This window comes from Cucumis melo, chromosome 1, assembly GCF_025177605.1.
Source record: "Cucumis melo cultivar AY chromosome 1, USDA_Cmelo_AY_1.0, whole genome shotgun sequence".
NCBI lineage: Eukaryota > Viridiplantae > Streptophyta > Magnoliopsida > Cucurbitales > Cucurbitaceae > Cucumis > Cucumis melo.
Window position 1 is genome coordinate 15,337,818 of NC_066857.1, and position 69,283 is coordinate 15,407,100.

At 32.3% G+C, this 69,283-nt stretch overlaps 8 protein-coding genes across 26 annotated transcripts; 6 read left to right on the forward strand and 2 right to left on the reverse strand.

Moving 5' to 3' along the window:
- Positions 1–4,461: 4,461 nt before the first annotated feature.
- LOC103490212 (probable serine/threonine-protein kinase PIX13) lies at positions 4,462–8,545 on the forward strand. Of its 2 annotated transcripts, none has more exons than XM_008449619.3 (7): positions 4,462–4,807; positions 4,926–5,017; positions 5,826–6,148; positions 6,913–7,048; positions 7,183–7,325; positions 7,488–7,611; positions 7,743–8,545. In XM_008449619.3, the coding sequence occupies exons 2-7, from the start codon at positions 4,951–4,953 to the stop codon at positions 8,192–8,194; spliced, it is 1,245 nt and encodes a 414-aa protein (XP_008447841.1). In that variant the 5' UTR covers positions 4,462–4,807; positions 4,926–4,950; the 3' UTR covers positions 8,195–8,545. The 2 variants fall into 2 exon arrangements, with proteins under 2 accessions (XP_008447841.1, XP_050945870.1); XM_051089913.1 differs by having other exon boundaries at positions 4,476–4,630.
- A 2,698-nt stretch (positions 8,546–11,243) lies between these two features.
- Positions 11,244–16,027, forward strand: LOC103490213 (probable galacturonosyltransferase 3). Of its 2 annotated transcripts, XM_008449622.3 has the most exons (9): positions 11,244–11,499; positions 11,994–12,046; positions 12,194–12,242; positions 13,033–13,077; positions 13,167–13,304; positions 13,571–13,702; positions 13,785–14,119; positions 14,203–15,148; positions 15,682–16,027. In XM_008449622.3, the coding sequence occupies exons 1-9, from the start codon at positions 11,434–11,436 to the stop codon at positions 15,955–15,957; spliced, it is 2,040 nt and encodes a 679-aa protein (XP_008447844.2). In that variant the 5' UTR covers positions 11,244–11,433; the 3' UTR covers positions 15,958–16,027. The 2 variants fall into 2 exon arrangements, with proteins under 2 accessions (XP_008447844.2, XP_008447845.2); XM_008449623.3 differs by lacking the exons at positions 11,244–11,499; positions 11,994–12,046 and having other exon boundaries at positions 13,575–13,702.
- A 1,132-nt stretch (positions 16,028–17,159) lies between these two features.
- On the forward strand, positions 17,160–24,453 carry LOC103490214 (pentatricopeptide repeat-containing protein At2g17140). Of its 5 annotated transcripts, XM_051089924.1 has the most exons (7): positions 17,160–19,726; positions 20,365–20,593; positions 20,798–21,068; positions 21,617–23,624; positions 23,726–24,104; positions 24,255–24,322; positions 24,415–24,453. In XM_051089924.1, exons 1-2 carry the CDS (start codon positions 17,232–17,234, stop codon positions 20,489–20,491), a joined length of 2,622 nt encoding a protein of 873 aa, XP_050945881.1. In that variant the 5' UTR covers positions 17,160–17,231; the 3' UTR covers positions 20,492–20,593; positions 20,798–21,068; positions 21,617–23,624; positions 23,726–24,104; positions 24,255–24,322; positions 24,415–24,453. The 5 variants fall into 5 exon arrangements, with proteins under 5 accessions (XP_050945881.1, XP_008447848.2, XP_050945886.1 ...); XM_008449626.3 differs by having other exon boundaries at positions 21,700–23,624; positions 23,726–24,453; XM_051089929.1 differs by having other exon boundaries at positions 22,132–23,624; positions 23,726–24,453.
- Positions 23,822–31,815, reverse strand: LOC127148421 (zinc finger protein ZAT3). Its single transcript, XM_051082019.1, has 2 exons — positions 30,868–31,815; positions 23,822–24,068 (listed from the first exon to the last, which is right to left on the reverse strand). The coding sequence occupies exons 1-2, from the start codon at positions 31,719–31,721 to the stop codon at positions 23,822–23,824; spliced, it is 1,101 nt and encodes a 366-aa protein (XP_050937976.1). The 5' UTR covers positions 31,722–31,815.
- Positions 31,816–41,118: 9,303 nt separating this feature from the next.
- On the forward strand, positions 41,119–45,860 carry LOC103490215 (ubiquitin domain-containing protein DSK2a-like). 2 transcript variants are annotated; one of them, XM_008449630.3, is made up of 8 exons: positions 41,119–41,806; positions 42,836–43,585; positions 44,099–44,307; positions 44,401–44,514; positions 44,713–44,771; positions 45,082–45,110; positions 45,194–45,283; positions 45,384–45,860. In XM_008449630.3, exons 1-8 carry the CDS (start codon positions 41,563–41,565, stop codon positions 45,530–45,532), a joined length of 1,644 nt encoding a protein of 547 aa, XP_008447852.2. In that variant the 5' UTR covers positions 41,119–41,562; the 3' UTR covers positions 45,533–45,860. The 2 variants fall into 2 exon arrangements, with proteins under 2 accessions (XP_008447852.2, XP_016900483.2); XM_017044994.2 differs by having other exon boundaries at positions 41,258–41,806; positions 42,836–43,600.
- Positions 45,861–47,434: 1,574 nt separating this feature from the next.
- Positions 47,435–54,753, forward strand: LOC103490216 (protein LAZ1). Of its 10 annotated transcripts, none has more exons than XR_001762758.2 (10): positions 47,435–48,110; positions 49,211–49,396; positions 49,488–49,544; positions 50,102–50,210; positions 50,435–50,619; positions 50,706–50,794; positions 51,748–52,009; positions 52,862–53,122; positions 53,559–54,186; positions 54,424–54,753. XR_001762758.2 is itself a non-coding variant. In XM_008449638.3 (10 exons), exons 2-9 carry the CDS (start codon positions 49,280–49,282, stop codon positions 53,305–53,307), a joined length of 1,176 nt encoding a protein of 391 aa, XP_008447860.1. In that variant the 5' UTR covers positions 47,435–48,110; positions 49,211–49,279; the 3' UTR covers positions 53,308–53,330; positions 53,559–53,706. The 10 variants fall into 10 exon arrangements, 7 of the variants coding, with proteins under 7 accessions (XP_008447860.1, XP_050945908.1, XP_008447853.1 ...); XR_001762759.2 differs by having other exon boundaries at positions 53,559–54,137; XM_008449638.3 differs by lacking the exon at positions 54,424–54,753 and adding an exon at positions 53,212–53,330 and having other exon boundaries at positions 53,559–53,706.
- Positions 54,754–56,649: 1,896 nt separating this feature from the next.
- LOC103490218 (SEC1 family transport protein SLY1-like) lies at positions 56,650–59,046 on the forward strand. Of its 2 annotated transcripts, none has more exons than XM_008449640.3 (2): positions 56,650–56,964; positions 57,092–59,046. In XM_008449640.3, exons 1-2 carry the CDS (start codon positions 56,934–56,936, stop codon positions 58,915–58,917), a joined length of 1,857 nt encoding a protein of 618 aa, XP_008447862.2. In that variant the 5' UTR covers positions 56,650–56,933; the 3' UTR covers positions 58,918–59,046. The 2 variants fall into 2 exon arrangements, with proteins under 2 accessions (XP_008447862.2, XP_008447863.2); XM_008449641.3 differs by lacking the exon at positions 56,650–56,964 and having other exon boundaries at positions 57,091–57,468; positions 57,566–59,046.
- A 1,411-nt stretch (positions 59,047–60,457) lies between these two features.
- On the reverse strand, positions 60,458–66,742 carry LOC103490219 (protein DETOXIFICATION 45, chloroplastic). 2 transcript variants are annotated; one of them, XM_008449642.3, is made up of 14 exons: positions 66,584–66,742; positions 65,864–66,246; positions 65,554–65,696; positions 64,459–64,602; positions 64,193–64,362; positions 63,886–64,021; positions 63,671–63,767; positions 63,492–63,592; positions 62,782–62,945; positions 62,154–62,225; positions 61,881–61,997; positions 61,696–61,791; positions 61,142–61,263; positions 60,458–60,694 (listed from the first exon to the last, which is right to left on the reverse strand). In XM_008449642.3, the coding sequence occupies exons 2-14, from the start codon at positions 66,223–66,225 to the stop codon at positions 60,619–60,621; spliced, it is 1,800 nt and encodes a 599-aa protein (XP_008447864.2). In that variant the 5' UTR covers positions 66,226–66,246; positions 66,584–66,742; the 3' UTR covers positions 60,458–60,618. The 2 variants fall into 2 exon arrangements, with proteins under 2 accessions (XP_008447864.2, XP_008447865.2); XM_008449643.3 differs by having other exon boundaries at positions 66,532–66,729.
- Between the last annotated feature and the right edge of the window lie 2,541 nt (positions 66,743–69,283).

The window sequence follows — 69,283 nt, forward strand, 5'->3', positions numbered from 1 at the left end:
GGAAAAATCAACCATAATTGACCGTAAATTCAAAGGTTAAAAATCAAAGGATTGAGAAACTTATTTTCCCACTGTCATGTTCACATCTAAAATCATCTAAATACTATTTAAGTTTCAATAATTAATAGTTGTTTAAAATAAGAAAACCGACACAAATACCAGTTTAACTCAACTGACATAAAATATAAATGGCAGTATGAAAGAGTTTCAAACTTAAAAAATTAATTTTGATATTATTATTGTTAAGAAAAATATCAATTTAAGAGTTATATCAACTTAAAGTCTAAACTAATAATTGTGTCAATTTGAATCATGAATTTCGAGGAGTTTCTATCGATTATTAAAAGAAAAAAAGACAAACAAGGAATTATAGTCAAAGCTTTTTAAATATTGTTTGCCAATTAATGTATTTTAGTTGGTGGGGTGATGAGTATAAAATGGAGAAAGAGTGTATAGAAAGGGCTTAGAGACAAAAATGAGAATAAAGAACCATAATATGCATTCACATTGGTATTTGCTTTTGCTTTTGCTTTTGTTTATTTATTCAATATATCCAAATAATGGGGTAAAAGGTAATTTGACTTTATTTTAGTCCAAACTTAATTAGGTGACTCATTATAGTTTGTTATCTAAATAAAATTTTCCCTTTTAATGGTAATATGCCACAACAATCAAATTTAACTTAAAAGATACAAGATTTAAAGTAATATATAAGATACATAGATACAAATATTTTTCTATTTGGGTGTTATGTCGAGGATTTAAGCTAAAATAGAATTATTGGGTAAGATAATTCATTTTAAAACAACTAATTTATTGAAAAGAATTTGGTTAATTGAAAGAATTGGTCAGGATTTGAGTTAATTTAGGATCTTGAAATAAAAATTTGATTTTGGTGGAATTGAAATTATATATATATATATGGGTATGTATTTTTAATATTAAGAATTTGGATTTGCGATGAAATATGATATCAATTATTTGGTTTTGTATAAATAATTAATATGAAGAATTAAAGTTAATTATATGATGGAATATAATTGTCGAAAATTAAGACGAGGAGAAAGATGATTGATGAGAAAGAGATAAAGGAATTGATTGAGGAAAGAGAATGAGAATAATAAAAAAATGAATATACATATATAGCGTGAATGGGAAAAGAAATAATAATGATAAGTATTATCAATATTATTATTAATAATAATTATAATGCCTAAGGTTAGTCTTCTTATTTTCTAAGAAACCCTAAATCGTTATTATCAATATGAACTCAACTCAACTGACATTTGTCTTTTCTCGAGGATAAGAGGTCTCAAATTCAAATCGCCCGATCACTTATGTCTTGCGTTTTTTTCTATATCAACCAGCCATGTGGAAGCTGTTTGGTTTATGCTTCCACTATTGTTTTTAGAAAATTAAGATAATTAAATTTGTAATGATCTCGTCTTAATTTTTAGATAAGAAGAAGGGATCGATATGATATATTCAATATCCATTGAATATCTAAGTCTACCACCTTTTGTAAACGTCTATAAAATCATAAAAAAAATGTTAAATCACATTTACGTTCACATAAATGAAAAGTTGAATCTTATAGATACTAATGTTGGATAGCTACATAATAATAAAAAAAATATATATTAAAAGATTAAACAAACATATCCTTTTATCTACATTTAATTTAAACATTAAAAAATAAAATGCCAAACGAAAAAGAAAATCACTTTTTCATTCGAAAAAGTAAAGGAAATGGTTACAAATGGAAAAAAAAATATTTACAAGATATAGAAAAAGAATTATAACAAAAACTTGATGAATTTTGCTATATTTTATAAATAATTTTAATATTTTTCTATTTTAAAAATAACATTTTATTTTAATCATTATATTTTCAATAAATATTTCGAACATAAATAATACTAAAAATTTATTAAATAATAATAATTGTTTTCTTAAAGAACATATAATCGAATGCATTTAGAACAAGAAGTTGGTTATTATAATCATGGATTATTATAATTGAGTTATAATAGATTAAGATTATTTTAATTTGAGTTATAATAATAGTACGTGTTTGATGTTTACTTAATTTGAGAAGTAAATAAACGTAAAATAGTAAAAATTGCAACAAATAGAAAACATATTATGATCTTGGATAATCCTAACTGGTCTCCAATATATGATCGTGTTTTCAAATTTTATAGTAAATATACAACTGAACCATCCTGTTTTATTTAATAGAAAAAAATCGCGAACACAACAAATGGTTGACATTTTTTTATATAAAAAAAAAGTCAATAAACCTAAATGGATAATTTAAGAAAAAGTAGACATTTTCAATAGTTAATTTCTTACTCTAACTTTGTATAAATTTTTAATTTAGGTATGAATATAAAAGGAGGTCGTGAGATTTGATCTTGATGGCTTATTGTGGATAGGTTTCAAGGTTTTCTTTTTCTTTAGAAGTGATCAACATGTGGACGAGATCATCAAAGTCTGTTTCTTTATTGAGAAGATAAAGAATTGTGGTGGTGTTTCGGAAACGTTTTTCTCTCTCTTTTTTGTTCATGTTAAATTGTTCAAAAGACACTCTATGAAACTTTAGAACAGTGTGAGTCTTATTAGAATTGATGTGATTTTTTTTTTATATATATAATTTTGTAATTATCAAATTAGTTTTATAACACTATTAAATATAAAAACTTAGTGCGCTTTATTTGATTTTATGCTTAAATGTAAATATTTTGCCCATTTTGTAATTTTTTACATTTATCTTTTCTTTAAGAATAATAATAAAAATAACAAAATATTTATCCTCCGAGACAAAAAAATCATTGAAAGATACACATTAATAGAAATCTACCGATGTGTATCGGTAATAAATGAAAGTAGTTTATTAATGTCTACAATAGATAAACAGTGACATTTTTCTCTGTTTGTAAGTATTTTAGTTTATTTCATTGTATTTAAAAACAGTGTCAAAAAAGTTAAAGATTTTAATTATATATGTACACACGAAAAACCTTTTTTAGACAAAATTAACCGACCAATCTTAGTTTTATTTCAATTTTATCGTAGATCCACATATGAAACAAATAACTGTCATTATTATTAATTAAATACCATACAATAAACTATTATATTTCTTCCAACTAAATAGCTTCTTTAGAATTCTGTGCAGTAATGCCCATATGAGTACAAATATAAATCTTCCATTAGAAGAAGTTAGGGTCGGTCACCCCAACAAATTTAGTTAAACGAAAATAAAATTTTCAAATACCTGTTTGATTAAAACTCTTATGGAACATTCTTAGATTTCAAAATCCAACAAATATGTACTTAGATATAGGTCAGTTTTTCAACGATACTTAGTAACATTTTGTCAACACTCATTGTTGAGCTATAATGAAGTTTACTCGATGATAAATATACACTTTAATAAAAAATAAATTATTTTAAAATTAAAACGTATTTACATGCAAAACATGTCCTGTTACACTAGTGTGTGTATATATATATATATCATATTCTTGTGACCACGTTTGTCATCACATTCATTTAGAGATGTTAGCAAATATAATTTCATCATCGTTGATTTTGCTAACTTTGACGTGTTTGGTATCTTTTTTCACTTATCGTTATGATCACTATGTAGGATCAGTCGATAAGAATATGTTAACATAATATTGAAATGTAACCCATAAATGAAAAACCAAGTTTTGTTTTTGTTTTTGTTTTTTCTTTCTAGTTAAAGCAAGCTCCAATTAGGGGTATAAATAGGTTGAGTTAGATTGGGTTGTGAGATATATCCAACCCAACCCATATTTTCGGGTTGGTTGGATTGACAACCCGAATAATTTGAGTTTTATTTTCAACCTAACTGGGTTGAGTTAGGTTGGGTTATTGGTTCTATTTCTTTTTTCATTCCTAATATTTGTACGGTAAATTAAGGTAATTATAATGGATAGTAATTTTTAGAATAATTATTAAGTATGTAGCAATATTTTTAAAAAATTACAAATATAGCAAAGTCTAACGGTGATAGAGTTCTATCATTGATATACTCTTAAAGTTTATCGGTAATAGACCAACATTTGTTACATGGTCTATAAGCGATAGATTTCTATCATCGATAGATTTTGACAAATTTTGTTATATTTACAATTTTTTTAAAATATTGTTATATACTTAATTATTTTAAATATAATTGTTATATTTGCAATTATCTCTTAAAATTATTATCATCGATAAATATCCATATCCATAAATTCAAAATTTCAAATATCCATGCAATCCAATATAACATGGAATGAGTTGTAGGAATCATTCTTACCCCGTAGCTCCAGTTGGCGTGGCGTGGCCCTCCCATGGCTGAAAATGGCGACGCCATAATTCTTCGACCCCACAACTAAAAGTAATTTTACTTTTTTTTATTTATTTATCAATTTTCTATTCCTTTTCGTCATCTTTGAATTCAATTTTTGCACGTAGTTAGATAGATTGAAACCAAACAACCATCATGCACGGCAGTTGACTTTGAACAAACAAATAGTTTTTCAGTCTGTTATCATCTTCTTCAGTCCCCACCAGTTTTCCTTTCTTTTTAAATTTCTGCGACTCATTCTTCCTGGTAAAATCCTTCAATCTTCAATTTAAACACCCCCTTTTTCTACTCCCCTACTTTTTCACCGCAATTGACTTCAATCGCTACTGACATTTCTGCGTATTTGCCCTTTAATCCGCGCTCGTTGGATCATATTTGTGATAATTGAGTGATTACTGAATTAATTGGTCAAGAAATGTACAGGTGGGATGAGGGATAAATGATATAGTTGACTGACTAGTCTGGATTGCTTTTATTTTATTTCACAAGGGCTCTCCTTAATTATCTTTTTCTTCTTCCTCTCTTTTTGTGCTCTCAACAGGAAGAGGGAGAGATAGAGAAGATAAATGGGGATTTGTTGGGGTTCTCCAGTTGATAATCATACTCCTAGTACCACTGGACATCTCAGTTCAGGTAATTTCAGCAGAATCTGGTTCTATTTCAAAGTTTGTGCTTGGTATCTGCAAGTTTTTCCAAATTATTTTCCCCCCTTAGAGTTTGGGGCTCTTTGATGAGGTTTCTTTTGGTTAATCTTCTGAGTTATTTATGTTTTGTATTGATACTTTTTGAAACTCTTTTCTACTCTTTCCATATGGGTACTTGTTTGTTTTATGTTTGGAGTTTTCTATCTTTTTAGGTGTTTGTGTGGTTGGTTTTTCCATTGAATTTTTAGCTGCATATGTTGTGTCTTGTTTATCAGTCTTTGTGGAGGAAATACTTTTTTGAAACTCTTTTCCACTCCACTTATGGGTAATTTTTTTGTTTCATCTGTTTGGAGTTTCATAGCTTTTGAAGTTTGTGGTTGGCTTTTCATTGAATTTTGAGGTATAGAAGTTGTATATTGCTTATCAGTCTACGTGGAGGAAATACTTTTTGAAATTCTTTTCCATCCTTCCCATGTGGGTAATTGATTGTTTCATGTTTGGAGTTCCCTAGCTTTTTGAGCGTCTGTGGTTGGTTTTTCCATCGAATTTTGAGTCATATATGTTGTAGTTTATCAGTTTTTGATGAGGAAATACTTTTTGAAACTCTTTTCCACTCTTTCCAAATGGGTATTTGTTTGTTTCATGTTTGATGTTTCCTAGCTTTTTAAGTGTATGTGGTTGGTTTTTCCATTGAATTTTGATCTGAGAGTAAGAGCAACATGCAGATAATGATTATATTATTTACAATTTGGAAAAATTGCCCTTATTTATAAGATTCAAATGTGTGGCTATGACAGTTATATCCCAGACAACCAGTCAGACAACATCATCAACTATCAGCAACATCTCCAAGAACAGTCAATTCTCTGCAGCAAGTGGAGATGAAGTTTTTCCGCATGGACAGATTTTGCCCTCTTCAAACTTGAGGGAGTATAGCTTGGCAGAGCTTAAAGCTGCAACCAAAAACTTCAGAGCTGAAGCATTGCTTGGTGAAGGAGGTTTTGGCAAGGTTTACAAAGGTTGGCTTGAGGAGAAGGGCCTTGGAAGGAAGGGAAATTCGATGGTTATTGCGGTAAAAAAGTTGAAATCTGACAGTGTGCAAGGAATTGAGGAGTGGCAGGTAAATTATATAGTTATAGAGAAGAACACTCTCTTCCTTAAAATCTCCTCGAACTATGGTAATGGTAAGGGGAAACTTTTCTATTAAGAGATTGTTCACCCTGTGTCCTGGTTCCAAGCTACTAGGTTGAAAACTAAATGACTTCAAATTCTTGTCTTAGATCTGGCCTTAGAATGAGCTAAGCCTCTCTGAGGGTTCATGGAGTGAACCATGAGCATAAATCAAAGAGTGAGGTCTGAAACCCCGGCTATTTAAAGGAAAAAGAGTAAATAAAAAAATAAAAATTATGGATGGACTCAAATGTGAATTACTTGAGTGATGTTTGAGAACTACTCAACTGAAAACATTTTAAAAAAATACATCATCTAAATATATTTGAAGTATTGAAGAATTGACGAAGTATGTTTACACCATTCTGAACAACACCTGAATATGATATCCATCAGTCATGTTTCACCGTACTGCTACCTCTGGCAGTGTCAGCTACCATCAATAACTTTTAAACTAGGCAAGATTGAGCTACCAGAACTGTTAACTAGATGGGACAATATGAATTGCTTTAAGAACGAGATGGGACAACATGAACTACTTAGACTGTGTTTGAAACTTTTATGATTTCCTTTCTTTATCTTCTTAGTATGTGTTGGTGCATATTCTAGAAGTTTCCTTCTCAAGACTTTATTCTTTCTTTGTTTCTTTGTTTCTCTTTTTTTTTTTTGTTGGAAAAATGGACATATAACAACATAGTCTGGTTGGTTGTGCAGTCAGAAGTGGGCTTCTTGGGAAGACTTTCTCATCCAAATCTAGTGAAACTGTTGGGTTACTGTTGGGAGGATCACGAGTTACTCCTTACTTATGAGTTCATGCAAAAAGGAAGCTTGGAGAACCATCTATTTGGAAGTAAGAAAACTAATCGATGAACCATCTATGATGTTTCTTTCAAATAATTGCAGTGTTATTAGCTTTGTTCTCATTAACAGAGAGATCAATCTTTGTTTACTGAAGTGCGTAAACATCCTTTCTGTGAAATTCAGGAGGATCGGCAGTTACGCCACTCGGATGGGACACTCGGCTTAAGATCGCCATAGGTGCTGCTCGAGGGCTGGCGTTCTTGCACACATCAGACAAGCAAGTAATTTATAGAGATTTCAAGGCTTCTAATATTCTACTTGATGGGGTAAAGTTCTATTTATTATGAACCTGTACGTAAATATACACATTATGAAAGAGTTTTTTTACTAATGTCAATCTTTCATTGACAACCTTTCTTATGATCATCCTTTTTTCCTTTTTATATCTTCTCTCCTTGTATTTATCGTAACCCTTCCTTTACCTGCAGTCATATACAGCAAAGTTATCGGACTTTGGCTTGGCGAAATTGGGTCCTTCAGAAAGCAAATCTCATCTGACGACTCGAGTTATGGGCACACATGGTTATGCTGCTCCAGAATATGTTACCACAGGTAGAATAAAAAGATAGAAACTTTTCAAAATTGACTGTCTTTGTTGAAGAAGTCAATTTTAATTCCAAAACTGGAGCTTATATCTCCAAGCAATTTTCGAGTTGAAATTAATGATGATATTTATGACACAGGACATCTATATGTCAAGAGTGATGTGTATGGTTTTGGAGTCGTATTGATTGAGATGTTGACTGGTTTACGTGCTCTCGACGAAAATCGTCCAACTGGGCAAGAAAACCTCATGGATTGGATAAAACCATTCTTGTCAGAGAGAAGGAAGCTGAAAAACGTGATGGACTTCCGGTTGGAAGGAAAATATCCATCCAGATCTGCATTCCAAGTGGCTCAGCTAGCTCTACAATGTATTGAGCAAGAGCAGAAAAACCGACCATCAATGAAAGAGGTCGTCGAGACATTGGAACAAATCGAAACTGTGAATGAGAAACTGATCGAGACTGGCCGAAACCGTGCTTCCCGTCTGGCATCAAATCGCAATGCTCATCAGCCGCTTCACCATAATTCTCCACTTCACATGAAGCAATATGGAGGCCATGCTAATCAAACACCACCAAGGTGCCGATAGATTCTCTTATCCCACTCTCATTTCTTCATTCATATGTTTCTTATAGATGTTAGTTTGAAACTTCATTTTCTCAGTCGTAAGATTGTAATTAAGTACTTAGGTTGTGGATGTTGGGAATTAGGACAGTTATTGCATTACACTGGATTCTCAAGTTTGTTTGATATTTGAAGTCCAGCTTTACTTATTTTCTTTTGTTAGTAAAACTTAAATTTTTATCTGTAAAAGAAACTAAGTGGCAAAACTGATGAAGCCATATTATCTTTTGTAATTAGAGAGAGAGAGCGAGAGAGAAAAGTGATAACCTAATAATTATTTTGATTCCATACATAATTTACGAATCTGTTTTTAAAAGGCTCCATTTGGCTTCGTTTGAGAGATCAAGATTCAAATCTCCACTTTTATTTGGTCTAAAAGTTTAAATAAATATGCTTACATTTGAGAAGATGTGACATACTAACTCCATTTTATTTATCATTTAATACTACCATGCATATGTATTTTGGTCTATAATGTCTCTTTTTTCTATAATGGAGTAATTAGTTCGGGTTCATTAGGCCTAATTTCTCTTGGTTAGTTGTTGCGTTTAACAAAGAAAATCTTCCAATGGGATTTTGTTCTGTTGGATTAATTTAACTATATGATTCTTCGACGAATAGATAGTGTAACATGAATGTCATATAGCATCACTTTTGACTTTTAGTATCCACACATTTTATTACGGTAGTATGTAAAAAATTTCAACTACATTTTCAAATATAGCAAAACGAACCAAAACATTTATAAAATATAGCAAAATTTTAGACTCATCACTCTTATATATGAAGTTTTGTGAAATTTTAAAAATATTTTTAACCATTTTACCATTTATAGTAATTTTCCAAATTTCTATCTTTTAATTTATTATTTTACTTATTGATTTGTATTATACTACTCTAATTGATATGATTAAATATATTTGTGCAATGTCTTTCCTACTATCAATAATGATGGAAAAAAATTACTTCTATCTAAATGAGAGCAATGATTCACCTCTTGGCTGGTATCATTTATTTAGGACAATTACAATTAGTAACACATTTATAGATATTAATTAAGTCCATAATAATAATTTAATTAGTAATCGACAATGTGGCCGATAGTCTTATTAGTGATATTGTTGGAATGTCTTGATTTTGTTATATAGCGCTACGAACAAAAGTATGGCCGGGTTCAACATATGTATTTATTTATACTTATTTACGATTTTGATCCTGGAGTTTAGAGCAGTACAATATATAAACTATCTACTCTAGTGATGCTATTTGTATTTCGAAAAACATTCTCTCTAATAATATTATTATTCTCTCTCAGCCCTGTGACGTAGCTAATACATTATTACTGAACCACACATACATATTTGTGTGCCGATCTCTATATGTTTTTTGTATTATTTAATTGTTAATTTCATAACAGATATTATCTATCACTAATAGACTCCAAAATTTAGATCTCAATTTTGATATCTTTTGGATGTACTAATGGACTCCGGGAACAAAATCTAATTTTTGATAAACACAAAGTAGCACAACTTAAAGATATTTGTGAGTTCTCTCAACCAATAATATCAACAAGAATTAATCTAACCAAATTCTTCTCACCCAACGTGATGTGGATTCATGAAAGGTATTGTTTTTGATTGCCGACATGGATGATGATGAAAGCATGTGGATTTCATTTTCAAAATCTCCCTTCCACAACTTGGGGATGCAATAACTATCCTCAACCATTTATTTTCCCCTTCTCAAAGGGTTAGGCTAGTGGTTGGAGCATAAGATATTTGTCTCTCTATTCATGCAAAGCTATTTTGAATTTTTATGTTCCTATCTTTTAATTAGTCTTTTGGAACTATCAATTTTTCATTTCATGTTGGTATAAAGTACCCAAATCTTTAAATTTTTATCTACAAAATTATTTGGTCAAAATGTCATAGAGTTTGTTTATTTTTAGTTCATATGTTTTTATGTATTAAATCTTGAAAAGTTAAATTTTGTTTGAATTTGGTAAAACAAGAACAATAATTTATAATATACGAATACATTCTTGAAGTCTGGACAAATATTTTTATTACTACATGTGCAATCATCCTATAATATAAAATTTAACTGAACTCTTTACATTCAAATTTTATGCCTAAATGTAATTTAAATTTCAATCGTGAGTTTAAATTTTGTTATGAAATTCAAAAATCTATTGAACAATTCTTAAATATATTTGAAAATTGATTAAATGGATACAAACTCATATTTTAAGACTAATTTGTTTAATATAATAAGAGTTGCATAATATTTAAACTATATATCTTTTTTATCGTTAATACATATATATACATAATTTGAGTTACGTTTATATTGAACTAAACGAAGGTTAAGCAAGTTTTTGAACTTCTTAATTTTCAACAAAAGTAGATAGAAACTTATGGATAAAATTTATGACACTTTTTCTTTCTCCTCTTTCAATTTGATTATAGTAAAGTGTTATTGTAGTCCATTTTTCTTGTAGTGGTTTAAACTCCCTCCTTAGTACTTTTGTTAATATAATTTTATTATTTAGTCAAGAATATCATCTTTCCATAACATATTAGAAACTATTTCATTCATACGCTAAATTGCAAACTCGATCAAAAATCATATTTGCAAGTTCTTTTTTTCTTTTCGCTAATTAAGATTTACGATGAACTACTGTATAAACGACACACATTTCAATTATTTATCGAACAATATAGGTACATCATACTTTTATCGTAGACAAAAACAAATGAACTAAATATATGAACATTTTCAAATATAGAACCATAAACCAAAACATAACAAAAATTCAAATTATATCAATACTATACGATGATATAGATTATATAGATATAGATATAAGAGGAAATTTTCTAAGATTTTTAGTACATATTAATTTTCATTTCCAATAACTTTTCCAAAAGATAATATCTATGAAAAAAAGAGAAAATGAGAAAATAGAAAAAACAGAGACGAGACAAAAATATATATTAGAAAATGAAAAACATAATGAGAGTGAAGTTCCATTTTCTTCCATATTCTCTCTTCTTGATCTACCGACTTTGAAACGCGCTCCCATGGAGTTCCCCATGACAGTCCCGCGCTGGCCAATGAAGATCAACTGATTCTTCAAGATACTGCCTTCATTCTACTTATAACCCATAACCAATTCATCATCTCTCTCGAATTTCTGCCATGGAACTTCTCCCTAAAAGAATTTCTCTCCCCTTCAATCTTCTCTTTATCTTCTCCGTCTTTCTGGTAACTGCTTTCGATTCCTATCCCCCAGTATTTACTTCTTCTTTCTTTTCTTTCTTGCTTTTCTCTGTCTTCTTTTTAGTTGAAATGTGGTAGTGAATTGATTCTTCTCATTCGTTACTGTAGCGATTGTTAGCTGAAATTCTTGTAGACATTGACGATGTCTTGTTAAATACTTTTCTAGCAGTTTTCGGAGTAGTTTTCTTTTGATTGATGCCGATTGTTTGGATACTTTTTGGAATTTCCATTTTCTTTTACTTTTATTTCTGTTTAGAGATTTGATTGTTCCTTATTGAATTGAACCACACTGTTGACTCTGATCTTAAGTTTGTTATTCTATTGTGTCGTAATGTTTTCGTAATTGTGTTTCTCTGATTGTATCTTTATTTTCTCAATTTAAAAGAATTCATTCACATGATTAGATCGTAGCTAGCTGTCATTGTATATCTATTTCTGTTTTCCAGATAGATGCAGTTTAAGCCTAATTTTCGATGCAGGTTGTATCACTCGTTGGTCTCATTGGAGCGGATGCATCCAATGCCTCTGTCACGTAAGAAGATTGCTGAAAGATTTGTTATGTCATTTCTTTATTCTTTCATTTAATTGTGCTTTATTTTTTCTATGGCTATCATGCTTGGATAAATGATTTCCATCTGATAGATAAACATTGACTAAGCTTGATTTTTATGTGCTGCAGTCTAGATGGAAAGCCTATGTATCAATGTGTTCAATGTGGTGATGGAGAGGTATCATGCTTGTGTATCTTTGTGGCACATTTTGCATCTAACGTTCCTGTCCTATTTTCTAATATTTATTTTGTCAGTAATATCCTTTTATTTGAATCGATCTAGCCATTTAATTGGTAGGCGAGTTCCTATTGTTACCAGTTTATAGTCTTTCCTCACTGTAGGATGTTTCAGTAGTGGACTGACCACACCGACATTATGAAATTAAAAGACTTAAATTGAGCAATACATGAGGACTAGGATGTTTGTATGTATGCATTTTGCACTGAATTTTTTAGTTTTATTTTAAATTTTCTTCGGCAGAATATCATATCATCTAGCCTCTAAGTCAATGGAAACGTAAAGATTGTTTAGTATATGACATTATTTACACTTTGCTGTTATGACCATGGCAATAATAACATATAGCAATATGCACGCATACCTTTGCTTTCTTATCTATTAGTCATTCCAAGCGATTATGGGTTTTTTTTTTTTTTTTTTTGGGTTTTATCCTACCTGTATTACTATAACGTATTTTGCAAGTTAAGATACTTGAAATAGAGAGATGGTTAAACAAAATATATTGCACCTGAATTGAAGGCTGAGGACTTATGTCATTAGAGGTCTTCCTTGATGAAGTTATGTTTTATCTACGATTTTAGTTTTTCCTCCCATTACACCTAGTGGAAAAAAATTCCATCACTTAGTTGTGGGATCCTTGTCATACTCCTGGTCTAATTTTATTTCCTTTATAAGTTTTATGCATTCAGAAGTTCATGTACCTAATGACTAACTCAAATGCTTGCAGGAGCAAGATACGGGAAATAGAATCAGCACCAATGAAGATGATAAGGTGTTAACGTGTTATGAAGTTTGTAAACTTAAATATTCTTTGCATTTAACACTTACAATGTTTATGTTTGCATCATTTGGTTCAAACAGGATATTGACATAATTGCAGCCTATAGTGATCCTTCTGGTGCTTTTCGCCTTGGAAGGGTCAAATTGAAGGATTTATCTGCCTCGTGGATATGGGAAAATTCTTTGGATGGAAACCATCACCAGCCTCTGAGTTCCCAGGTACTGTGAATATTTTTGAAGCTGATTTAGTCCTCTTGAATGCTTCTGTGTAGATAATGTGCGTGGGTGATACATGTTATATTATACCTATTGTTGTTTTTGTTAGATTCAAACTTTTCATAATCCTTTCAATGTTTAACATCAGATAGATATGTTTTTTTTTCATCTTGTTGTTGTTGCTCATGAAACTATTATACTCGTTTGATAACATTTACCTGGTGCATGTGCTCATATAAAATATAATTGCTACATTTTTTTCCCTTCAGACAGACCCACTAATTTCCAGGAAGGAGAATAAAGAAATCGTGGAGCATTCTGTGAATGACCATCCTCCTGGAGAAGGTGAAGCTGAATTTTCTCGTTTATCATCAATGAATCCAGTGAAGCTGAAACGACGGGTGATTTTCCTGATACTTCTACCTGGCATATGCATACCCATATTTGTAATTTGGAGTAATTTTTAATATTTTATTGCTTCAGGCAATGCGACAGGAGAGGAGGGCTCTACGAGCTGCAGAATTGATTCGAGAAGATAAAGAGATGGACAATCAGATGGCAGCTGCTGCTATTGAACGATCTAAAAATTTTGACACTACAGTGCAGGGAAAGTACAGCATTTGGAGGAGGGATTTTGAAAACCCTAAATCTGATTCCACCTTGAAACTTATGCGGGATCAGATCATAATGGCGAAAGCATATGCAAATATAGCCAGGTCAAACAATGATACAGGACTTTACAATACTCTGATGAAGCACTGTAGAGAAAGTCAACTTGCCATTGGGGAAGCTAATTCTGATGCTGGGCTTCATCCAAGGTTTTCAAAAGCTTCATACTCTATTCCTACTATCACTTGTATATATTTCTTGGTGTTCATGCAATGCTTTTTTTTTTCTTTAGTGCACTAGATCGAGCAAAAGCAATGGGTCATGCTCTTGCAATGGCCAAAGATGAACTGTATGATTGTCTTACTATGGCGAGAAAGTTGAGAGCCATGCTACAATCAACAGAGGACAATGTGAATACCCAAAAGAAAAAGAGTGCATTCTTGACTCAGCTAGCAGCCAAAACAGTCCCTAAATCCTTGCATTGCCTTCCTTTACAACTAGCAGGAGACTATTTCCTACAGGGCCATCATCTTAATCATAATATTGACAGAGAAAAGATTGAAAATCCTTCTCTGTATCACTATGCTATTTTCTCAGATAATGTGTTAGCTACCTCCGTTGTAGTCAACTCCACGGTTTTGCATGCTAAGGAACCTGAGAAACACGTTTTCCATATTGTCACAGATAAGCTGAATTTTGCTGCTATGAGAATGTGGTTTCTTGTTAATTCTCCTTCAAAAGCGACAATCCAAGTTCAAAACATTGATGATTTCAAGTGGTTGAATTCCTCTTACTGCTCTGTTCTCCGACAACTTGAATCTGCAAGACTTAAAGAATATTACTTCAAGGCGAATCATCCTTCTTCCCTCTCCGTTGGCATGGATAATCTGAAGTACAGGAATCCAAAGTATTTGTCCATGCTAAATCATCTTAGATTCTACCTCCCTGAGGTGTATCCCAAGTTGGACAAGATCCTATTTTTGGATGATGATATCGTAGTTCAGAAGGATCTAACGTCCTTGTGGGACATTGATTTGAAAGGTATGGTGAATGGGGCAGTGGAGACCTGTAAAGAAAGCTTTCATAGGTTTGATAAATATCTCAACTTCTCAAATCCAAAGATATCGGAGAACTTTGATCCAAATGCATGTGGTTGGGCATTCGGCATGAATATTTTTGACTTGAAGGAATGGAGAAAACGAAACATGACTGGAATCTACCATTACTGGCAAGATCTGGTAAAGCATACTAAGTCTTTTTTCTGCTTGCCTCTTAACTTCTTTGATATTCTTATCGTTTTTAGTATGGTTATTAAAAAACCATATTAGAAATCAACTAGTAAGTTTGTTAGGACTTCTAATTCTAAATAGACGGGGAGTGCGTTTGGAGCAAAGTTAGTGGAGTTTCTTTTGGGAAATATGGGAGAGATTAACCTTTTTGAAAAACTAGACTTTCTTGTTACTTTTCTGATGATAATACCATATTTTCCATATTCGAGTCTTCTTGAGTTTTCTGTGTGTTCTCGAGTGTTTCCTAACCGTCCTATGTCTATTTAGTTGTGTTCTAAGCCACATATTTAATAGCAAAGAAACAAATGTTTTAAACTGGAGTAGATTTAGACATTGGTTTTGTTATGTTACTTTTTCAAGCACAAACACTTCTTTTGTTTAGACTTTGTACCGGAATCCACATCTTCCTATGCACGTAGACATAGCTCTTCTTTTCTATTAATCAAATACATATGGATTGCTAATTGAATAAACTCATACAGAATGAGGACAGAACTCTGTGGAAACTTGGGTCGCTACCGCCAGGTTTGATCACCTTTTACAATCTTACTTATCCACTAGACAGAGGGTGGCACGTTCTGGGGCTCGGATACGACCCCGCCCTCAACTTAACGGAAATAGAGAATGCTGCAGTTATCCATTACAATGGAAATTACAAACCTTGGTTAGATTTAGCTGTTTCCAAGTACAAGTCGTACTGGTCTAAATATGTGATGTATGGCAACCCTTATCTCCAGCTTTGTAACATCAGTGAATAACAATTTTTGCCCACCCCTCTTTTTCACTCAATTTTTTAATAGAAAGGAATGAAGTAGATCGTTTTTGCTATTCAAGTTCTAAGATTTCCTTTACTCACTCACTGCCCATGGAAGCTAGTTAGGTCGTGTTTGATGTGCTTAGTTGACTCCTACTTGATATGTTCGAGTTAGAAAGTTTGTGTTTTAGGTGCTTTAGTTGGATTTAGGAAGTGTGTATTTAGACGGTCGAGTTTGTGTTCCTCAATAAATATGCAAAAAAATTGAAAGAAAAGAGGAAGTTCCTTGATAAATTTACCAACTTTTAAAAGCTAGAGTTGGAAGAGTTAAGTTATTTAACACTAACTTACGAGATCGATAGACCAAACATCTCTTAATTTTTAGTTGATAATAATGATTAGAGGGTGATTTTGAGACTAATTTAGTTCTTGTGTTACATTATCCAACGATTGGATCGTAAGTTTTTCACGAAATTAAGAGACCTTAATTGAATTACAATTTTTGCAAGACTTGAATCAAACAAAGGGAGATTATTTTCAACTATAATCTCACTTTGTATCTAAATTACATTCTTAGCATGTTTTTGAGTCTAAAATATTATTAGTATTCAATTTAAAATATGATATGTAGCATATGATATATATTATACATACATCATAAAATGTACTAAAAGAAACACATATTACAATGTTCAATGAAGAATTAACTTAAATGTTGTGTATCCTTTAACCTAAAACATACTTTTTAAAACAAAATTATTAAAAATGAAACATACTTCTTAGAAGCTTAAAGAAGAAAAAGAACAAAATGGGTGCATTCTTGATAAATATCAATTTGATTTGATTTTAAAATTACTTACCAAGATATATATAACTTTATTATTAAATAAATAGTTAAGAAGTATTAAAGATAGTTAAATAAAAATTTGAATACGAAGTCATGGACAAGAGGTCACAAAATATAAGCACGTAATGATATGGGAATACATATTCGATTCTGCTTCGAATCAAAACTATTTTATATGCGATAATAATTTGAATATTAACTCTATCTTTGTTTATTCTTTTCACCTATCATATTTTTTTCATTCATTCAATTATAAACAACATTATGGTTTAACTTTCTCCTAAATATTAAAATAACATTATTTAAAAAATAAATAATTTATTTGAAAAATGATCGTAAATAACGAACTCAATGGATAATTTGATTGTGTGTATTGTCATCTTCTCCCGCGTTTCCAACTGAATCACCCACACGAAAGTTTGTTAGTGCCAATGGACCGAGCAACCAAGCTCTCAAAAGCCATTTACCTGAATTCCAACAATCCTAACCTAGCATGGCTTCTCTTCAAGCGAATCCTCTCTTCCCCGATCCCCGCTTCCTCTTCCTTCTTCAAGCCCTCTCTTCAATCTGTACCCATTATTGCCCGTATCCTCATCACTTCAAAAATGCACCCACAGATCGATCACCTTCACCAACTCCTCTTGTCGCAGCACCGGGATTTTGCTCATCCATCTGGATTTTCACTTGTTCGAACGTTGGCTGATTTGGGTCTCTTTGAAAACGCCATTTCTCAGTTTCGTTCGCTTCGAGCCAGGTTTCCTCATGACCCTCCTCCTATTTCTTTCTACAATCTTCTGTTTCGATGTTCTTTGAAGGAAAGCCGTGTTGATTGTGTGATTTGGTTATATAAGGATATGGTTGTTGCGAGAGTTAACCCACAGACTTATACTTTTAATCTGCTGATAAGTGCGCTTTGTGAAATGGGATACTTGGAGAATGCACGAGAAGTGTTTGATAAAATGTCTGAAAAAGGGTGTAAGCCTAATGAGTTTAGTCTTGGGATTTTGGTTCGTGGGTATTGTAGAGCTGGGCTCCATTCTAATGGGATTGATCTTTTGGACGAGATGAGGAGCTCTGGTGCTTTTCCTAATAGGGTTGCGTACAATACTGTGATATCTTCTCTTTGTGGAGAAGGTCAGACTGAGGAGGCTGAAAAATTGGTGGAAAAGATGAGAGAGGTTGGTCTTTCTCCTGATATTGTAACTTTCAATTGTAGAATTGCTGCCCTCTGTAAATATGGGCAAATTTTAGAAGCTTCCAGAATTTTTAGAGATATGCAAATAGATGAAGAGATGGGGTTACCGAAGCCTAATACTGTAACATATAATTTAATGCTAGAAGGATTTTGTAGTGAAGGAATGATCGAGGAAGCTAGGGCTATCTTTGATTCTATGAAAATTTCTGAAACTCTGAACTTGAAAAGCTATAACATATGGTTGTTAGGATTGGTTAGAAGTGGAAAGCTCCTTGAAGCTCGTTTAATTCTTAATGAGATGGCAGAAAAGAATATAAAACCCAATCTCTACTCCTACAACATTTTGGTACATGGACTTTGTAGATATGGAATGTTTTCTGATGCAAGATCTATACTAGGCGTAATGAGAGAGAGTGGTGTTGCTCCAGATACTGTAACTTATAGTACCTTACTGCATGGATACTGTAGAAGAGGAAAGATGCTTGAAGCCAACTATGTTCTTCGTGAAATGATACAGGTTGGTTGCTTTCCCAATATGTATACTTGTAACATCCTACTTAACAGCCTGTGGAAAGAGGGGAGGGCATCAGAGGCGGAAGACTTGCTGCAAAAGATGAATGAAAGAGGTTATGGGTTGGATAATGTAACTTGTAATACAATGATTAATGGCCTCTGTAAAGCTGGGAATCTGGACAAAGCTATTGAAATAGTGAGTGGCATGTGGACACATGGAAGTGCTTCTCTTGGTAATCTAGGGAACTCTTTTATTGGTCTTTTTGATATTCGAAATAGTGGGAAGAAGTGTTTGCCAGACCCAATCACATATGCGACCATAATAGGTGGGTTATGTAAGGTAGGGCGGGTTGATGAAGCAAAAAAGAAGCTTCTGGAGATGATTGGGAAAAAGTTATCTCCTGATTCACTAATATTTGATACTTTCATATATAATTACTGTAAACAAGGAAAGTTATCTTCTGCTTTTAGAGTTCTCAAAGAAATGGAGAAAAAAGGTTGCAACAAGAGCCTTCGAACATATAATTCACTGATCCAGGGTTTTGGTAGTGAAAATCAAATATTTGAAATATATGGATTGATGGATGAGATGAAAGAAAGAGGAATTTTTCCTAACGTCTACACTTATAATAACATTATGCGCTGCCTATCTGAAGGTGGGAAACTCAAAGATGCCACTTGTCTTTTGGATGAAATGCTGCAGAAGGGGATATCTCCTAATATATATACATTTAGGATTTTAATTGGAGCTTTCTTCAAGGCTTGCGACTTTGGAGCCGCCCAAGAATTATTTGAGATAGCTTTAAGCCTTTGTGGCCATAAGGAATCCTTGTATAGTTTTATGTTCAATGAGCTACTAGCTGGAGGTGAAACATTGAAGGCTAAAGAGCTTTTTGAAGCTGCATTAGATAGATCTCTAGCCTTGAAAAATTTTCTTTATAGGGACCTGATTGAAAGACTTTGCAAGGACGGAAAGTTAGATGATGCAAGTTTCATTCTTCATAAGATGATGGATAAACAGTATAGTTTTGACCCTGCATCATTCATGCCAGTGATTGATGAATTGGGTAAAAGAGGGAGCAAACATGCAGCCGATGAATTTGCAGAAAGGATGATGGAAATGGCTTCAGAAACAGATTTCAACCAACATGAGAATAAGAATATTCGAGGAAGATTGAATAATAATGATGAAAGTGATTGGCAAAAGATAATTCACAGGTATGAATCTTTAAAAATATATTTGATCTGTGTCGTACTTATATCCACTAGGTTTGCTGCTGTTTTGAGGATTCGCTTAAGAACATTGTCTATGTGACATTATTCGAATCCAACTCAAGTGTTATTCAATCATAGTATATTGTATGAAGAATATAAGGTACTGGGTGGTAGTTAAAATTTTTAAACACGTCAAATGATTTCACCAATGGGAATTTTAGAACCAGTTTTTTTACCCTTGAAATTCTTGCAATTTTTTTGTCCTAAGAGTCCACTCGTGTTTGCACAAAACTGAAGAAACATAACCATTTAGTTTTCCTCCTCGTTTAACTCTGCATTAGCCATAAGAACTATTAACATCTAGTTACACGGTGCATATTTTTAGGCAGTTCTTTTTTGCTACTGCACACGTCTGATGATCCTTTGAGGGTATTTTAGTCAACCTTGAATGTAGAGTGAAAGTCCTCTTCAAGCGCTCTAGTAATAGATTGCTATTTCCAGCTATCAATTTGTTGAATTTGAAAAAGACCAAGGATAGTAAAAATAACGAGGCTATTAAACCAATTTCTTTCATGTTGAATATTCAATTTTCTGTTCTATATGTGTCATGTGCTTGGCTTGGACATGCACAATTTCAACAGAAACGATGGCAGTGGGATTGCACAGAAAACTCTTAAGCGTGTGTTAAAAGGCTGGGGTCAAGGAAGTATTGCAACTTCACAGCCACAGAAATTCATCACATGTGATCACTGGGATGGTGATGCTTAGAGTTTTTCAAGTTCTTGAGGGACAGGCAAACATGAAAACATGCTAAAATCTGCTGAGGCATTAAATTTTCAAGTTAGGGAGCCAAGGACATCAGTACATCAGGTAAACTATTTTTTCCGGATTCTTGGTTACCAAGTCATAACAATGAAAAGAAAGATCAAGGACGATAAACTTTGTATGTAATAAATGTAGATCAATTAGTTGTTTTGGTTCTCCATGCTTAATAATCGCTAAATATCCTTTAATAGTTAATTGTGGGTTTTACTTATATTAAACTAAATTTGATGTGGGTTCAAACTTTTCTAGGTATCGTGAAAGAACTTGGAATGAATGAGATCCATTTTGCTATGCTGGTCCACTGATAGATTTATGCTATTATGCATTATCAAGACGCAGTGCAATTTTTATCCATAGATACCATTAATTTTTAGTTTTTCAGTTCGTTGAGAAGAAAAGGAGCATTATGATTTAAGTACAGAAGAACTGAGGTTTTGTTATACATTGTGGAAAGTGGAAACTCCACCAGCATTTCGTAGTTTCACTCTGTCAGCTTGGAGAACTATCAGAGAGCAGTCTGGTAATAAATTCTTCCATGTTCTAATGATTTTCAATTACAATTTTTAATTTTGAGCATGTTCTGTCCGGTATAATTATTCATACTCATAAATTATTTCCAAGTCTTATAGCCTAATAAAATGGAATGCGGAATGGGGCATCAAATTAATAGACCGCGAGAAAACTACATTGCTTTTTTCATTAGCACTTGTAAAATTTTGAGTTATTAGACTCTTGAAACTTCACTATATATGGAACGGAGCATGAAAGAAATAGAAATGCAGAGGAGCCATCTAAATATATAGTTTTTGGTGGTGGGGAACTGGGTTTAATTCACATAGAACTTCTAGCCTTTCATGCAATCTCTCAACTGGATAGCTCAGATGTGCGTTCTTGTGTGTGACACATACCTAGCGAGTAATTTTTATAAGCATCCTAGTAAGTTCTATTTATTTTCTCTACTATACCATTTATCTTCTAAGAAAAAGTTAAAAACAACTCCCTTTTCTGCTATAAAAAGTGACTAGTTTCCTACTTTAGTCATCTTACTTTCCTAATTTTTGTCATCAGCTTGTGTATCTCACCACTTGCAACTGCCAAGTTTTAAAAAATAGGCGACAAGTTCTTTGAAGTAATATCTTTGATGGTTTCAGAATGGGTTGCTACTGCCAAATGAGCTTTCTAAAGTCTGCTGAGAAATTCTTTGGATTCAGAGACTGATAGTTTGTCTAGAAGATGGACTTCATATTTCTTTATTCGCCGGGCAAAATCTTCAAGCCACCTGTGAGGCCCCCTATCATACACACCTACAAGCGTAAGGAAAGAAAAAAGAATACCCACGTAGACAACCCGGCCCAGGAAAAGAATTGAGAAAAATAAATGAAGAATATTTTGGGTAGGGGGTCCCACCGGAGGAAAAGAGGTATTTAAGGAATGTTTTTAGGGATTGGTGAGGCATCTCGTTTTTGAGTATGAAAAGCTGTTGTGGAGGCTTTTAGGGAGTGAACTCTCTCGATTATATAAATAAAGATCCACAAAGTGCTGCCTCTGTTTTTTTGTATTGTGTTGGGTTTTTTTGAGTGCAGGGGAAGAGTCCTAACAAAGTGGTATCAGAGCCGCAAACATCCTGGGGAAGACACAAGCTATGGCTCAAAAAGAGTGGGAGGATAGATTGGAAACGAATGAGAAGGAAATCAGGGAGTTCAAGGAATTGATGCTCAGTTTACTTAAGAGCATGGAGAATCTGTCGGAGGAGTTTAAGGAAAGTAGTCGTGCAAAACTGAGGGAGGAATTGTGTGCCTCTGATGGGTCTGGACTGAAAGGGAAAGGAAAAATCAGAGAGACAGACATGACATCGGGTTTCGCTAGAGGGTCCTCAGACAAAAGTAAATACAAGAAACTAGAGATACCTGTCTTCAGTGGAGAGAACTCAGAATTATGGGTTTACCGAGCCAAACACTATTTCGACATCAATGAGCTGGCTAATGAGGAGAAGGTGAAGGTCGCAGTAGTCAGTTTTGGTCAGGACGCAGTGAACTAGTTTCGCTGAAGTAATAATCGGAAGAAGGTAATGTCGTGGGAAGACCTCAAGAGGAGGATGTTCAAACACTTCAAGGCTCCCGATGAAGGTAGTTTAGGGGCCCCTCTCATACGGATTAAGCAGGATGGACTATACGCTGACTATTTGAAGAAGTTTTTGGAGTATTCAGTGCCATTGCCGAAGATGGCGAAGAGCATATTCATTGACGCGTTCATCACAGGGTTAGAGACCAATCTGCAAGCCGAAGTTAAAAGTCGTCACCCGGTTACATTGGAAGACTATATGCGGGAAGCCCAAATGGTGAGCGATTGTGATATGACCATAAAATTGGCCCTAAATGATTGGAGAGGTCGTGGGCCAGCTGTGGCAGAGGCCCAAGCCCAGAGTGGTAAACAAGTGACGCTAAATGTGGAAAAAACAGAGGCAGCACTCTGTGGATTTTTATTTATATAACCGGGAGAGTTCACAAGAAAAGAACAGCAGAACACAAAACAATAATAGCAAACAGAGAATTAAGAAAAACAAACAACAATACTCTCCAGCAATTCGAGAAGCTGACGTCTCCCTAAAAGCCTCCACAACAGCTTTTCATACCAAAAAACGAGATGCCTCACCAATCCCTAAAAACATTCCTTAAATACCTCTTTTCCTCCAGTGGGACCCCCTACCCAAGATATTCTTCATTTATTTTTCTCAATTCTTTTCCTGCGCCGGCGGGCTTGAAACTCACCTTGTCCTCAAGGTGAAATGAAGGATATTGCTGGTTCATAGTGTAAACTAACTCCCACGTCGCTTCACTGTTATGTAGTCCCTTCCATTTTACTAACCATTCGTTAGCTCCCAATTCACTGTTCCAACGGACACCCAGAACTGCTTCAGGTTCAACTTGTAGTTCAAATTCTTCAGTCAATGCTGGCGGTAAGTGCTGTACTTTTGTTGTATGAAAGGAAGGTAAACTATCAGGATATTCTCCGAATGACGGGAAGCTTTCAGATCTCAAAATCTTTGGGTCCTCTTGACATGGAGCATGAAATTTTGGTATGCTTATGCTTTATCTAGCATTCCAATAGGTTCTAGCATTAATACATATCCACCATTTGAGGTGTTAATAGTGGTGGCATGTTGCCTTGCTCCTGTAGGACACTGACTGCCTGAACCAGAAGTCTGAGTACTTGAAGTGGGTGGGGACTTTGCAGGGTGTCGATGGCTGAACGAGCCATTGCCAACTTGATAGTTTATTGCCTCTGATGGTCTCTCATCTTCGTGGATGAACAATGGTCAGTGTCAGGAAAACTGGGAGGGTTCAATTGTGGGAAGCTTTCATAGAAAGGCCCAATTTGTATTGAACCATCAGCACCTTGAACTGAGTCGATCACGAGCTGGAGTTTGCTTAGAGAATAATGACCTACTTTCTTGATTTTTCCGGAAGGGCACCTTGTTATCCATGTTGCCTGCATATCCTCTTTAGAGAAGTTGGACAAACTGCAAAAACAGGAAGTTCAAGCAGCCAATGGTTAGGTAGTTTAGTTTGTACATAAATACTTACTTGAAAACAAAAACCATATAAAGAAAAAAAAATATATATATATATATATATATATGGTGGACTCGTCCATTAAAAATTGTTAAGTCTCAGATCCAAGGTTTTGCTTTTTAACAACATTGCAGGGTGAATGGAGAAAGAAGGCGGTTATCCCGTTGGCTCAAAGAAAACTTTGAAAAATTCTACTTGTTTAGTGAGTACATTAAATCCATGGCCTAACAGGGGTGTGTGTGTGTGTGTGTGTGTGTGTATTTCATATTTAAACTAGTTTTTCTGTTAAACCAGGCTATTCTTCTCTAAATCAAGGCATTTATGGTATTGTAATGGATGTGTAGCATGAGACTAAAGAATCTGAATGGTGAAGGTGTGAACTCATTCAACTGATCATCAGAAAGATTGGACAGTTTTTGTTAAGTAGACAACAGAAGACGTTACTTTTAGGAAGATTTACAACATTAACCAATATTAAAGGAGAAATTGGAATGTTAAACTAGCTAATAGTGTTGGCCGCATCTTGGTCGGAGGGCCGAATACGGCCGCATGTACAAGAATTTCCACCACCCTCACCGTTGCTTGTGGATCCCTTGAGTTCTTTTTTAGCCGAAGTTTCAAGTGTCATGTAATATGGTAGTCTTAATTCTACGCAAATATCAATGGAAATATTGATAGAAGGTAGAAATACAGAAAAGATTATGAAAGCAATAATTTTTTTTTTAAAAAAAAAACATATTTAAATTGGTAAATAAACTTTTTAAGATTAAAAAAAAAAAGTTAAGATGTGATATTTTATTGTTTATTTTGTTATGTTTTATAGACTTGTCTATGATATAATAGAAATATCAATTTACTTTTCATGGTGATATACAATCTATGGAATTATAAAAACATCAATAGAAGTATCAAACTGACGAAAACTTAATATCATGGTTGTACTTGTAGGTGAGCAAAATGTGCAAATATTTGCCCATTTGTTATAAAATACTAGTTACGAAACACATGAAGTCTTGTATTTCTGGTTATGTTTTTTACCTAAATACAATGAATTTTTATTGTGTAATGTTATTATATATCTATTATGAAGTTAACAATTTGCCTACTGAGTGCAGCAAGTCCTTGTTTAGTGTACAATTCCATAGGAATACACCGATAGTTTAACCCACACAGGCACAGTATGAAAAACAAAAGATTTTGAAACAATACCTGTGACCCATTTTATGCAGAAGTATAGGTTTGCCTCCTAAATGTTAAAAACTGTTTCGTGTTTCGTCCCAAGTTTGAAATATTGATGTGGATGAAAATTTCAAGAAACTTAGATAGAAATTGTTTTAGTTAGTTAATGAAACTTAGATCGTAGTTGAATTGGACTATAATTCACTTTTAACCTTTTCATTTCTATAAAATGACAATACTTAAATGTATATGGTAAAGTATGTGCCTATGAATTGATACAATAGTAGAAATTTTTAAAAAGTGAAGTTTTTGGCTAAGCTCATGTTGGGCTTGATACAATATCAAATATCGAAAACTCAAGGACATGAAATATTTATATATAAAATAATTTTAAATAATTTATTGTAAAATCAGGTGTTTACAAAAATGAAAAACGATAGCATTAAACTAATATAGTATAGTAAAAATAGAAAGAATCATTAAATAAAATATTACGCAACTTAACAAACAAAAAGAAGAAAGATTAAACTCTACATGTAATGTAGATGGAGGTTCAGAGGGTGTTTAAAGGAAGGAAATGAATAATATGGGAAAGTAATAAGAAAAAGAGGAGATTATGAAAATATTTTGGGCCTCTGGTCATTTTCTATTTTACATGATGGACCTCTGGGTTTTTTTCAATTTTAAGATTGTCCGTGTAAATATTTTGCCGCTTTTTTATATTGTTGAGAAGATGCTTTCTGGATTAATATAAACTTATAATCTTTCGTGAATTTAAGAAACATTTTCAAAAATAAAATAAATCAAATTATTTACGAAATATAATAAAAAGTTTTTTTTCACTAGCAATTTTAAAAGTTCCATATTCAAATAGAAAATCTTTAAAAGAAAATTTCTCAAACATAGTAAAATTGACAAAATATTTAAAATACATAAAAAAGGATTTTAGTCTTTTAAAGGTTTTTTTTCTCTGAAATGTAAATATTTATTTTTTATTGTTTTTTTAAAAAACCACTTTTTCAAACTATTATTTAAATAAATTAACACCGATTTAAAATTGGATTTGTTTCTAAAAATAGAAAAAATAAAAAAATATTTATATTCCATAGAACAAAACCACTGGAAAAAATTAATTAGACTTGATTTTTTTATAGAGAATAAATATTTTGTCAAATGTTTTATTTTTGACAATTTCTCTAAAAGTTGTGAATAATTTTCCTAGAAAAATGTTCTTTCTTCAAAAAAAAAAAAAAAAAAAAAAAAGCATTGAGACTAAAGTGTTAATCTAAAATTCACTCATATTCCTTTGAATTGATTCGAGAAAAAAATATATTTTTCACAAAATTCATTTTCATTTAAATACTTTTTGATAAACTATTTTGATTTATTTTCACGTTTCAATTTCTTTCGAAAGGGTTAATTATTTAAATTAAATACGTTAGAATTTTGGATAATATATGTAACTTATCAAAACCAAATGGTTAGAATTACTTGTACATCCTTGATTTGATGTGAAACATAACTTGAATGTACCATAGAATTAAATAAAATGATTAGATCAATCAAAGATGGAGGTTGGAAGTTAATTTTTCTTTAATTCACTGTCAGCAACAATAAGTAGAGGAAGTGACTTTAGGAATAAAAAATTATCTACAAATTGCTACAATTAATTAATGTTCTACTATTTAAAAAACTCTACATTCACCAACTTCATGCAAAAAAAATAAACTGTCATAGATTTTGAAAAATAAATATAAAAAACCACAATTTTTTTGGGAAACTTTCGTAGATGTAACCAAACTATTTACGGTCCGAACAAAGTTAGCCATTTTTTAAATATTTCGGTTTGTCCTTATCTTTCTAAATAGTTCAGGTTTGCCCTTATCTTTCTTTTCTTCTTCCTAGCTATTCGTCTTCCTTTTGCGATTTCGTCTTTCTTCTTTCCTATTTTTTTTCTGCAATTTCTTTCCATCATCTTTTTTATATTTCAATTATTTATTTACGTCGTTTAATCTTTGCATCGTTTTTCTTATTTTCTTTTTTTTTTTTCACTTTTCCATCATCTTTCTACTTTTTCTCTTCTTTTTCTGGTTGCGATTTCTTTCCATCGTCTTTCTTCTTTTTCTTTTTTACATCGTGTACAAAAAATAACAACATCTAAAAGATCGTGTATCTATTTTGAAAAAAAATTATTTAGATTGAAGTAGCCAAATATAAACTATCTCGTAAAAAAGTAAACAATCGTGTAAAAAAATAAAAGATTGCGTATAAAGAATTTTGAAAAAAATCATTTAGATCAGCCTAGCTAAATGTAATAAAAAAACAAAAGATTGTGTATAAAGAATTTAAAAAAAAAATCATTTATAACCAAACTTAAATGTAACAAAATTAAATGATGGAATTGAAAAGATTAATCGTAGTCATATCTAAACGATCGCAAATATATTACGTGTCTGTGGTTGACGGGGCATTTTTGATATTTTACACGGTAAACCTCTGAATTTTTTCGTTTTTTGAATTATTCTAGAATGTAAATATTTTGCCGCTTTTTATATGTTTGAAAAGATGCCTACTCTTTTTTTAGGTAAAAAATTGATATAGTATAGCTTTATTGACTAAATATCTCTAAATTTGCTACAATTAGGTTATTGTATAATGAAATGAGCATTTGGAGTGTAGGGTATTTTGATCATTTAGTGTTGTTCTTCTCTCACTTGAAGTTAACAAAGATGTCTGTATCCTCCAAAATAAACAACATTTCAATGATTATTTTCTTCCCTTTTCTTATCTGACAGCTTGTTTTTTATTTTTCTTTTCTTTCTTTCTTTTTTTTTTTATTCATATTCTTGTGTATATATTATGTTACATATCAACGTTCTAAGGCCGTATAAGAAGAGGGTTACATTGGTTTATATAACCCAACCCTCGTTTGGGCGGAGAGTTATCATAACCCTAGTTTTACCCTTCCTCAACACTTGTTCAACTCTTTCTTAATTCCTTTTTCTTTCTCATTTATAATTTTTATACTTATGAGTTTTTGTTAATTTTAATCTTTTTATTTTAAAAACACAACATGTTTTTAAGTTGTAAATTTGGTACAATTACATTATTAAAATTTTAATTTCTTTCTTTACTCTTGAATTAGGTAAATTTATTGTGATTACACAATTAAAATTTTAATTTAATTTTCTTCCATCAACTCTACGTTTGAATTCATATCAATATATTTGTGAAATTTAAATTTTGATATCAATCTCAACCTCATTGTATTTTGTTAATTAGCTTAAATATTTAAGAAATGGCAATTCAATTAAAAAAATGGTATAATTTTAACAAATTACCATAAATTGATTACAATAATTAGAAAACTATAAGGACTATTTGATTAAATTAAAAATTAAGTGGTTGTAATTTCAGCATAGGCTCATGAATTTTTTTACCCAATAACTGTTGTAAAATAACTAAAATAAATAATTTGAAAGTATATAAATCACAATTAAAAAGAATAAAAATTAAAGCTAATATTTTTAAAGTAGACTAAAATAAATTGAAGAAAAACCAAAAAACTAGATTCATTGTAATTTTCTACTAGAAAACAAAACTAGAGTTAGTAAAAGTGTTGATTGAATTGTTATTTTCTGTTTCTCGTACTTCATATTTTCAATTATTTTTTTGTATTTATTTACATGTTTACGAGTTGTGTGTCACATTCATAAAAATCAATTTATTGAAACTATACTTAAAAATGTTGAAAATGAACATTGTAGTTAAATAAATTAAGACAAATTGTTTTACGAAAATTAGGACGATTTGGTAAATTAAATATACGAATTGAATTAAAAAAAATATATGTATATATATAAAAAAAACAAATTCTATAACACTACATAGATAACCCATCCCCCAAACACATCTTAATATTATCGTAAGCCTACTCATATAATCTTTCTTCCAAACACATCTTATCATAACACTTCCTCCACAATATTTCCTCCAAACATATTTTATCAGAACACTTACCAAAAACATCCTATCACAATCGTAGGTTTATTATAACACATAACCCTAACCCTCTATAACTCAACCCTTCTCCAAACAGTTATATTTACTTTAATTTCTTGCTTAATTATCTATATATGTGTGTATATATATATAATATTAAAAGGAGTTTAAAAAGCCGAAGGTTACTTTTACTTAAGCTGAACCAATTAAAGTAATTGAAATCTACATGGGTTTTGGCCAATTCCATGAAGTAGGATCAGATACTTGGCTGCCTGATCAAGGGAAAAAAAGAGTTCCTTTAACTCAAAATTTTTGGGGTATGAAATCTAATAGCCATATGGCAACAAGATGATTGTAATTAGGTCAAGTTGTTCTTGTAAATAAGAAAGGTTGATGAAGTGGGTCTACTAGCTGCTGCCTCACTAAAGGAAACTCATTGAGTGCTTCTAATTTACTTCCCTTTTTTTGTTTGTTTTACAACTTGGGTTGGCGATATTCATTACTTGACACCCAAACCCCAAAGTGATCGATTAGTGACTTAAACCCAAGACGCCACTCTAACAATTTCTACTACTTTTTTAGTCAACTGTTATATTAGAAGACATTCCTTCAACAACACTAACTATTCTTTAAAATTTAGCTCACTCATTTTCAAAAGATACTCGATTAAAGTACTATGCAACATTAACTATTCTTTGAAGCTTTTGAAGTATCTAAAAAAACTTCAATGTATAGGATTATCTGAAAGATTACAAATACTTATCTCAAAAGATAGGATCTAAAAACGGACTAACATTTCTTTAAAATCAGGTACTTCTACTTTTAGATAAGGCTTAAGTCATAGAAGATAAAAGGCAATAGGAGTTGTAGTGAGGAAGAGATAGTAGTTGAATATTGGAAGAGAAAAGTTGTTAAAAGTGTCCACTTTTGTACTTTCTTGACCTAAAGTCTTATACTACCAATTGTTTTGTCTTTTATCTTCCTTTTTATGTCAATTTATTCAACATGTCTTGCTCACATAAGTACATAATGTGCAAATAATATCTACGAGTATACGTCTAAATTCTCCACCAAAAAAAAGATCAAACTTGATTATTAGAATTTTATATACATGTGGATCAGAAAATGGAAAGCAAAACCAAAATCATACTCCTGAAAAAGGAAGTGACCCCATGATCAATTAAAACATAATGAAAAAGAAAATTAAGCATTAGTAAATGGAGCACCATTACTACCTAATCCATTCAAAGCTAAACATGATGAGCAAAATGATAGAGAACCCATTCACAAATATTAACAGAGAGCACAGCTAGCTAGGCCTTATGTAATTTATTATTAAAGAGAAACAGCTTCTGATCATCAATTTATGTATGAGAAATTTCCAGATAGTCTACCTAAAATATATGTAGCTAACAAAGCATACTAATTTTCACACTTCAGACACAGAGAGATATGAGTGTTAGAGCCATAAGCCTAAATTACAACATATCAACAAAAGAATGAAGAAGAAGAAGAAGAACAACAACAACAAGAAGAAAGCTTATTTATTATCTTCAAAGACCCAACCTGAGATCCAAAGTGAGGCTTGACGAATATGAAGAAGAAGAATCATCTTCAAGAGGAGCAGGCAAGTTTAAATCCAAATTAACAAATCTCTCCTGATCTGTAGCTGCATTATTCTCCCATTGGAATCTCTTCTTATGGTTTTGATCTGTTCCTAGAATCATCATCGACATTTTATTCTCCAGATTGAAACTGCTTTCATGGCGTCCAAAATCCCCAAAGAGAGTAATTTCATCTTCCGTTTCTTCTTCATCGCTCTTTGCCATAGCGAAACAGCCTCTTACATTCTTATGACTTGCTCTATGTCCTCCAAGTGCTTGATGCGATCCAAACACTTTCTTACAGCTCGAACATTCAAATCGAGAATCAGAAACCCTAGAAATCGAGAAATTAGGGCCATTGGCAAGCATTAATAAAGAATTGGCAATGTCTTGATCTTCTTCAGTAAACGAATTAGAAGAGTGTTCGAGATTAGGGCTAAAATTAGGAGAAACCGAAATGGGACGACGGTAATTAACTGGAGGAATAATCCCACGCCATTGACGTTCAGGATGACACCTCATGTGACCGAAAAGTGCTTTATCGGACCAAAATTTCTTCCCGCACTCAGTACATGGACGAGTAATCTTGGGTGCATTAGGATCGGGTTTCTTGGTGTACTTTGATTTAGAAGTGGTGAGAACGGTGGTGGAGTAGTGATCGTCGTCGGTTTGGGTTCTTGAGCGTTTCTTGCGAGGACGACGGCGGTTGGATGAGTCGAAAGAGGACGTAGAAGGTTGAAAAGGAATGGTGATGAGGTCGATAGGAGAGCTGCTAGTACTGGTAACCGAGAGGGAGTTGAAATGTGGATTATTCATGATGGTGAAAAGAAGAAGAAGAGGAGGAAGAAGAATGAAGAAGAAGGGAGCTGAAAAGGAGAGAAAAGCAAAAAGTGTAACAATGGCGGAAGGGTTTGGGGTTTGTAGGGAGAGAGACGGTTATTGGTTCTTTGGGTGACAGACATGGCGGTTTTATATTTTATTTATCTTTTCTTATCTTTGGGTTGGTTACTGAGGTAGTTACGGGCAGTACGGGTAACATATTTCTTATTATTATTATTATTATTATTATTATTTATTTGGCGCTCTCTTTCAACCGACTGTTAGTCTTACCTCCCCTCAACTCAAATTTGATCCTGACCCTTCATTTTATGGATCCTCGTATTACGACCAATACCTCCGCCTCCACCCAACCTTCTTATCTTACTCTTTTTCCATCATAATATTTACTTTACTTCTTCCTTCATTTTTTTTTTTTTATATTTGTTAAACATATAAAACAAGATTTGTTATTTGACTTTTTTTTTTTTTTTTTTTTTGTAGAATTTATAGTTAGTTCTTATATTTCCATTAAATTTTATAAATACTCCCTATGTGTTTTATATACTATATATATATATATATAGTCAACATGACTAAATTTTATTACCAGGCAACATTAGTAAATTTGTATTTTAAGGATAAAGATAGAAACCTAGACACATGGTATGAGTCACAACCACTTCAATACTCAATCAGAAGGTTAAAATCGGGGAAGAAGAGTATTTGGTACTTACTTATTATTTAATCTTTATTTATAGGTTTTAATTTGATCCTCATCTTCCTGTTCGATTAGTGTTTGTGATTGGACTGTCTCTTCAAGGATCCTTCTTAAGTCGAGGTTGTACAACCCAACATCCTTACCTTACCTAGTGCCTTTAGGGTTTCATCTCACCTTTTTTTTGTTAATTAGCCTATTTGGGCTCGTCAATTGTGTATAATTTCTACCGATATGAAAAAAAAAAAAAAGAAAGAAATGAAACAGAGAAAAATTATACACTTTAAAATATATATCGTAAGGGGTAATTAAGTATAAAATTTAGATTCAAAATACAATACAATTCAATTCAATTCACAAAATCTTAACCTTCAAAATTTTAAAAATAACTTAAAATTATGATGAATTTAGGTGATTTCAAATGTATAGTTTTAATTATTAAATATTATACATTATTGAGATTAGCATTCCAATTATTATTATTGTTATTTTCCTTTTGTTGATTTTTCCAAAATAGAAAATAGATGAGCACTTTTATTTATAAATTGTGAAAATATATTCATGTAGTCTCTGTTGTATGAAAATAATAATAATAATTTAATTGATTTAGTTTTATTCAGTCTTTTGACTTCGTATGCCTAAATTTAAGGTTTTTAAAAATATACGAAGTAAGTTTAAGGTTTAATGAAAAATGGAAAAACTAAATTTGGATAATTGAATGGAGCTGTCGGAAAAATGAAAAAAAAAATTATAACAATTAAGCTAATACCACATGAATGTTATGAAATAAAGAACTAAAAACTAGATATGAACACAAAAGAAGAATTAGAAAAGAGAGGAAGAAGAGAAGACAATTGAACTCAATTGTAGTGTATATACAAATGATATCTACAACCTCTATTTATAGGGTTGTGAGAATAATGGTTACAAAACCAAACATAAATAGGGGACAAGAAAGTTATGGATATTGATGGGGAGGTTATTGGATGAATTTGTAACCTAAAGAGGTTATGGACATCTAATAATATTTGACTTTAATATTGAATATTCATAATACTCCCCCTTTAGATGTCCATATTATATAAAATAAATGCCTCGTTAAAACCTTACTAGGAAAAAACCCAGTGGAAAAAATCCTAGTGAAGGAAAAAGAATACATCATTTTATATACTTTAATAATTACCTCATTAAAAACATTGCTAGGAAGACCCAATCGGAAAAACCATAGTCAAGAAAAGAATGCAGTATTTTTACTTCCCCTCATGAGTACATCACTTGAATTCTCCGAGTTGTCACATTTCAATGTTATGTTTAAGCTTTTCAAATGGCGGAGTTGGTAAGTGCCTTTGTAAATAAGTCTGTCATGTTGTCTTTTGAAGAATTTTGTTGAATATTGATGTCATCATTTGATGTTTTTGTCTTCACATAAGAACACTATTGGCTAGTTTTGTACATCACCAATATCGCTGCATGATTTAAAGTAGTTGTTATGATCTGCTTCATAAGCTGCCATAATATAGAAAAAATTCTTCTATATGTATCGAGTAACTCTTGTAAGATCTAGCTCGCATGGGTTAGATAAATAACCTGTATCTTCATAATCAACTAAATCACAATTAGATCTATTAGAATAAATTATTGTAAGTTAATAATTCTTAAATTAAACATAACATAGTTTAATTCTATTTCAATATTTTTGGAGAAATATTATTTTTATGTAACAAAATTACTAAAAATATTACAACAGATAGTGGATAAACTAGTAAAGATACAAGTGCACTTATTTCTCAAAATTATGGTTCTTCACGATCTCAAGTTCTTCGTTATCTTTCTGATACGAAATTATATAATTTTTTTTTTCACATGGCCAAGTGAATGAACCACCCTAGGAAAGTTCAATGATATAACTAGTCCAATTTCATTTGCTTTATGCTTTATTTGCAAGTTAAGACAAAACGTATAATCTCAAATTCTTTTTAAAGAAATTCTATTGTTTTTGAAATCTCTTCAGGAGTTTCTACTCAAATCATCAAATTGGACAAATAGGGGTTATGTTTATACCCTCTTATCAACAAAAATGTAATAAGAGATTATGATATTCGTCTGGAATATTTTATAACTCTCTTATTACTGAATCATATGATTTCATAACCTTTAATCCTTCAGGGATATAATTATTAATAAATTTATACCAATGTATAACGACTACATCCATAAAGTGTATGTTAAGCTTTGTATACACACTAAGATATGTTAGATATCTCATGGTATTGTATCCACCATAGGAGAACATGTATCTCTCATATAACCAATATCAATTCTTTGTGTGGAACTTGTCCCACTTTCTATTTGTTTTTCTTACAAACACTTTACTTGTATTTATCATGTTCGACATTCTCTAAATGTCTAACTAGTTCTCACGATTTGAAACATATAAGTTTATTTTGATTGGATTGTTTCTTTTCACATAAGCCAATCCTTTTTGTGTCGTCGCAACATTGTTCAATATGTCTAATTACATATTACTTATTTTCATAAATAATATCATGAGCAACATTGTATGCAAAAATGTTGTCAAGTTATTTAAGTATGGTTCCATTTCTTGTTATGACATATAATTTTATCGAGATCTCTTTACCATTTTTTTTACTTTAAGATTCTTATGAGTACCCATATTCAGGATTTCTTCTAGAATATCCATATTCTTAACTGATCATTAATTGACTATTTCTTCTTTAAGGATCTTTCTCTTTGGAACTCACATTTGCCTATCACGCTTCAAACGTGTAGTATTGACAACTTGTTGCACTAGGATATCATTCTTAGATGGTATCTTTGTAACCACTATAACTCGGTCACTTTCTTACAATTATAAATGTTCTGTAAATGCATCTACATTTGATTTGATATCATTTTATTCCAAATAAGATATCTTTTGAACTAGTTCAAAATAATTTGTAATGATGATCAAAACGAGACAATATTTATGCATTTCATTTAATTTATTTTTTCAACATTTGCTTAATTTCTCCCCCTAATGTTGGAAAAAATGTCTCATTAATGAGAACTAGCAAATTGCATAGTAAATATATCATCCATCTGGGGTTCAATTGTTTCATCATCTTAAACATGATCTCATACAAATTTAGAAGCTTTTCTATTCAAACATATGCTACAATATGTTTGTTCACTTATCTCAATCAATTATCAAATGTTTGGAATGCAAACTCACTAACATTCTTAAATCAAAATAATAAGTATATCTATGGCCAACAATAGGATGCGCCAACAAGAATTAATAAACCATGAATCTCTTCCCAAAAGCATGAGAGTTTCAATTTCAAATTTCGCTAGTGAGAGTTTGATAATTAACCTCTTGAGAACAAGAGACTCCTTAACAATTTATTACATGAAAGAATCTTCTAGTTCTTCAATGGATGTCAATGTATATTTCCAATCATACATTAATTTCATTATTGACCCAAAATGACTCTCATGTCAAATAAAATTATGTTTGGATCAATGAACTTCAGGTTCGTTGTTGCATATATATCAATTACACGAATGTGTCTGTAATATAATTGAGAAGTAAAAGTAGGCAAATTTTCTATATGCACTACCTGTAGAAAATTATATATAATATATGCATATCATATATTATTCTTATAGTCAATCTCTCTAGATATGATATCGATTACAACATATACCTTTCCAGTTTACTAAATTTTTCTTTGATAGATTTACAAAGATAGTGAGGTTTATCAAGACTATCAAATCTTGAAGGTGTATTATTTAGTTTTAAGTATAATATGCATAGATGTACTATATGCAACACATAAATATCAAGAGATTATTCTTATTCTCTCCAAGAGATTAAAAGAAAATCCAAATATTTCATCCATATATAAATGGACAAAAAGAATAATCATCTCTTCAGGAGATTATAAGTAATCTGTGATATCCAAATAATATCATATTTATAAGGTTAAAATAAAAATTATGATCTATTCGAGAGATACAAATAATTTATCAAAGTTTGCTTTCATATATCGCTCTCATTTTCATCGTTAAGGATTTTAATTTTTCAAAGAAACTCTTAATGTACGACAAGTACAAGATTATTGTATCTTTTCCAAACATATTTGGAAAAATAAAATTCTCATATGGTTCTAATCAAATAAACTTTTATTCTCTATTAACATAATTTTGATCTTACTAAATATTGTAACATTCACTTCAGAGAATGCTATTAAATTATTTGATCAAAATTTACCATCCTTTATATATATATATATATATATATATATAGAAACATATGCTCAATATATAATATAATATTTCAAACTTTCTCTATCAAATTGTTATTGTAAGAGCAAAGATGTTTTGATATGTGCAACTACTGGTGCACGACAAAAACAATGAGCACTAATTGATTTATGCAACTTCAGGTGCATTAAATCAACATTGAGTTTAAGAAATAATTAACTATTATACATAACTTTTATAAACTTTGTCATAAGAGAATTTAATCAAATATATATAATCACTACATATAAAATTTTTAAGACTCATAAAGTTCACATGAGAATGATTTAAATATTCAACAATCAAATAAGTTTCAAAGACAACATTGAGAATTTATTCTCATATTTGAAAAACAACATTAACATTATATAATCTTAACGTATATATATAGAAGATAAATATTACCACAATATTTGTCAAGTAAAATGAAATCCAATTAGGAAAATAAATATTCTAATTTAAACTTTCATATAAATTAATTAGAAAAACATTTCAATCAAATATTTCAAATATAAGAATTATATTTAAATATAAGGCATGATTTACCACCTTAATCTAAATAACATTAGAACATTTATAACATAAATCTAAAATAATATAACATATTTGACAAATCTATAAGTCTTAACCAAAAAATTAAAGTCAAGAAATACTTGATTATTGAATATCTTTTCTATTTTTGGATCACTCAAAACAAGGTTATTTAAGTTTCTCAAACATAAATTTTATTCCTCAACAAATATGAAAATTATTTATGGTCTAAAATAGTAACCACACACATATATATACATATACTTCAAATAGAATTTAAGTTTGAATATATACTTATTCAACACATATGTCATGAGATACATATCTCATGCACCCAAAATTTAATATCACAAAATTTTACCATGAAATGTCATACATAACTTGAAACCAAATTGAGGATAATTTTTCATTAAATCTATGCAATTACAAATTTTTTTTCTATTTAATCATTCTACCAAAATATGATGATAAAGTACATGCAATTTTTGTCGAACATATGAAAATATGAATAAAGTTTTTCGATTCGATCAAATCAAATTATAAAACTAATAACAAATGTATTTTAGCAAACAATTTCACAATTAACATATATTGCATACTTAGTTATCAAGAAATATGAATGATGGTGATGAGAAGATCAATGATGAATACACCAAATACATACATATATGACAAAATCATCAAAATCAAAATACTCACCATATTTGGACGAAATTCTAAATACCTCAAAAACTATGAAAATAATTATAGCCGATCTTTAACAAGAATCAAAATCAATTGCTACAAAACCTTCAATTTAAAGAGACTCGTGCTGATAACGTGTTATGAAATAAAGAACCAAAAACTAGATAAGATCACAAAAGAAGAATAGAGAAGAGAGGAAGAAGAGAAGACAATTGAACTCAATTGTGGTGTATATACAAATGATCTCTACAACCTCTATTTATAGGGTTGTGAGAATAATGGTTACAAAACCAAACATAAATAGGGGACAAGAAAGTTATGAATATTGATGGGGAGGTTATTGGATGAATTTGTAACCTAAAGAGGTTATGGACATCTAATAATATTTGACTTTAATATTGAATATTCATAATAATGAATTTATTGTTTGCAAAATGAGAAGAACAAACCTTAATTCACATATACAAAATGTAAAATGTCACAAATGCCTTCATTATTGATATATTTGATACACACATTATATACCTAATATCCCTTGATAGATCTGATACTTCTTGATACACTTGACATACATTTGACACTTATTAATAGTCTTTGGATCTTGATACACTTGATGTACCATATGATACTCTTTGGTACACTTAATATTACTTTTTGATACACCTAATATTTCTTGTTACACTTAATTCTTTTTAATACACTTAATACCTTTTAGGTCTTCATATACTTAGGGGGCGTTTGGGGCGTAGAGTGAGTTATTATAATCTGTAGGTTATTATAGTCTATGAGTTATTATAGTCTGTGTTTGGGGTGCAGATTATTATAGTCTGTGTTTGGGTGTAGATTATTATAGTCTGAGTTATTATAATCTGTGTTTGGGATGCAGATTATTATAGTGTGGTTATTATAATCTGTGTTTGGGGTATAGATTATTATAATCTGGGAATATCAAAAATGTTTTTTTCACTTTTTTTTTGCAATACACATTTTATTTCAAAATTATTTTATTTAATCTCGTTAATTATGTAGTTCGTTAAATAAATTTAACTATAATCTCCATAATGTAATTTTCTCATTCGTTAATTATGTAGTGTTCAACATAATTAATCGTAGACAATCGAAATTACATATTTAGTAACATCACAAGAATGACATAAATTACGAGTGTTCCTAGTGCATACATTTCACAACACGTTAGCAGTTTAGAACAAATGACAAAATAATTTCAAGCGATGATAGTAATTAGAAGAGTATTAATTACTAATTCTTTTTTTTTCATTATTTAATTACCAGTGTTTTTCGTTAATTTGTGTTTTTTTTTTTCAAAAATGATTTTTAAAGCAAGTTATAAGTTTGTTAATTTTGTAAAAAAATTAAAAATATTATATAAGTTTTTGCATGATTTTAACCACTACATACCATCATTTTTTTCTAAATGCATTTGCCATACTATCATTGATTATTTATTTTTCCTAAGTATGATACAAATTTATTCTTTTCATAATAGAATTTTTTTATTATTTTTCTCTTTTATCATGCTATCATTCTTTTGATAACACAAATTGTCTTAAAATAATGCATTATGATGCATATCTTTTCTTCTTTAGATTTATTATATAAATTTGGTTATTCAAATTTTGTTTTATGCTAAATCTTTTCATAGAATAGATTTTTAATGAAAAATAGTAGAGTCGCATTTTTTCTAAAAATTATTCCTTTGATTTATTTAGAAATAAAAAATCAAAAAAAAAAAATGATTCAATGAAAATATATGTATAATTTCATTTTACCCCACCTAATTACCAATATTTATTTTTATTATGTTTATTTATTTCTATAGCAAACATTGTCAAAAGTTGTTGATTGTCTTATTTGTTTTGTTCTCTTTGAAAACTTGAAATAAATTGATAAAACTATGAATTACTATTTTTATTAAGTTTAACACAATTGATTTTTTGTATTATGTTTATGCATTAACCGTTTAACACGATTCTTTTAAATTTTTGCAAAGGAAATTTTTTCTAAGATATTTTTTCAAGTTAATTTTTCCTAAGTAATTTTTTCTACGTTATTTTTGCAAATATATTTTTCGTAATTTATTTTTCCTAACAAGCCATATTCCTAAGTTATTGTTGCAAAGTAGATTTTTTTTTTAATTTATTTTTTCTAACAAAATTCATTTGATGAATCTTTTTGTGATGTAATTAAAATTTGTGAAATATATAATAACCCTTGGAGGAGTGAGGGATAGTGATAAAAGGAGAAATGAGGGAGTGAGAAATAGTGTGAGAAAAGAAAATGGAGGAGTGGGGAATAGTGACAGAAGAGAAATAGGGAATGAGTATAATAGTCCTAATCCTAATCCTCGGGTTATAATAACTCTTGGGACAAACATAGAGTGGGCTAAAAATAACCTACTCCACTTTTTCGTAATCTAAGGGCCAAATAGCCCCTTAAAGGTTTCATTTATGAGTTTGATACACTTGATGAACTGCTAATAAACTATTATGCTTCATTGGTACACTCGACAAATTTGATATACTTGATGCACGTAATATGTTTGATACAACTAAAGTACTTCAAATACACTTAGTATTCTTCATTGATACACTTAATTGATCAAGAACACTTGATATACTTGAAGTCCTACTTATACATTAGATACACCTTTGATATACACTTGTAAACTTCATTGATATACTTGATAATGATTCACTTTACTAATATGCTAATATACTTTAATAATATATTGTTAATATATTCGATAATGATACACTGAGTTATATCATTCATATACTCAATAAAATTTGAAAAAAAAATAAAAATTACGTAAATATATCAACAAACTAATACATATAATATAAGTACATCACAACACTCATATACAAACAAAACCAACGTAAACAAATAAAAACTTTTAATTGAATTAGTTCATTAAATATATATTTTAATATTTTTAACTTTTTTATATCAATTTAAGTAGATTTATTATTCAAATATTGAGTGAATTAGTAGAGCTTTAGATAGAAAATATCATTAAAGATTAAAAAAAAAAACAAAAGTTCTAATTTTTTTAGAAAATGGATTGATACAAAAATACAAATAAAATAAGAGCTTGAAGGCCCAAATGAATATGTTGCGAAGTTCAAACTAAAGGCCTACAGATCGAAACCCTATCTTGTCGGACCGGAAGGAACAAAATCCAGGCCCGAAAATTTATCGTATAGATGGAATATGCGATTCACCTCCATTTTTACTTCACCCATCTCTCTAAATTCTCTTAAAATCATTTCCTTTGACGCAATTTCATCATCACACTACCTTCTCAAATTCATTCAATTCTTCCCCCTTTTTATTTTTTTTCTGTTAATTTTTTTGTACCGTCAATACTTCAATTTCATTTCGTGTTACAGTATTTCTCATTCTATTGCAGTACATACATTTTTCTTCTCGCCTTTTAATCTCCGGGTTTCGTTATCGTTTCGGGGTTTTCGATGTTTCTTCTGGGATAGAGTCAGTGTTAGGTTTTTTTTTCTTTCCCCCCACCCCCCCCCCCCCCTTTTTTCGAGCTATCTTTTGCTGATCGATCTGCGTTAAACGGATATGGGTGCCGACGGTGATTCCAGCGAGCACCGAGTTGATGCCGATGCTGAAGAAGGAGGAGTTAGTGTTACAGTTAACATTCGATGTTCTAATGGGTCGAAATTTTCCGTGACGACGAGTCTGGACTCTACAGTTGCAACATTCAAATCAATTCTTGCTCAGAATTGTGATATTCCAGCTGATCAGCAGCGCTTGATCTACAAGGGTCGCATCTTAAAGGACGATCAGACCTTAGTTAGTTATGGTATGTTCTTCATTTTTTGTCTTTTTGAGTTTTATTTGATATGAAATTGCTTAATCTAGAAGTATGTGGACTCAATTTTGGTGGGTAATTCTCGTGCTATTTTTTTTTTCATAATTGAGTTTTTCCCTCTAATTGGAAGGATATGTGAATGTGAAATTTTTGGGGTTGTTTTTTCAAGTTTTGGTTTTTATTTGTTCCTAAGGGATTCTCCTGATTGATTGGATTGTAATCGGCTTCTCCCTCATGTCGGCTCTGTCTTTGATTCTTTTCTTTTCCCCTTTGCCTCAAATGTTCCTTTTTTTTGGTACAAGGTTTGGCGTAAGCCAAGTATAGATCCTTTTACTGGGAATTTAATGGGAAATTCTTTATGTTCCTATTCTGTTGGGTCTGAGTACAGTTTAAAGGAATGTACTGAGTGTAGTGAAACAGCTGCAGCCGGTTATGTACTTCATTATCCTCACTGTTCTTGACTTTCCTAAGTCTTGTGCCTATTATTTTATTCTTTTTGAATTAAATATATATGACATAATTTGAGGTGCCTGCACACTCAAGTTATATTTGTTTATATTAAGCTAAAAATCTGTATGATTAGCTTATCAAGATATACATACAGTTCAAGCTTTCATTTTCTGTTTCATTCCTGATGCCGGAGTTTTAATGTTCATAGCGAATGTTGGCTGAGTTATATAATGTAGTCAATTCTTTATTATTTTGTGATTATTGTGAGACACATTGCGTTGATAAGTTGTGCTCATTATTTACCTTTTGTCTATAGCCTTTTGCAGTTTTGCAGATCCCTTGAACGTTGTTTGGTTAGCACTCTCACATTTTGTGCTGTATTTGGCATTGAGGACATGTTTTCTTCCTTGCGCATTTCTGTGACCTGAATTTGACTTTTTGTTTTGTATTGTTGGAGCCCCTAATTTTAGTTGAGCTCCCTTTTTGTATGCTCTAATCTTTCATTTTTTCTCAACAAAAGTAGTTTTGAAAAAAGAAAAAATTGACTTATCTTTTTTACCTCCTCTCAAGGTTTACAGGCAGATCACACTATTCACATGGTTCGTGGTTTTGCCCAAGCTTCATCAACACCTTCTGCACCTGCTTCTAACGTTAATACTAGAAGTTCTGACACTGCTCCTGGAGTCACAAGAGGCGTTGGTTCTAATGAGAGTGGTGCTTTTGGAAATGGTGGCCTTGGTGCGTCATTATTTCCTGGACTGGGTTTCAATCCTCTTGGTGGAGGTGGAGCTGGACTTCCTGAGTTTGAGCAAGTGCAACAACAGTTGACTCAGAATCCAAACATGATGAGGGAAATAATGAACATGCCTGCAATACAGAATTTGATGAATAACCCTGACTTGATGCGAACCTTAATTATGAGCAATCCTCAGATGCGGGATATTATTGACAGGAACCCAGAGCTTGCTCATATACTAAATGACCCTGGTATCCTTCGACAGACATTAGAGGCTGCAAGGAATCCTGAACTCATGAGAGAGATGATGAGAAACACTGACAGAGCAATGAGTAACATTGAATCTTCTCCCGAGGGATTTAACATGCTGAGGCGGATGTATGAAAATGTCCAGGAGCCATTTCTAAATGCAACAACAATGGCTGGAAATGCTGGAAATGATTTGAGTTCAAATCCATTTGCTGCTCTCTTGGCAAACCAAGGAGGTGCACAAGCGAGGAATGAGTCCAATAATTCTTCAACTACAGGATCAGAAACAACAGGAAATGCTGCTCCTAATACAAATCCACTTCCTAATCCCTGGGGTAATAATGCTAGTGGTAAAACATTGCCACTTATACCTTTTAAGACTAGTTAAATACAATTTTGTTTGCAATCCTAGTCTATTCCTCCCATTATTTTGCTAGAGCACGCCCACGTAACATTTTTTTCTTTTTGCATTCACATAAAATTATAATGGGAAATGATTTGATTTTGTCTACGCCTTGATATATTTTATATAAGATTTATAATTTTGTGTAGTTGTTACTGGAAGGTAGTCTGCTTGTCCGTACTCTGATTTCTTGGTTATCTACTTACTGAGTTTCTGTTATATTCTTTTTAATACAGTTTTTTACCTATGATATTATATTTCTATGCCCAAATTAAACGCACAACTCTTTCTTTCTTGAGTGCCCAAGCTCTTTTGGCTTATTCCATTGTAAATATGATTCTCATTCCATTCATTTGGGAATCCAACTTCCTCATTTCCTTCATCCCATTTACATGGTTCATCTCATCATTACTGAATGGTGGCATATTTCAATGGTAAACTTTAGGAGGAACTCAGACCACAACCACACAGCCAACTCCAGCTGGTGATACAAGGGCTCCTGGTATTGGGGGTTTAGGAGGGGCTGGTCGTACAAATGTAGATCGTTTTGCTGGTGCTGTGCCAGACCCAGCTCAGTTGAATCAGTTTCTGCAAAACCCAGCTATTTCACAGATGATGCAGAGTCTGCTCTCCAATCCTCAGTATATGAATCAAGTGCTGTACTTATATGATAACAATTCCTGCTAAATTAGTTGTAATGCCATTTGAAAGGTTTGTGATTCCCACATTCTTTGATTTGAACTGTAGATCCTCAATCTCAACCCACAGCTACGAAGTATGGTTGATATGAATCCTCAATTAAGAGAGATGATGCAAAATCCAGAGTTTGTTCGCCAGTTAACTAATCCTGAGATGATGCAGGTAACTTCTCATACATCCCCCATCCCAATGCACCCAGAAGAGAAAGAAAAAGACGTTGAGAGAATGTTTCGAATCAATTGCTGTTCGTTGTAATGTGATGATGGTTCTAATAGCTTAATTATATCATTACCAAATTTTTGTTCTATATTAAATACATCTATAACTTTCTTGGTCCATTTCTGTATTTTCTGCTTGCAGCAAATGCTATCAATTCAGCAGACCCTCCTCTCTACCTTAAATCGACAGCCATCATCTCAGTGAGTCTAAATTCCTCTCTTAAATGGAAATTATTGTGCACCTTTATAGCCCGAATACTAGGCAGTTTGAAACCTGGTCAGGATCACGTTTATATAGTATGTTAGAGACTCATCATCATATGTCAAAACTGTTTTTCTTCCTTGTATAATCAAACATCATCCAGAATGAATTCTGTTGCCCAGTAACTGTTTGTTAGTTTACTAGTTTAATGGAGTTTGACAAGGTATTATTTTTGTACAATTAATCCTCTTGAATTATAGCAGATTTCGTTCATTATTCACACTGATTTTTCACTTTTATGTTCTACAGAGATGCTGCTCAAACAGGTGCTGCAGCAGGTATATTGATTGATAATTTCTTCATGTGACGTTTCTAATTTTCTTTTTACATAACCAATGTTTCTAAGTCACATAAGTTATAGGTGTCCCTAACACTGCTGGATTGGAGATGTTAATGAACCTGTTTGGTGGACTCGGTGCTGGCGGTTTGGCTCCTCCACACAATCCCAATGGTTCGATATCTGCTTGCTACATTATTCTCTTTTCATTAATGCAGCCCGCCCTCCTATTTCTCCCTCATACTTAAAAGATCAAATGAACTTTCCTATGCAGTACCCCCAGAAGAACTGTACGCAACTCAACTTTCACAGCTCCAAGAGATGGGTTTCTTCGACACTCAAGAGAACATCAGAGCTCTACGTGCTACTTCCGGGAACGTCCATGCTGCTGTGGAGCGACTGCTGGGAAATCTTGGGCAGTAAAATTGATAAATTACCTACTTTTCTTCTTTTAAAAAATTTAATTGGGATTTGTGATGCAGACATGTACTAGTGAAACTATAGATCTACAGACACAAACAGCTGCACATGGCAGAGACATTACAGGTTATGTTTGGAATCTGAATAATTGAAAGTTCTTCCCCATGAGATAGAGATATATATAGATTTGTGGATATGTTATGGATATTACTATATCAAATTTGCTGCTCCCTTCCCCAATTTCATCATCCATCCCTCCGGAAAGACTTGTAAATACATTTTAAATGTTTGATCAGCAGCAGTCGTTAAATTCTTATCTTTTTTCTTCAAATTCTTATCTTTTTTTCCTTCTTTTTTGGAAAACATGTTTATGCTGATTTGTGTTGTCTTTTGTCTCTCTAATTCTTTGATGAAATTGGTGAGTTTGAGAGTGTTGGATTTTGGTATTATTGCTCTCATCTTCTTGTGTAATTAATGGACAGAATCTCCCATTTCTGTTTTTATTCCTGAGTTTAATTTGTGTAATCTTCAAATTCCTATTTGTGTTTGTTAAAAAAGGGAAGTTCATGATTCTTCTACCAGTTGATTTATAAAGATTCAAAGATCATTTGTGAACTTTTTCAAGTTATTTCACTACTTCTGTAAGCTGATTTTGCTAATTTTCATTGGAAGAAAGATGTAATATTTGTGTTTAAATCAGGTTTTAAATTTAAATTGTTATTTTGGAACCATATTTTCTTTTACTCCTTTTTTTTTTTAATTAAAATTTTAGGCATAAAATTTGATTCCATATGTGAGAGATCAAATAATTCTTTTTTAAACAAATTCCACTATAATAAGGATTTATTAGGTAACAAATAAAACATTAACACAAATATACTAATTAGCTACTAACTCTCTTTATTGGACATTTACGTATGGTGATTGTGATTCCCTCAATTTTGTAATTTATTTTAATTGTTATATGTTAAGTTAAAAGTTTATTAGTCTCATTGTTTGTTGACATAACATTTTTTTTAGAAAAGATTACTCGCGTATTTAATAAAAGTATTTTTAATTTACGAGTGTAAATAATTTGTCAATTTATTTTTTACTTTTTAACAATTTTTTAAAATAAAAATCAAATTTATATAAGTTCGTTGATTTCAAAATACTAATTTGTATTAGTTTAGTTCTTATGTTTTTAATTGAAAGTTTGATATCGTTAAAAAATTTAAAGACTTGATTATTACAAAGTTAAAAGAATAGGCTTTAAAATCGTTTAAAACCAAAATTAGTCTATTAAATATTAAATAGAATTAAAAATAAAAAATGGTTACTTCTAAAAGAAATGAAACATGTGAATTAAATATGAATAAAAAATAAAAAAATTGTGTACACCAATATATACTTTTGTCAATTAAAAACAAACGTAATGTGAAGAAATTTGTGTGTTGATCATTGATTTCCAATTAAGATAAGATGGTAATGAAAAACCACTAAGAACAGATATGTGTATATATACCTTTACTTTCTCAATTAAATAGGGCTCAGATCTTTCCTCTCATCAAACAAGCTGTCTTAAATTGTAGTCTAAGGTGTTGACATTTCAATCAATTTCCATAACTTTCATTGACATCTTAATCAATATTTTTAATTCATCATACATAAATCCATAAGTTTGGGTCTCTTCAAATTTAAATTGGATTTCACATCTTACATTTCATTTTAGTTCTAATACACATGATAATTGATATTTCCATTGACAATTTCACAAAGCTAAAGAATTAAACAACTATTTTATTTTGTTTCTAAAAATGTCTATAGATATACATCAACTCGACTTTGTGATGTTTTAGACAATATGTAATGTAGAAAAATCAAAACTTGAATGATTTGAAAGTTGTTAGTGTTACCACTATTCGAATTCAATATATTTTGGATATATTTTGAATTGGAATTGGAATATTCTAAGAAAGAAAAAGAAATCAATGGAAATAATAGAAAAAAAAAGCGTAAAAATAATTGAAAAAACAGATCCTCAAACAAACTATGTTTTTTTTTCTTTGTGAACTCAAAGATTTCACTTTTGTGCAAAATTGAAGAAAGAAATTGACGGAGGGAGAGCAATTTCCTCGTGCCGCCGTCGCAAGTCGTTGCACCGCCGCTTGCCGGCGAGATCATAATTCATATCTTCCATCTCCTCCTCTCTCTACGCTGTTCCGAACCTTCAAATGATGAATCCAAGAAAATTCTTTCCGATCCTAACGTCGACCACAAAGATTTCGCCGTGAAAAGCTACGCCGATTTGAAGAATCGACCTACCGTTCAAGGAACGCCGGCGACCGGCCGCAACGGTGGATGATGTGCGTCATTCTGACCGAGAGTGACGAAGATCGCTAGCTCGAGCTTTGATGGTGAAAGGGATTGATATAAAGAGACGACAAGGATAGAGGCGTATTGGAATTTGGAGGATAGCAATTTACAAAATTTTCTTCCCCTCCGTTGTAGTGGGACGCTGACGGGACGCACGGGACTCCGAAGTCACGTGCCTTCCCCGTGCTTCTGCTGCACAGTTCTCTAGGGTTTATTCCTGATTCGGGTAAGGGAATTCCTCTCTTTCGTCTCTGTGACCAATCAGTTTTGATGAAGCTCTACGGCGTCGTTTATTGACTATTCTGTGGTTCTGTTTGCTTCTTGATTCTAATGGCGATTTCTTTGATTTTTTCTTTATTTTCTACATCTTTTTTTTTTCTTTTTTTGGTGGGGAGTAGCTGCTATCATCTCCATTTCCGTTAATGTTTGAATGATTTTATGATTATATTCAAAGTTTGATTCGTGATTCCCGCTTCACTTCAAAATTTATCAGTATCTCATTAGTACTTTTGAAACTTTGGTTTCCATATACTCTTCTTGCCTTTCTTCCATTTGGGTTTGCGGAGTTTACACAGTTTCCTTCTTCGTCGAGGTTAGTTGTGGCATCGGTACCCTTTTGGCTATAAGGTGCAATGAGCACAAATTTGTACCAGGTCATTACCACCGAATTTAACTTATTCATTAGCTTCAATCCTTCCCTGTTTCATCGGAGTAGCTAAGGCAAATGAAGCCTTTTCTCAAAATAAGTAGTATTTTTGAAATTTACCCTTGATGAATCTATGTGTCGTACCAAATTCGATTTCTTTTCTAAGAAACAAAAACTTCATTGTCAAAGGGGTGGTAAAAAAGGAGGAGGAGGTGAGATATTCTCACTCACCAAAGGATTACGAAAAACTTCTCAGCTAGTGAATAATTGAGCTATGCTATAATTTCTAGACAAATTAGAAAAAGTTGATCAAGTGGAAGGAAAATGTTTAGCAAGATCCCAGAGGTTATCCCTGTTAGATTTTTTTTTTTATCATGAAAGACATCCTGTATTTGTGGAGTTGCGATTTAGCTATGAAGTTGGTTCTTAAAATGCTTCGAGTTTTGTTTAGAATTGCAACAATTTAAGCCCAAAACTGGATAGACCTTGTGATGTAAAATTCGGTTCATTCTTCTAAAGCATTAAAAATTTCTTACATGTTTCTGTGTTTTTTTAAAGAGGAAAAGATAGATGTGGTACCTTCTTCTTAATCAATGATTAAATGAAGATGTTTGGTTGTGCGTATTAATAACATTGTGTGAGGATTTCAACAGGTTTAATGTTTTACTTCTTTCTTCCAGTTGAATAAGGTAATTGAGACTGTGGACTGAGGCTGTCAAGTGAAGATATTGACTTGTTTCAACATATCAATGACCTACACACCTCCAACATGGGCGACATTAGCTGCTGCTGCATTTGTTATTCTGACTCTTGTCCTTTCACTGTATCTGTTGTTCGAGCACCTCTCTGCATATAAGAATCCGGAGGTTCTATTCGTCCATGCACATGCTTCCTTGTCCTGTAATTTTTCTGATTTCCTTTCAAATAGTATAATTATTCCCGGTTATCATCTCTCAGGAGCAAAAGTTTTTGATTGGTGTTATCCTGATGGTCCCAACTTATGGTGTAGAATCAGTAAGTTCTTAACTGAATGCTTCCTGTTATGACTAAGCAAATACTTGAGATAAATTTCTTGTTTACATTCTTTCTATCACCTTATTGAGTGCTAGCAATCTGACCCACCCTCAAAGTTTTATGGTTGAAATAGCCAAAAGTTCCCATATCCAACTTAACTATTTGTTCTTCCCTGCATGGTGTATATCATAGTAACCGTATTTTAATTCAGAGTTCATCGTGGAAGGAGAATATTGACTAGAGCAGTTGAAAAATGTGTTCTTAAGGATGCATTACATATATTTGCAGTCTATGACTATGAAAAAATGCAACCTTGTCAATTCAAGATTTAATTGATTTTTAGACTTATAATCAACATGATATTTTCTGCTGGTAATGGGTAATATTTTTAAACTTTGGCAAGAGATATTTTGTTTGACTTATCAGAATTTATGATAATAGAATATAATTTTCCCTCTGTATCGAATTTGTCTGTTCTCTCTGTTTTGTATGCAACAGATATCTTTTGTGCAAATTTGCACCTTCTCCTTTTCTCTTACTTTGTTTACTGTGAACAGTTTGTATCATTGGTGTACCCATCAATAAGTGTTTATCTTGAGATACTACGCGATTGCTATGAATCCTTCGCAATGTACTGCTTTGGACGATACCTGGTTGCTTGCTTGGGTACGTTCTTTAGAAAAGATTTCTGAAAGTGTTGTTGGATTATGATAGAGGATATGAGTTTTAATTTTGCAGGAGTCTGAAATTAGTTTTCAGACTGAATTTGCTATTTGCCAATCATTTTATCTGTTTGCCTGCAAAGTTCTAAAATTTTCTTGCAGTTTCACATAGACCGAGTCATCTACTGACCCCTTTATTATTGATTAACTTTCTTGTGATTATACTAGGCGGAGAAGAAGGAACTATTGCATTTTTAGAGAGAGAAGGACGTTCAAATACTAAGACGCCTTTATTAGAACATAGCTCAGAAAAGGGAACCATCAAACATGTTTTCCCTATGAACCTTTTCTTAAAGCCGTGGAAAATTGGTGGATGGGTTTACCATGTTATCAAAATTGGAATCGTCCAATATGTATGCTTGCCACTGACCATGAATGGTTCGTTATCTAATGCCTTTTTAATATGATTAAAGAAGACTAACGATTTTCTTTATGGCAGATGATGATAAAGTCCCTCACTTCTATTTTAGCTGTAGTTCTTGAGAACTTTGGTGTTTATTGTGAAGGAGACTTTAATTTCAAATGCGGGTAAACCAAAAGTTTCAAGTACTCTGTCATTGCTTACTCTCTGTCATAGTGGACTAACTTTATGTCAAATGTTGATTTGTTTTATGTCATGTGATGGATTTTCTTTGATTTTGAATTTTACATGGTATTGGATGATTCCTCATGTACATTTTTACGCACTTTGAATTGTGTATGTTCTTACCTTTTCACGTCCTTGATTTGATCCATCTGTCAATCTTATGTGTGGGTCTGTGGAATTTATTGCTATTGATTTGTCATGTTGGCATATCTTTCTTTGTCATATTTCATGTTGAAGGTTCTTTACTTCTCTCTCTCTCTCTCTTTCCTGTTAGTTTCTATTTTGTTTGTTTCTAGACGGGTTTTGTTTTTGATTTAGCTGAATTAAATCTCAACTAATGAATAAGGTCCATGTGGTTGTCTGAAAATTTGGTTCAGTTTGCTCCATTTGCTCCCTCTCATTATTTTACTTATCAAATACTTCTAGTTGGGGAGTGTGTTAGATACCTAGATTAGTATACATGGGTTTATCTTGTATAAGGGTAATATTATTAGTATAGGGTTAGGGCTGTAAGGGTAGTTGGGTACTTGGGAAGTTACTAGTAGTTATTGTGTAAGTGTGGCTACTAGTAGTTATTGTGTAATGTGGTTACTAGGGTGGTTACATCTTGTTATAAATGGAGGGAGGGTAAGTGAGAGAGGGAGATTATTTTGTTGAGTGATTTAGGGCTTAGGGAGGTTCCAAGTGCTTTATACTTGGGTTTATCTTGTATTTTCTTATAGTTCATTATAATAAATTAAGATCTTGTTCTTGTTAGCAAGTGTTCTAACAGAGTGCTTAATTAGATAACTGTAACTGCATCTGTCTGACTATTATTGCTTTAAAAAATAACTGGAAATGTTGGAGGTTTTACAGCTGAAATTTTTGGTTGATGGTTTTAACACTTCTTTTGTAGGTATCCTTATATGGCAGTGGTTTTAAATTTCAGTCAAACATGGGCACTGTACTGCCTGATTCAGTTCTATACAGTTACAAAGGATGAATTGGTACATATAAAGCCCTTGGCCAAATTTTTGATGTTTAAATCTATAGTATTTTTGACTTGGTGGCAAGGTGTTGGAATTGCTCTCCTATCTGCCTTCGATTTGTTCAGGAGTCCTGTAGCCCAAGGGTTACAGTTTAAGTCAAGTGTCCAAGATTTCATCATTTGTATAGAGGTAGCCATTTCTTCCTCCTGCATCCTCTTCTTTATTTATTATTTTTTAAATTGTTTCAAATCTAATCTATGATTGGTGATGCCATTGATCATGCAACTTGTGACAGACTTAGCCAATAATGTCCAACTCTTTTTCAAAAGTCATTTTACCCTTTAATGTAGTTCCCTTTCTCTTAGATGGATAAGAGTAGATGACAAGTAGAAAAGTTTATTCTACTTCTGTTATGCCTAAATTCTGTACTTGAGTGTTGAAATTTGATGCAGGAACCAATAGGATAGTTGAGGTTCATTTACTTTTATACATATGATGGTATATAGAGACCTTTTCAGGGTTATCTGATTGAGCTTGTGCGTTGAGTCAGAAGAATTGTGAAGATGGTGATGCTATATTGGCGATTGGCATCATGCATGCAGTTAATTATTTCCTGATTTCTATGTATTTGTTAAAGCAACCTTTTGTGTTAGAATTTGAATGAAATAAGTTTTTTTTTTTCCATTTCCTTTTACATTTTGTCTGCTGTGCTAACGACTTCATCTGAAGAATCAAATAGTTGTGAACGTTCTTTATTTATCGCATTTAATAGAACACTATATTGTCTCTTATGTTTCTCATTCTTGTTTTATGAAATATCCCTTTTCCTTACATGGCAACTGTCTCATTTCCGTGCTTTCAAGAACGCAGCTTGGAGTGATTAATTGTAGTTAAAACTGGTTTTTGTCAGTAAGAAACTAAAAGATGTATTCTTCTATTGATTCATCTTCTTCTTTTACCCATTCCAAAAGTTCCATCTGATTATTGGTGTTTATTTCAGAAAACTGAATTTTAACACATCTATAAATTCATCCAGCACAGATGGCCATTGCTTCAGTGATTCACTTGTATGTATTTACTGCAAAACCCTATGAACTTATGGGGGACCGTTATCCTGGAAGTGTTTCTGTTCTTGGCGATTATGCATCCGTTGACTGTCCTTTAGATCCAGATGAGGTCCGGGATAGCGAGCGTCCTACAAAGTTACGCCTACCCCAACCTGACCTTGAAGACCAAGACCCCAAAATGGGAATGACAATCAAAGAGAGTGTTCGAGATGTTTTTGTTGGTGGTGGGGGCTATGTAAGTTATCCTCTTCACTGTAAATATTACATTCTTGACTTATCTAATTGATTGGAATTAATGTCCTCTGGTGTTTTTTGCTTCTTAAGGTAACTTGGCACAATAGTTTGGCATTGAATACTACATACATACAAACAAAAACTATATATATGTACGTGTGTACATATACTCTCATGGGAAAGTAGAAAACATTGGAAACTATCTTAAAGTAAGCACTATGGAACGTACATTTGCTCTTTTTCCATTAACCAAAATAAACTATTTTTAGCGGGCCAAAGTTCCTTTGGAAGACAATTGAGTGTTCTTACACGAAAAGATTGAGTTTGTTTACTTTTGAAAATAAACATATTAGGGTTCTTTTTTCTGTGTTCTTATACTTCTTTAGTAACTCCAGTAATTTCTACGACCTGAAATGACTTTTTGAACTTGCTTACAGATTGTTAGCGACCTGAAATTCACAGTACACCAAGCAGTCGAACCTATGGAAAAAGGAATAACAAAGTTCAACGAAAAACTACAGAAGCTCTCCCAAAACATTAAGAAACGTGACAAGGATAAAAGAAGAACCAAGGATGACAGTTGTATCACATCGCCCACACGAAAACTCATTCGAGGAATCGATGACCCCCTTTTGAATGGGAGCTTTAGTGATAGTGGGGTTGTAAGAGAAAAGAAGAACCGTCGTAAATCAGGTTATATAAGTGCAGAAAGTGGTGGAGAAAGCAGCAGTGATTACGGTTATGGCAAGTACCAAGTTGGGGGCCGCCGGTGGATCACCAAAGACTAGTAAAGAATAGGTAACTGCTGTTTATAATCAAATCAAGAGAAAAAAAGAGGGGTGGGGTTGTGGTTCACTTATCAAGTGGAGTCCTAATAGACGAGAGATGTGTATTGAGTTGTTGCATATGCCTGAATTTGTGAAGCCTCTTCAAATGAATGTTGTGTGGCGTAGCAATCAAGGGAAGATTCCAATAGAAAACTCCTGCTATGATGATGTGTGCAACCAAATGCTAAGGTAAAGCCTTTTTTGGTGCGAAGAGGATTTAAATGGACTCTATGATGAGGTTAGTGTATCATGATTACAAACTATGTATGGCCTTATTTCTATTCATGTAAATAGATGGATATGAAATATCAGAATTGGGATATTTTGCATAATTTATTTGTGGGGGGTGGACATAAATATATAAATATATATATAAATATTTATATATATATATTAGTACAGAGATTTGTTATAATCTTGTCGATTAAATGTTCTTAATATTATTTAAGATTAGTTTGCTCGTTGATTCATGCAGTGAAGGAAGTTTAAAGTTACAAAGCTGCATTATTTTCATTGGAATCATCGATGTGAATTAATGCTACCGGAGGAGACTGATTATCTCATAGGGTTTGATTATAAACAAGAAGAGTTTATATTATATTCTATGCAGAAAATAGATAGATCACTTACGTTTAGTTTAGTTTTGTTTATGCGGTAGTATTGTATAACTTAGATGGAAAATGGATGAAATAATCATTATGAGTTTGATGAGATAAGATAATCCTCCTAACCAAGAGGTCGTCATGATTTCAATCCAGGGTGGTCATCTACTTATAAATTAATTTCATATCGAGTTTTTTCATTACTCAATTGTTGTAAAATTAGACAGGTTGTTCCATGAAATAAGCTGGATGGTCACTCATGGATAGAAAGAAACAAAAAATGATATGAATGAAACACTCCTAAATAAACCAAAATGTTTATAAATATAGTAAAATATCACATTAGTCGTAAATGATCTAGAATATTTATAAATATAGCAAAATATCACATTTTATAGTTAGACTGTTATTGTTCTAAATGATCTAGCACGTTTACAAATATAGTAAAATATAACATTTGGTTAGATTGACAACCCGAATAATCCAAATAGTAAGGATGTACAAAAAATAGTTGAAAATTGAACCGATTGCCAAATCGAACCGCAACTGAAACAAAACCGAATGCATGTAGTTCGATTTGGTTTGTGTTAAATTGAAACCGTTCCTTATATGGTTCGGTTCAGTTTAAGACATTAAGCCGATTCTTATCAAATCGAACCACTTTATTTTTAAATAATATATAAGCATAACTTACTTAGTGTAGACGATATTGGAAATGGAACTCAAACGACATAGAGAGACGAAGACGACACCCTCCAACAAGCAAACCCTTATTTTCATTCTTACAAATTATTTTCATTCTAAAAGTTGGAAAATCATGTTTCCAATTCTTATATTGATTTAAAATTTTGTATATTGTAGCGGTTAGGCAGAATGTCGACAATGTTTAAAACTTTTAGGTCTTGTATATAATTATTCTACAAGTTAATTTAATCTATGTTTGTAACTTTGTAGGACTTTTATTTATGTATAATGTTCATAAAGGATTTCGATTATAATATTTATGCATAAGCAATATGGTTTCGATTTTGACACAGATGAGCCGAACTTTCAGGTGAGATTTTTATTGTAATTTGTGGTTCAGTGTGGTTTCAGCTTTAAATCGAACCAAACCGAACTGTGAACATCTTTACCAAATAGTATTTCCAATCCAACCAAACCCTTAAAATATGGGTCGAGTTGGGTTGTCGGATTGAGAAAGAGATGGTAAACGTCAAAGGCTCTAAAGGAGACAGTGAATGCTGAAAATGAAAGGCTGAGACGAGAGAGGGGGTGGAGGGGAGGACGAGTTCGAGAGATGAGTTGTAGCATGAAGATTGAAGTTGAATGAAGTGAGGATGAGACGTAAGTCTGTGATCTACTTTTTTCATTTATTAAATTAAAAATATAAATATAAACATATAATATATATATATATGTATACATATACATACACACACATATATATAACTCCGACCTGAAAACCCAAGCTAACTTGGAAAAGAAAAGACCCTACTCAATCCTTATAATATGAGTTGGGTAGTATGGGTTATTGGAATTATTAGGTTACTCTTACACCCCGACAATATATATATACAAACAATAGTTTAAAGCAAGTAGATAATGATATTTTGCTATATTTTCAGTAATTTTATCATTTAAAATAATTTTTTGTCTAAGAATTTGAATGTTTATTCAAGAAAGATGAAAAATGAAATTGTAACAAAGCAAATGTAACTTTTAAAAGACTAAATAGTTATCAAAAGAATACCTTTGAATACGAACAAATAGAACCTCATATCTTGTACAAATGTTTGTAAGCTTCTCCGTTTGGTTATCAAATCGAGTAAAACGAGTGTGAAACTTCAAATAGTGGTGTTGAAATGATAGAACCTCACATGAATTCTATCACTCACCATAGGTTAAATTATTAAAAATAACTCTTGGAAATATGAGATGGTTTTTGTGATTACATTTCAAGTTTAAAAGTTTCATTTTTAACTATTTACTTCTCAAAGGCTTCTTGGTCCAAAATAGTTTGAAAGGTTTGTAGAGAGTCAGCAAACATAAACATACAATAGATAAGAAATTGGCAACGTGAAGTTAAGAATAAGAAAAAATCATTTCAATTATCGTATTTTAATTTTTCTGAATTTGATACAATTTTGTTTTCGATAAATTTAACAACAAAATCTCTTTTATTTGAAATAAATTCGAAAGTTCAAAAGCTAAATTTTGAAACAAAATGAAAACCGTAACTTTTTACCATTTCGTTGGTTTTAGTATCGATCTTTGATAAAGAGACGGACACAATTGACGCGCGTTGAGGTATCCTCCGTCGCCGCCCGACTCCCAATCCCTATCTCCTCCTTCTTCCTTCACCGACTGATCGGATTCCTCATCTATGGCTCTCAATCTCCGACAAAAGCAGACTGGTAAGCTCCTCTTCTTCTTCCTTCAGTCTCCATCGCCGCTAATCAATCATACACATGAACTCCACGATTCTCCCGATTTCCATTTCTCCGACATGCTATAATATGATTCCATTTAATATTTTCGCAGAAAGCATTATCCGTATGTTGAATCTGAACCAACCGGTTAGTCTGACGGGTGCGGCCAACGAAGAGGTATACAAGATATTGATCTACGACACCTTCTGTCGAAACCTCCTTTCTCCTCTAATTCATGTCAAGGACTTGCGTAAACATGGCGTTACTCTTTACTTCCTTATTGACAAGGACCGTAAACCTGTTCATGATGTACCTGCTGTTTACTTTCTTCAACCTACTAAGCATAATATCGACCGGATCGTTGCTGATGCTTCTCGTTCCATGTATGATACCTTCTTCCTCAACTTCTCATCCTCTGTTCCTCGCCCACTGCTTGAAGATTTAGCATCTGAAGCGTTGAAATCGGATTCAATTCAACGGATTGCCAAGGTGCATGATCAGTATTTGGAATTTGTTACCTTAGAAGATAATTTGTTTTCCTTAGCTCAGAAATCTAGCTATGTGCAACTGAATGATCCTTCGGCAGGGGATCGTGAGATTGAAGAGATTGTGGAGAAGATTGTTGGTGGGTTGTTCTGTGTTTTGGCTACACTTGCTGTGGTTCCGATTATTCGGTGCCCACGAGGAGGTCCTGCTGAGATGGTTGCCATGGCGTTGGATCAAAGGTTAAGGGATCACTTGTTATCAAAGAACAACTTGTTCTCTGAATCTGGGGGGTTTATGAGCTCTTTTCAGCGCCCGGTTCTGTGTATATTTGATCGTAATTTCGAGTTATCTGTTGGAATACAGCATGATTTCAGATACAGACCTCTGGTGCATGATGTTCTTGGGCTTAAACTGAATGGGTTGAGTGTCAAGAGTGAAAAGGGTGGAATGAACTATGAGTTGAATAGTTCGGATCCGTTTTGGTTAGCAAATGGATCGTTGGAGTTCCCTGAAGTTGCAGTTGAGATTGAGACACAGTTGAACAAATACAAGAAGGATGTTGATGAGGTTAATAGGAAGACTGGTGGAGCTGCTGAGGGTGAGTTTGATGGAGCTGATATGATAGGTAACACCAAGCATTTGATGAAAGCTGTGAACTCATTGCCTGAGCTAACCGAGAGAAAGCAAATCATTGACAAGCACATGAATATTGCTACTGTGTTACTTGGTGAGATTAAGGAAAGGTCCATTGATTCCTATGCGAAAAAGGAGAGTGAAATAATGTCGAGAGGTGGCATTGATCGGAGTGAGCTTTTGGGGGTGCTTAGAGGTAAAGGTACTAAGATGGACAAGCTTCGGTTTGCTATCATTTATCTAATCTCTTCTGAAAACATCAATCAATCAGAGATCGAAGCAGTTGAAGAGGTCTTAAGGGAGTTGGAAATCGACAAAAGTGCATTTCAATATGTAAAGAAGATAAAGTCGTTGAACGTACCATTCGCTGCTGCAAATTCTGCTACCAAAGGCAACATTGTCAATTGGGCTGAAAAGCTATACGGACAATCAATTAGCGCAATGACTGCTGGTGTAAAGAATCTATTATCAACTGATAGGCAGCTTGCACTGACAAGGACAGTGGAAGCTTTAATGGAGGGAAAACCAAATCCTGAAATTGATTCTTATCTCGTGCTTGATCCACGCGCTCAAAGGTCGAGCGCTGGAACAAGCAGCAGCCACTTGAAGGGACCGTTCAAGGAAGCAATCGTGTTTATGATCGGTGGAGGTAATTATGTAGAGTATGCAAGTTTGCAGGAACTTTCGCTTCGTCAGCCGGCTCCCAAGCATATCGTATATGGTACAACAGAAATTCTAACTGGAGAGGAATTTGTAGAGCAACTTATGCTGTTGGGAGAAAAAATGGGGTTAGGCAATGCTGCCGTATCTTCCAAGTAAATTAGTACAGATATTTAGTGTAAAGGATTTTGGAGTTGTTTTGATGAAATATCTGTCACATATAACACTATAATTAACTACAGATGTATACTTTGATCATAGAGCAGTCTACATATTCCAAGTTGATCACCTTTGAGTTTCTTGGGATGGTTTTTCCTCTCTCTCATTGTTAGATTGGCTTGATTCCGTCAATGTTCCAAACTGAAGTAGAGGATCTGATGAGCAAATTAACAGTAGATTTGAAGGAATCTACAAGCTGAGCATGGCAAGGCAACGTTTTGGTATGTCTTACACAAATATACTAAGCTTTTTCTTTAGTAGTTGCCTAGTTAACACATTATTTTGCTTTTGAGAAGTGCATAAGAGAACAGGCGTCACACTTGTATATTTGGTTGAATCAGCATTGAATCTCACACCTAAGTTCACTATTTGCTTATAATGAAGGAAGAGGCCGGTATACAACCCCAAGTCGAAAACACAATGATTCTAGAATCCAAACTTCAAAATATTTCTCTGACAATTTAAAAATTGTACTTAAAAGTGTGACATGATTAAAAATGTGGTTGACTAAGCGGGGTTTGGAGTGATGGTGAATCAATGGATTAGGTTCACAAAGAATTGTAAAGAGAAGAGCTTCAATTTGAATCTGGATGCTGTGGGGATATTAATTTACCATGGAGTGATTTTAAACATAACAAAAGTCATTTTAACAAATTCAAAATTACTTCCAAACACCCATTCCATAATGCAATATGTAGAGCTGCTCTTCTTTTTACTACATGCCCAACCCTCCTTTACAGTATGTCATGTAACCCATCCCTTGGTATAGAATCAGGTTTTACATTCACAATTATCATTTTCTCCTCTTATTAACTTTAATTTACTTAAAAATTGAAACATATTAAAAGTATAGAAAACTAAATCACAAATTTTTATTCTCTGAAAAAACTAAATCACGACAAGTGTCATATCAGTAGAATGTGCGTAATCTGAAATCATCTTTGATTAACTTAAACTAAGATTTATAAATTTATGTTAAGTTGATTGAGCTGTATCTTTAACCAATAGGTTTAGGTTTAGGTTTAGGTTTAGGGTTTACCTGTGCAATCCTTCCCACTCATAATTGAATCGAATTAATCAAAGTGTCCCTTAGATAAAAATACAAACCCCTAAATAATTAATCAGAATCTCAACTTGCAACTAAATTTGTCACATTTCTCTTTACATCACTTAAAATCTAACTACGCATTCAACTATAGAGTTTGTTAATAAAATTTGAAAGCCAGTTTTCGAGAGAGGATGTGTGAGAGCATTAATATACGTCGGAATGCAGCAAATGTGGAAACCATATTAAAATGAACGAAATCAACCCAACATAAAATTTATTAATTAAACATTCTTTTCAAGAAAAAAAAAAGGCTAAAATAAATACACCTACTTATACTTATAACCCAACATTAAATTTATTAATTAAACATCATGGATTGAACTAGTGTAAAAAAGGGAGACATGGTCTCATGGGTTATAATAGCCACCTACCTAGGAAATGGAAGAAACCTATTATTGATTGATGTAAAAATAGGGAGAGTAAATAACAAAATTGTGAAATTACAAGGATAGAATCAGAAACCTTTTAAAGAAGAAGTGAAATTTGAGAGAACGGTGGCATTTAAGAAAATTTGGAAACGTAGAGAAAGAGAGCTACGAGGTTGAGTGAACCTTGGTATTTTGTAAATTACTGTGGAGGAACCACCATGGGCCATTTCTGGAAAGCAATCTGCATAATCAAACAATAAAACCAACTTATAGAACTTTCTGCACACAATCGAATCAAACACTGTTCGTTTCATGTTCAGATAGACTTGCTTTCATGTTCAGATTCTAAATGCATTTTTTCTAAATCTATACTGCTATCCAGCTGAAAATGAGCGGAAAGAAACTAATGCGTGTTCCTATCCTGTTATCAGTGTGCACTCATGAGCTTCAGCTCCTCACAGGAGTTTTTAGTAAACAAATTAACAAACATCAATCAAAAGCTCTTGCTTCCATCATGGAAATCTTCATCTAATTATTCATACTACTTTCTTGTTTTGGTGTGAGCGTGTGTGTATAGATATATATATATAAAATTAAAATTAAAAAAATCCAACCCTAAAAAATAAAGTTCAGTAAGATGAGGAAAGATAAGCAATTCGCAAGAATGAAAGTAAGTGTGAGATTCTACCTGAAACCACCGGCTGCAGTACGCAGGGCCATAAAAAGAGACAAACCCAACCACAGCCCACGAAGACCCAAAACAGAAGGAGCGTATAGCAAAATTGACGAAGAGGCAGCCCCAACCGCCATCTACAGGGAATTAACAAAATCAATTAAGTCAGCATCTTCCAGAGAGAATATTTCAGTCATAATTTCAAGGCCCAAATTACTAAAAGAAAATACCCTTAAACAAATTTTTCAATTCTTTCAAAAGTCTATGACAGTGTTTAGTAAAAAATTTATAGATAGTTTAAAGTAGAAACCCTTTAAAACTTCAGACACAAGTTCTAATTGTGTGGCAGTGACAAAAAATGGGTTGTAATCCAAATTTTCGTTCTAGATCATTTGTCACATAATTTTAAGTAAAATTTTCCCTTCACATTTCTAAAAGATTTCTAAGACTAAATGATACTTCCGAAACGATTATGAAAATCAAAAGAAAGAATAGGGCTATTTGTTAAACCAAGAGCTTCATGCATATTTTTTATAACTTAACCTAATTTCAATTAAAAAACTGTTTACCATAGAGAAAGCAGCATATCGGAAGTCTGAAACACCATAATGCAGACCATCAAAAACAAACGCCAGAGAATTCAGAGGTTGAGTTGCACTAACAAACTGCAAAATTTCAAGAAAGTATTCAGAAGGAGGATACAAAATTCCTCACAGCAACACGAAAAATTCACCTCCACAAAATTGTATCTTACCAAGACTCCAGTTCTAACAATTCCTAAAACGTCTGCATCCTTCGTGAACAAGGTGGCAAGAGAGCCAAAAGATGCCCCAAGAATCGCAAATAGTATGGTACCTGTGAACAATCCTACCTGTACAAGTATTGGCAAATTTATATAAAACTCTACATCTATTTCTAGAATCACAGCTCGCCCAAAGACTTCACATCATCATAACAAAAGTACAAATAAAATGAAATAAAAGAAGACTAAGAGTGTAGAATTTCAAAATCCACACGTAATTCCTACCTTTAAGGCTAGTCCAGTTACTTCCTTAGCAGTTTTGTAATCACCTTTTGATACAGAGCTTGCAATCATAGCCTATTAAAATAGATAATTTTAGGATCAGAGAAACAAAGTTAAGGTGAGATATTATTACTAGTTATTTAATGAGGAAAACTCAAGGTTTTTAAAACATAATTTGAAGCAGATATGATAAAGCCACAAAACTTGGGACCTCACTACTTCAGCAACCATTTTTTGTACTATATTTTGAGGATAAATAATCTCAGGATGAAAATTTCAGAAGGTTCTGGCCTTGCAATTCAGCGCAAAAGAATGGGCACTTAGTTTGCATGCTCTTAACAAATACACCAAACTTTCTAAGAAACATATAATAGTCTATTGAGTAATGGGTATTAGGTAGTATAAAAGATAACCGGAAGATAAAGCCTAAGGGCATAAATAATGAATGTCTAGACAGAAAGACTACTTGTTAACAAAATACCAAGAAAGAGATCAGAGTATCTCCGACTCAGACTGACAATTGGAGTTGTGAACCATATTAGTGAGAGAGAAAGACAGAGAGAGAGGGGAAGGCTATGACTATCAGGACTTCCAATAAAGCGAATGAGCTAAATGGGAAAGAAGTATGCACCTGACTTGAAGCAGCAAGTGCATCAGTAAGAAGAGATACTGCTAACCATACTTGCATACATATTTGGTGTGCAGCCATAGCGACTGCACCTTGGCGTGCAGCCATTGATGTACCCAACGTCATAGTGGTTAGAACGGAAAGAGTCCTTCCAAGAAGAAAACCACCTAATAGCAGACTCCACATTGTTATTGTATTACTTATTAACAAGTGTGAGAACTTAATGCACATAGCAAAGCCAAAATGAAGGCATTATAAAGTTCGATTGATCATTTTCCTTAAATGCACCAATGATTCAATTGCATCCGTTCCAGCTTCTTTTGATTTTGAATAATGTGAAATGTACTACTATTTGCATGCTTCCTATGGTTCGAAAGTTTAAGAGACGTGAAAAAACTTTCAAAGGTTGAACAGTTTAAAAAATAAAATGAAAGATAGATAACCAAATTTTAGTCGGTGGCTTTTTTATTCTACAGCCTCAGAGTTTGAAAATAATAGCAACTGCTATGAAGATGTTATATAGAATTTCTTTTAAACCATCTCACAAGTTTGCATCAGACCTTCCTTTTAAACAGTATGCTATTAAGTAGTAAATATGAGGAAACTGAAGCTCCATGCTGGACATTGCTTTTTGACAAAAGCATAATGAAAAGATGAATCCCAGTAACGTGACACTAGATATGAATAAAAGAAGATAAGAATTCTAACAGTACCAGATTTCATGTATACACCGAATTGCAATGCACCAAACTTTGGGGGCAATAGTACAGCTCTTTTATTGAGAAACCATAACATCAAAAAGGCAATAACATATCTGAAACATAGACTTGATAAGTTTGGAGGGCATGATTAAAAGAAATGATGGGAGAAGATCAGTTAGAAGTAAACATACTGAGATATAACAGTCGAAATTGCTGCTCCAATTGCACCCAATTGACAATAATAAATCAATATTGGAAAAAGACAGACAGCTAACAAATTTCCAATTCCTGCAAATGAAGAATACAAATTAAGGCAGGATGGTGCAGTAATAAACTGAAAAGAGAAATTGCTTTAAAATAAACTCCACCATTAATGTAATTCTAGGTTTCATGACTAGATGCGTGCCTAGACAAAGAACAGGAGTTTTGGTATCTTTAAAACCCCGGAAAACTCCTTGAAGAGTCAAATAAAGAACAACAGCAGGAGCACCGAGGGCTCGAAGTGAAAGAAATTGTTGGGCTGGAACGCGCAAGGATGACCCCTATCAACAAATAACAAAATAAACCAACATATTCAAAAGATCATAAAGATAAAAGAATCTTAGAAGTATATGTCTATAACATAATTGAGTGAGCGTATGTAAATGAAAATATAAATCCAAATGCATACAGCCAGTCAAAGCATCACATAACTCGTATCCAATTTAACTTACCGAAGAAATGCCCATGATATTAAGAAATATTCCAGATCCAAAATACAACGCAAAAGCCTCAAAAAGTCCAATCCCAACTGCCAACAATAGAGCTGTAGAAACTGAAGATAGTTGCTTTCTCTCAGATAACTGTGCAACTAGTTTCCCATTAGTACAACCTTCCAAGGAATCTACTAACATGAAAAATTAATTTGACGTTAGATGTCATAACCTTTAATTATAGCACTCCACGAAAAAGGTTTGCACAAGCCAAAGACCCAAAAAACCTGATAAAGGATCTTCAATAGCATGCTTTGAAATATCCTCAGCGACAAAAGAAGTAGCTACGCTGAGTAGAGGTATATTAAAAACCTTTGATATGTAGTTAAATATATTTATAGAAACACCCGCTGAAGCCAACTCCAAGGCACCTACACAGATGTGGAAGATGGACAAGTGAGAAAAGTCTACACAATACTGCTATTCAGAAATAGCATTTACTACATCACTTCAGCTGCTGGGACAAAGTGCCCTAGTAAGATTAGCACAACTAACACTCAATAAATAGGAATCATCCCAATGATAAAAGAAGGTTGTTAGCATCCAAGAATTCTCATCAAGTTCGTATCTTAACAACTTAATTGGCAGGCTTTCATGTTTCCAGCTTAAATTTTGATTTTGCGATGTATTGTTCTATTTTGACATTGTGTTCATAGTTTCCTTGTCTTTCGGTTTTGCTTGTTTAGATCAATTATTTACATGATAAGAGTGCCAAGGAGTGTCAACCTTGGGATGTCTGGTTGTATCCGTTGATCCTTAGCTCTTTGTACTATTATATCTCTCTTTATACTCTGAGCATTAGTCTCATTTCATTACCTTAATGAAAAGGTTTGTTTCAGCTTCCAAAAAAAAATGATAAACCAAGGAAATAGATGCTTACTAACAAGGTAAACAAATAATCAAAAAGTCGTCCAAGCGCACACATGACCATGAATCACAGTTTTCAATATAAAGTAATAAATAAATAAATAAATAAACAAAGGATCTCTTTTGGAGAAAAAAAGTTTTAAAATAACTTCCACTTCAGTCAAACTAAGTATTGTCCACACAAACTGTACGACTCCACAGTCAAAGCAAGGGTGGGCAGGATCACAAGAATCAAAGAAACTGAATTAGAAGACCAAAATGAAAAGCTATCATAAAATCAAGCAAAACACATAAAGCAAATTAAATAGGAGGTTTACTAACTTAGGTGCAATTTCATACAATATATATCTTCGCTGAAAGAATCTAAGAGAGCAAGGTAATAATGAAAGGAAGGGCATTGATCTGTAATATGAAAACTAAAACTACAGAATATTGGAAATTTTGAAGATACATGCCTAATCTTCCTATATAAGCAGTCTCCATAAGCTGCGCAAACGGTTCAATAGCTTGTCCAGCAATTGCTGGCCCACATAGAGCAAACAGCTCCTGCTTCACATCCAGAGGCTGTTGGTGATAGTGGGGAAGTTCTTTCCACTGCCTGCAAGGAAGTAAGAAAGTCGACAAGTTCATACAAACTGTAGAAAGTCAACAAGTTCATACAAACTGTTGAATTTCCTAAGCAACTTTTGAAATTAATTTAAAAAAACGACAGTAAAAATGAATCTATAACAATTCAGCTAACAATGAGGTATTTTCGACTCTTACACTGTCCCATTCCTATCCTTGGAATTGACATCATCTTCTTCTGAACACAAACTTTCCTCCGCATCCGAGGAATCCACTTCACAATCTGAGCTCAACTGATTCCTAGCTACAATGAAAGAAGCACTTCTGCGGTGTACAACACTCGAAGTGAACAGGTCATCACGTTGAGAGCTCGCAGACAAACACCAATCCCCAACTCGATTCCGATTACTTAAAACCTTACTCTCAATTAACGAAGAAACACAAACATCCCCACGCTTCAACGTTAGAAAAGACCACGTCTTATCAGCAATCACTTTCTTTTTCCCCACTATTCGACCCACACCACTACAAATTATCCCATCACTGACTTGACAAGCCATTTCACAACTCCAAACGAACTCCTGCAAATTCGCGAGTAAATATAAGAACATAAACGTCAAACATAAACAATAAAAGAAACGGTAGAACTCAGAATCAAGAAGAACGTTGAGGCCATGAAACCGACAAAAGCAACAAAATATGCATACACTTCTCTCAATGTTGATCCTATTTTCATAATCTATTACCATAAACACACATACTATTAAAAAAAAAAAACCACAAGGAATAAGAATTCAAAGCGTATAATAAAAACAGAGGTAAGTGGAGCAAAACAGAACAAAAAAAGTAGGATGAACGAAGATTACAAGATAACGGCAACGAGATATTGTAGAAATAAAGTGTGGAAAAGAGAAATACTCGAGTGCGTCGGTAGTAGGAAACGGGATTAGGGTTTTGAGGAGAAGAATTGCATGGAAGATGATGAAAACGAACACCGATTTTCAATCCGAAATGGAAGCGCGAAAGAAAGAAAGAAAGAAAGAAAGAAAGAAAGAAAGTTATGAATTTTAATTTGTTCAATTTGTATTTTAAAGCAATAAAAAGAAAAAGAAAAAAGAAAAAAAGTAAAGTTGAAATAAAATGTAAACTAAAAAAGGCGGCACCGAGCGGATGTCTCGAGACTAAACACAAACCTCCTTTTCTTATTTTATAAATATCTTCCATTATTTATATATTTTATATAAAAATTATCCACACCCCTCTGATGCTTAACCATATTTATAAACATAATAAAATTTAAAAAAAATATTTGTATGTTCTTATTTCTCAAACTAAAATAATCTACTGTGTATTGTTTTGTTTCAAACGCAAACTATTATAATTCTATCATAAAAATTTATACTCAAAACATGTTCGCAATGTTTTGTTTAAAAAATACTCTAAAACAGTTAAAAGAAATTGAAAGATGTTGTAAATAGGTGTGAAATTTCAAAATTTTCATTTATACCTTATTTAAAGAAAATAAAAATAAAAACTGTTACCATTTATGTATACCTTATCACCTCTTCAATTTACTTTCTCCCTCATGTGTCAACCTATGATCTATCGCTTCTCTATTTGATTCTTTTCTCTTCTATCTCCATCTTCTTAACTCTTTAATCTTTTATATTTATCTCATTAAAAAAACTCCGTCCACTTCAATTAAGTATATGGATTATAACAAAAGAAAAACAATCCAAGAAAATAACATATATCAGTAGTTGAGTGTATGATAATAGATAAATACGTTTTTTTTATATTTTGGTATTATAGCTTTTGTAAATTTTAAGATAATTTTTATTTTCGAAGTTTTGTAGGATTTTATGCTTTTGCATGAAATTATGTTTATATTTTGTTGTGATAAAATTTGTAAAAATTTGACTAATGAAAAAAAAGAGAGGGAGAATTTATACAAAAAAAAAATAGGATATCTATGTAATTTGTTTTAATATTTGTTCTTTTCGATCCCAAGAAAGTTTCAAACAAATTGATCGCTATTTAACGGTTAAAGTATTTATTTCCTCCTCTAATGCTAAGAGTATTAATGCATTTTTTAAAAGTTCAAGTATTAACAATTTTTATTCATATATTGACAATACAAAAAAAAATTTATAGTACTTTTTTAAAGTTTGAAGAGCATTTTTCTAAACAAAATATTAACAATTTTCATCCCAAAACTAACGATAAGAGTATTCTTCAACCAATTTTTAAAAAGTTTAAAAGTATTTTTTGACATAAAGTTCAAAGTTTAGAGGCATTATGTATAATTTAACCTTTATATAATGTAAGAAGAGAGTATAGTTTTAGGATTAAAGTTTGGATAATTTTTTTCAATGACAAAAACTATTGAAAATATGTACAAAAATAGCAAAATTTTTACTTTTTATCGAATGTTGTGATAGTCTATTCGTGTCTATGGCAGACTATGACCACTAATAGAAAATAAAAATGATTATACTTGTAAATAAGTTGACTCATTGTGTTATATTTGAAAACATCCCAAATAATCATGAAATTGATATCTAAACTTTTACAGTTGTATCTAATTGTCTCATAAAGTTTCAAATTGATACCAAATACATTGATTCTATATCTTTTTTCTAACTTCAACGTGTGGAAGTGGAGGAATTCAAACCTTCGAACTATTGGTTAATGTCTTCGTCGAATAAGATATGTTAAATTGATGATTCCTCTTATTGTAAGTTTCTTTTTAGTAAAATAGAAAACACAACGACAAAATAGTATAAGAAACCAACAAAATCACCAAGGAAAACAGGATTTGTTGATGGATGGTGGTCTTCAAGTTGGATCACCGAAAAACATTACTCTAACGATTACTAAGTGTTGTAAGAGTCAATTTTAGGCCATAGTGGTTGTAAACTAGATTCAATAGCTTTAGAGATGCCTTCGTGCAAAAGAAAAGGCCTTAGCAACCTCAACTAATTCCATCAAAAACACAATGTCATTTCATAACAAGCAAGACTTCACTATTGGAGTTATGAACAACGACAATGATACTCACATCATCGTTTAGATCACTTGCAAGAAGTTAGTGGTAGTTAAAGCGAGCAAAATTCGATGATGTGAGATATTGCTTATTTCTTTGAGTTCAAAGTTAAAAAAGAATGATGGTACATAGAATCATTCAAGTTTACACTTTTACTCGGTTAAGTGCAAGTACAAAAGTAACATAATTTAACTAGGAGAAAAGAAAAGTCAATTATGAGAATTTCAGATTAGGTTGTTTAACCTACATTTTTTTTTATTTCATTTCATTTCAAACATATCAATAATAAAAGGTGTACTCTTAAGAAATATACTAAAATAATATAGTTTGTAAAATCAACAATCTAAACAATGTGTCATTCCATAAGTTCATCGACGATTGAAAGAGCTCGCAGACGATTGAGCTCCATAAGTGTATGTTTAAAATTACCTTTTAAATGGCTTAAAATCACAATGGTTAGGTTTAAAATTATTCTTAACACACATTTTATAACTCAAAATCAATTCAATGTTTTCCATATTTAATCGCATTTTTTACAAGACTAAACTTGTGATATGGGTATATTTCACAAA

What these genes read in the sequence shown, in the direction of transcription:
- LOC103490212 (XM_008449619.3), top strand. Translation starts at nt 4,951, where the DNA reads ATGGGGATTTGTTGGGGTTCTCCAGTTGATAATCATACTCCTAGTACC. An exon ending in CACTGGACATCTCAGTTCAG is followed by an intron (nt 5,018 to 5,825) that starts GTAATTTCAGCA and finishes TGGCTATGACAG; the next exon opens with TTATATCCCAGACAACCAGT. An exon ending in TCCAGAATATGTTACCACAG is followed by an intron (nt 7,612 to 7,742) that starts GTAGAATAAAAA and finishes TTTATGACACAG; the next exon opens with GACATCTATATGTCAAGAGT.
- LOC103490213 (XM_008449622.3), top strand. Translation starts at nt 11,434, where the DNA reads ATGGAACTTCTCCCTAAAAGAATTTCTCTCCCCTTCAATCTTCTCTTT. An exon ending in TTATCTTCTCCGTCTTTCTG is followed by an intron (nt 11,500 to 11,993) that starts GTAACTGCTTTC and finishes TTTTCGATGCAG; the next exon opens with GTTGTATCACTCGTTGGTCT. An exon ending in CAGTGAAGCTGAAACGACGG is followed by an intron (nt 13,703 to 13,784) that starts GTGATTTTCCTG and finishes TTATTGCTTCAG; the next exon opens with GCAATGCGACAGGAGAGGAG.
- LOC103490214 (XM_051089924.1), top strand. Translation starts at nt 17,232, where the DNA reads ATGGACCGAGCAACCAAGCTCTCAAAAGCCATTTACCTGAATTCCAAC. An exon ending in TGGCAAAAGATAATTCACAG is followed by an intron (nt 19,727 to 20,364) that starts GTATGAATCTTT and finishes CAATTTCAACAG; the next exon opens with AAACGATGGCAGTGGGATTG.
- LOC127148421 (XM_051082019.1), bottom strand. Translation starts at nt 31,721, where the DNA reads ATGAATAATCCACATTTCAACTCCCTCTCGGTTACCAGTACTAGCAGC. An exon ending in AGCCTCACTTTGGATCTCAG is followed by an intron (nt 24,069 to 30,867) that starts GTTGGGTCTTTG and finishes CTGTTTTTGCAG; the next exon opens with TTTGTCCAACTTCTCTAAAG.
- LOC103490215 (XM_017044994.2), top strand. Translation starts at nt 41,563, where the DNA reads ATGGGTGCCGACGGTGATTCCAGCGAGCACCGAGTTGATGCCGATGCT. An exon ending in TCAGACCTTAGTTAGTTATG is followed by an intron (nt 41,807 to 42,835) that starts GTATGTTCTTCA and finishes CCTCCTCTCAAG; the next exon opens with GTTTACAGGCAGATCACACT. An exon ending in ATCCTCAGTATATGAATCAA is followed by an intron (nt 44,308 to 44,400) that starts GTGCTGTACTTA and finishes TTTGAACTGTAG; the next exon opens with ATCCTCAATCTCAACCCACA.
- LOC103490216 (XM_051089951.1), top strand. Translation starts at nt 49,280, where the DNA reads ATGACCTACACACCTCCAACATGGGCGACATTAGCTGCTGCTGCATTT. An exon ending in CTGCATATAAGAATCCGGAG is followed by an intron (nt 49,397 to 49,487) that starts GTTCTATTCGTC and finishes ATCATCTCTCAG; the next exon opens with GAGCAAAAGTTTTTGATTGG. An exon ending in AAATTGGAATCGTCCAATAT is followed by an intron (nt 50,620 to 50,705) that starts GTATGCTTGCCA and finishes TCTTTATGGCAG; the next exon opens with ATGATGATAAAGTCCCTCAC.
- LOC103490218 (XM_008449640.3), top strand. Translation starts at nt 56,934, where the DNA reads ATGGCTCTCAATCTCCGACAAAAGCAGACTG. An exon ending in TCTCCGACAAAAGCAGACTG is followed by an intron (nt 56,965 to 57,091) that starts GTAAGCTCCTCT and finishes ATATTTTCGCAG; the next exon opens with AAAGCATTATCCGTATGTTG.
- LOC103490219 (XM_008449642.3), bottom strand. Translation starts at nt 66,225, where the DNA reads ATGGCTTGTCAAGTCAGTGATGGGATAATTTGTAGTGGTGTGGGTCGA. An exon ending in TGCTTATATAGGAAGATTAG is followed by an intron (nt 64,603 to 65,553) that starts GCATGTATCTTC and finishes ACATCTGTGTAG; the next exon opens with GTGCCTTGGAGTTGGCTTCA. An exon ending in AACTCCTGTTCTTTGTCTAG is followed by an intron (nt 63,768 to 63,885) that starts GCACGCATCTAG and finishes CTTCATTTGCAG; the next exon opens with GAATTGGAAATTTGTTAGCT.